This window comes from Emys orbicularis, chromosome 5 (assembly GCF_028017835.1).
Source record: "Emys orbicularis isolate rEmyOrb1 chromosome 5, rEmyOrb1.hap1, whole genome shotgun sequence".
Classification (NCBI taxonomy): Eukaryota; Metazoa; Chordata; order Testudines; family Emydidae; genus Emys; species Emys orbicularis.
Genome location: NC_088687.1, coordinates 49,672,747 through 49,744,835, shown reverse-complemented (window position 1 = coordinate 49,744,835; position 72,089 = coordinate 49,672,747). Strand labels below are relative to the sequence as shown.

The 72,089-nt window shown below is 40.3% G+C and overlaps 1 protein-coding gene across 2 annotated transcripts; it reads right to left on the bottom strand.

Annotated features, from left to right (window-relative positions):
- Positions 1-19,586: 19,586 nt before the first annotated feature.
- PCDH10 (protocadherin 10) lies at positions 19,587-60,625 on the bottom strand. Of its 2 annotated transcripts, none has more exons than XM_065405253.1 (5): positions 58,037-60,625; positions 56,229-56,287; positions 55,512-55,618; positions 46,131-46,436; positions 19,587-19,654 (listed from the first exon to the last, which is right to left on the bottom strand). In XM_065405253.1, exons 1-5 carry the CDS (start codon positions 60,623-60,625, stop codon positions 19,587-19,589), a joined length of 3,129 nt encoding a protein of 1,042 aa, XP_065261325.1. The 2 variants fall into 2 exon arrangements, with proteins under 2 accessions (XP_065261325.1, XP_065261326.1); XM_065405254.1 differs by having other exon boundaries at positions 19,587-19,651.
- Positions 60,626-72,089: the final 11,464 nt, after the last annotated feature.

Here is a 72,089-nt window from a genome sequence, read left to right as displayed (position 1 = left end):
TATATATCAACTTATATCTGGGGTTTCCAAAGTAGCCTAAAGGATTTAGGCACCCAACTCCCAAATTTCCCTTAGGCTCCTTAGAAAATCCCAGTCTGTATCCTTTGTAGCCTGTGGTCAACAGGGGGCAGCTTGATCATGCATAATTGAACGGGTCTGAAATATTGCAGCTGTGGAGGGCAGTCTTTCCAAGGTAAGAAACACATGCAAACTTAGTATATTATTATATACAGGCAGTAAACAAAGTCCTGACATTTGTCCCCTGAATAGCAGCTTTAAGGCAAGCAGCTGTAACATGAGGACTCTACCAGTTCTCTGTCAGTCTCCAGAACCACAACCTCTTCCCTCCTGTGGGGGCATTATATGAGGCACAAGCCACCCCAATACTGCTCCCAGGGGTGGGGCCACAGCACCAAGGAGACAGACATTTTCTGACCATTGCAAGTGGCAGAGTGGGAGCTTAGAATTGCCTGTGACAGCAAACCAAGGATTTGGAGAATTTATGACTTGGATGGTATGAGATAAGGAGCTGTCTGATCATTCTGTAGAGGAGTGGAGCTATGGTTGTGGGAATGCAGAGACAAAAGACTTTGGATGAACAATAGCAAAACAGATTGGCCGGGACTGTGGACTACTGGGGAATGGTTCCTTTAAACAATCATGAAAAATACAAAAATCAGAACATAATCAATCCAAATTTGAACACATGTGTTGGTTAAAGGGCATTATAATCAAATGCTCAGTAAATTAGAAGAGGTGTTGTTTTTTATAAAGTGTAAAGAGCTAGCATTCATTCCTGCCTTTATATAAGCATTTCTTGCTTCTTATTTGGAAATGCCTTAGTATGTTTATATTTCAAAAATGCTGTATATTCTAGAAAATGAGAACTGGCTTTTAGCATAGAAGCATTACAGCATATGGTAATCCCAGTCCTAAACACTTAAATGCGCCTGTCTGTGCCAACTCTTAATTACCAGCTCATTAACACTCAGGTGTCAATTGCTGGTGGCAAAGACAATACTCAACTGGCCTGGTTTCTGTCATGCACAATGTAATTAAATTGACCTCAGCAAAAGGAGCCCAGTAGTTGCCTGATACCACTTGGACACTGGTTTCAGGCACTAATCACAATAGTGTAATTTGGTGAATCACACAGTGTAATGAGGGAAAGGCTCTGGAGAGTAGAAAATTGTACTTGCATATGTAATAATGACTTTAAGGACAATTAGAGGAATAATCACTGCTCTGTTTTGTTCCAAGCTAATAATGAACTATGGTAACTATTTGATTTTTGCATTGTTGATCTAAAATTCTAGATGCTATTAAAATAATGGTTACCAGCAAGGGTTGATTGGGTTTTGTTTGTTTGTTTGTATGTTTTGTTTTTAAGTATTGTAACACTAAGGACAAAATCTCACCCTCAGTCTAAGGTTACATCTACACCAGGGGTCGGCAATGTTTGGCACGCGGCTCGCCAGGGTAAGCACCCTGGCGGGCCGGGCCAGGGTTCCTGCTGACGCGGAACTAAACCCAAATCTCCATCCATTTCCATGTGCCTCTGGCCATCCTTCTAGCACAGTATATTTCTTTAGAGTCATGGAGATTTAGCACCATGTGGGCTGGTGTCCCCCTTCCCCTTATTGTTTCATTCTTTCCTTGTGCTCCCCTCTCTGTCTCCACCCATTCCCTCCTCTTTTATTTTATAATTAGATTGTGTTTGCTCTTTGGGACATGGACACATTTTTAGAAATGTTTGTACAGTACCTAGAACAATGGAGGCCTGATTCATGACAGGGTCTCTGAGGTGCTACAGAAATACAAATATAGATAAATAATAAGCTAGTGTCTAAAACCAATTGAGACTGAGATGCATATTCTGTCCAATTACATTACGATGGTGTTACCCACCCCAAAAATTCCTCATACACTTACAATATGTGGCACTGTATTTTTATTATTATATTCTGGAACTTTCTGTTCTAGTGACTTTATGTATTTTTATGTATGGGTTCAAAAGCATAGAAGCAATTTAAAGTAAATAGTAAAACTAAAGAGAGATTAAAAATCCAGAGGACAATTCAATTTTGAGCCACACATGTTTTAAATATAATATAGCCACTGATCCTACAGATTCTATAGCTCAAAATTTCACTGATGTTGATGGGCTGTCTGAGTGTAGGGTATATGTAGGATCAAGTATATTGTCATGGTGAATGGTTTAAAAAATATTCATGACAAAGAGTGTAAGTCATCTGATGAAAAGTTACTGAGCTGGGAAAAGAACAAAGAAAAAAACCTCTAGCGCCTTAAGAATGTTGTAAACAGATTTGCTGACAAGTTTGTTAGATATGTAGAAGGAGAGAAGTCATTTCTAGTGGCATTACAAAATTTAATGAATAGATGAAAGCATTTTGTTGATGTGTTTATTAAAGATTGTGAATTCTAGGGGAAGTGATCTAACAAAGGAAGAACAATGCTGTGCACAGTTTATGAACAAAAGGGAAAGAGCTCTCTTGAAGAGTAACAGGCAGTCAAGGAAAGATGTTTTCCAGTGAAGTGCTGACAGATACAGCAGGTGGGCTTGAGTAAATTGAAAGGTATCCACCATACAAACAAGGGTGTGTCAACACTGCCTCCTGAGTAAATTTCCATCTGGAAATAAGCACTCTGTTTAGACTAAAAAAACAAACTGTTAGAAGGGAAAAAAGCTAAAACCTTCAGTAGATATTTGCAGACTGATCCTATGTTTGTTGACCAAGGAAAAGCAGGAGAATGGGAGTTGTGTGTTACGATGATGGCAGAAGTCAGGTCAGACTTTTACATGTTAAAAAAAAAATCTGCTTTTCAGACATACTAAGTAGCTATGGCTCCCATTGACTTGGATGGCAGCTCTGGGCATGAAAATTTGTAGACATTATGAAGTGCTTTCAAGTAAAACATAGCTCAAAAAGCTATGTAGAAGGGTGTTCGAAGCCAGCCAATCCATGTTTCTTGGGTCCAGGTTGCAAATGAGCTTTTCACAAGTAAATATGGGAGAGGGGAGCCCTTCTTCAGCCTGCCCTAGGATTAATCTTAATTACCTCAGAAATTGCTCACTCTGTGGCCACAATTCACCCCCAAGGGAGGCAGCCCCAAAATGGGCTGAGTGCACAGGGTGGGGTTCCAGAATGCACAATCTCATAGCAAACACTCCGCAGCTTGCTGTCATCTGTGGGTCTGTACCCTGTAAAAACTGTGCTAGCCTCCTGAGCTAGCTTTAATCCAGCTACCCCAGGTAGCAGTACCATTGAAGAAAGCCCAGTGTGGACTTCAGAGCAGGCTAGCAAGCCAAGTGTGTACTCGGGATACGTGCTAGGCTTGTACTAGCCATGCTGAAGCTTGCACTGTGCTTTCTTCACTGCTATCATTACCTGCACTAGCTTCACTAGATTCAAGCTAACACAGAGAGGCTAGTCTATGTATAGCTTGTTCTGGGTAGATATGCCCTGAGACTCTATCCCCAATGTGAGCCAGTACATTGAAGGCACAGTTTGATTATAATATTTGTAAAATAGACACTATGACCTTAATCAAACAACACTGATACTAACATATGACACGTACAAAGCATCTTTCACCCACAGAGCTCACTCTTTTTCTGTTGATACACAGGCAGTGCTTGTACAAACTCTAAAACAGGTGCTTTTACGGCTGGGCATGGAATAGTAGCCCGGGCATGGAATAGTAGCCCAGGCTCTCCTCCCCTAGCACTCTCTACTAACAGTCATTTCATCCTTGAAGTGGTCTATCTGTCCTCATGACTCAGCCGTCTGGCCAGGTCATGTTTTAGTCCCATCCCTTCTGGTTAACAAACTCCAATGGTACCACCATGTCCTCACAGCAGGTCTTCACCTCCAACTCTGGCCCCTATAGTCCTTGGACACTCATCTCAGGACTTTCAAAAGTCCTTATCTCTTTCTATCAGGTGCTTCACACCATCTTTCCCAGTGGTTGGTAGGGAAACCCAGGCCTACTCTTTTGTGACATTATAGGGATCACCTAGAACAGAAAGGGGTTTTTCAGCACCTTCCCTGGAAACCTGGCTACCTCTGTGCTATGCAGCTTTGGCTCAGAGACCTGACACCAGCAGCCTTCTCATAACACAATGGCGTTGCCCTGGCTTCCAGCAGCCTGGTTACTCCTTGCAGCATGACACCAACAGCAACTTCCAGGCTCGAGTCTCCTCCAGACAGTCTCCCCCATAGTTTCTAGTCCAGAGGTCCCCAAACTGTGGGGTGCACCCCCTAGGAGGGCACAGATGAATGTTTGGGGAGGGCACCACAGGTGCCACTCTCCACTCCCACCTCTGCTGCAGCTCCACAACTGCAGCCCCGGCCCACCTCCAGCTGCATCTCAGTTCTCAGTCCCGGCTCACTCCCTGCCCCGGCCCTGCCCCCAGCTGCGGCCCCAGCCTCGACTCCCTTACCCCTGTCCACGTCTCCCCTCCCGGAGCCATGTCCCCACTCCCAGCCCTGGCTCCAGGGGTGGGGTGGGGTGAGGCATGGACAGGAGTAAGGGGGGACGCAACCCTGAAAAGTTTGGGGACCACTGGTCTAGTCCCTCTCATTAGATCCTCACAGAAGTTAAGTTTTCTGCCTCCAGAGAAGCAGAGCACACACCAGCCTGGTAGTTAAACTGAAGGGTAAAATTCTCAGCTAAATATACAGCACTGAGATGGTTTTGTAACAAAACAAAAATAAGTTTAATTAAAGAACAGATATTTAATTGATGATAAATAATAGAAACAGGTCTGGTTAAAAAGAAAACAAAGCATGCTTTCTAGTGATTTAAAACTTAGTTTCATCACGTTTCAGTCTTGGTCTATGCAATGTAGTAACAGTGTTGATCTTCATCTATGCAGGTTTTTCAACTTATATTCAGCTTCCAGCTATTCTTGACTCCTGGGCCAAGAGGATCCACTTTTCATGAACTCAAAGGTGTCCCCTAGGTGACAGATTCTTTCAGCAATTCCTTATGTCCTCAAAATTTATCTTTTGTTCTCAAAGTCAGGAAGACCTCTTGGGCTCAGCTTTCTGTGTATACCAGGGAATTGTGATTTTGCAATGCAAATAATCTTTGTGTGATTCCCAATGCAAGTGAATGATCACTGTTCTTGGTCACATCTGACATGATTTGTGATTGACCTCAAGAGGTGTTGGCCATTCTCTTTGGGCTGGAGACAAATCTTCCTTGCTTCCTTGGTATCTTCACAGACTCCAAAACACTCTCAGAGAGAATCCATAGTTTCACATACATTTCATAGTGATATTAATGACCAGCAAGTTGTTTAGTTTTCAAATGATATTACAATATACTTTTTAAATAAATGTCATGACAACAGTGGTCCTGGTCATTGAACAGGTCAGGCAAGATAAGTTTCATTGTTACATAGCAGGGGTCCCCTTCCCATCTGGCTTTGGGGCACTTTTAGGGTCACACCTCTACAATGGGTTCCAGTCCAGGGACCCCCTAGCCAGCAGAGAAAGTCCACTCCATCAGTCTCTTTGCCACTGCCTTGCTGGACTTTCTTCTAAACATGGTCTGCCAGCAGGCATCTCCCACAGCTTCTGTAAATTCACCTTTCTTTCAGGACTAGGAATAGGACTCACAGGGCTCTTCCCTGGAATCCCTAAATCTAGGGCTTGTCTACACATACAGTGCTGCAGAGCATCTGGTGAAGAGGCTCTATGCCAATGGGAGACAGCTCCCACATCACCATAATAAAACCACCTCTATGAGCGGTGGTAGCTATGTCAACGGGAGAAGCTCTTCCATTGACATAGTGCTGTCCATACCGCTGATTATGTCAGTGTAATTTATGTCACTCGGGGGGGGGGCAGTTTATTCACACCCTGAGCAACATAAGTTATGCCGACATAAGGTGTAGTGTAGACATAGCCCAAAAGTACCATTTTAAGCCACCTCCTGCCATTCTTAGGCTTGACATTTCATCCTTCCCTTGCCCTGTTTCTCAATTTAACACCTCCCAGGGTTCCCTCCCTGGAAATTCAGATCCTGAGCTTTTATCAGGGCCCACCACCAGATCTTGCTCCACCTGCAGTAGCTATTCTATGTGTCTTTTAGTCTCCTGCCAGACTTCCCTATCTTAGAGAGGCTCCCAGGGCCAAATCTCCCCCTGGGCTTCCTCCTGGATTCTCCCAGTCTCACCACAGTCTAGCCTCGGAAAGTGACTGCAGCGTATCTCTTTGCAGAACCTTCTACTCTTGTACTTTCCTTCTTTATAGTCAACACCCAGCCCCTCCCCAGCTGGGCTTCATCTTTAATTAAACCTGCTCCACCCTTCAGGCTCTCAGGCCAACATTAACCCTTTCATTGCCTGTATGGGTTATATACCCTATAACATAGCAGTTAACATTGTTTGTACGGCATATTTTTGACCATTCTTTTTAGAGTATATTGAAACATTTGCTCATCAGTTCTTTCTTCAGGATAGCACACCTTTTGTCATCTCTGTTTTTTTTCTTCCTTGAGTAATCATACCATTATTTTTAGATACATAGTTTGGCACTGATCTCCGCTATGACCAAAGAGTGCATAACACAGCTTAAGAGTGGGGATGCAAAGTGTCCTTTACGATACTTTGATCCTTGGATAGCTGGGTGGAAATCTGAATCCCTAGTGTAACTGAGAGAAGTCTGATGATTACTTCAAGTTATGACAGCTGCCAACAGCCCCAAGAGACCAATATGTCAGCCAGGTATCAGTAGGGCATAGGGATGCTCCAGCCATGCACCTTTTCCCTTGACCACAACTGTTATGATGTCAGCAGGGAGAAGGAGTGATATAGGAGCCAGTAAACTGGCTATAGGCCATGAGAAGATCCATATACCTTGAGATGTTACTCCTGCGGTCAGTTATGCCAGTTGAAGGGCTCAAGACCATCAGAAGATTTGGTCTTTTTGGTAAGATCTTCAAATGCTCTCTTGCCTTTGTATGCCAAGTTAAACAGCCTTAAAAACCCTAGATCCACCCAGGGGAGGACTCCCCTAAACACAGTATCAGAGGAGACAGCCATAAGGCTATTATTCAAAAACCCCTTGACAAAGTCTTGGTGCAGAGAGCGTGCAGGGGTGAGGCTGGAGGTACGAGAATTTTAAACAGCCAGTATTGCAGCCCGTAGGGCAACTCAGGGAAACTGCTGTAACATAGACAGACCCCCAGGGTCTCTAAGTTATGCCAGGAGCCAAGGGGTAGCTCAAGATCAGGAGGGTCCAAAGGTGGCTTAAAGTCACTTCTCCCCTGGGCTGCGAGTTCTGTGCGCTGCTTCCAAGGGTACCTTGGATGGACACTCTGAGCTCAGGAGTTCCAGCTCAGGTAGACATACATGTGCTAGCTCTACTGTTTAAGCTAGCACCTAAACATAGTCATGTGGCCACAGTATCTGCAGATCGTTGTCAGGGGTCAGGCGGGATTGTACTTGGGTGACTAACTATTTACATATAAAGTGAAAATATGTAATTATAAAACCCTCTTTAAAAACTAAACACCCACTTCTTCCACCTTGCCTCCATGGAGTTAATTTTTACCATTAAAAATAGCTTTAATGGAAGCATTAAGAGATGCACATACCATACCATAACTGTATAATTATGTGATTGTATTGTTGTGATTTTAATCCTTTCTGTAGTATTAGCCAGTGGAATCTGTGGACCTTGAGTACAAGGGGTACAGAAAACTCACTGATGTCAATTACATTGGGCTTACTGCTGCTTTGCATTGCCAAAGTGGTGCAAAAGAGCCAGAGGGCACTGGGGAATCTGTCTCTCAGTTTGATACTAGCATTCTGTATGTCAGACCTTTATTATGTCTCCTCACACCATTCTCTCCACTTCCCTATGGTTTGTTATTTCCTGAGACAGAAAAGCAAAGGATAGGCTGGATCTCCCAAAATAACAATTGGTAAAGAAATCCCATTGATGTCAAATGCATAGTTGGGGGAGAGGGTGAAACTTATCAGATAGACTTTCTGAATATTCTGGCATTGTGGATTTTCCTGTAAATACCTATAAATCTTTTCCCAGTGATCTATTCTATTCTAGATAGGTTTCTATACCAGACTCACCATAATATCTGAGCACCTTCCAGTGGTGCATTAAGCATTGGGATTAAAAGCTTTTACATGTAGATTGTTCTCTCAAACTCTTCAGAGGGTTCATCAAGGCCTACAGATCAGTAAGAAGTATCCTTTCTGGTTGATATTCAGAATATAGATGAGCCAAGCACAAAACTGGTTTATGAGTCCCGAGTAGCACTATCCCAATTAGGGAATCCCTACTGTTCAAGTCCATATTATTTCTTGCACATTGCTCAGCCTGATTATCCTGTTCAACAGGACACTGAGTTACCTGGCAGAGTTCTATGACAACTCTTTCTACTGTAGATGCCCCACATCAAATTGGTTCCTCATAGACTGGTAGCAATCTTGAGTGGCAGGTTCCATATTACAATTGTCATGTGCTTCTAAAGAGGGGCTATGTATTATTTTTCCAGATAGGGAAAAGGTTAGTACACAGATCCAGGAATATAGCCCTCTACATCCTTCTCAATTACAGTGGAAAGCATGATGGGAGTTTGACTCTGTAGTAGGGCACTCACCATATCGAGCGGCTCCCCTGCAACTGGCCATGTTATGGCCAGTGCATCTGTCCCCCTTTTCCCTTCAATTGCCCATAATAAAAAAAGAACGCAATCTCTCACAGTGTCCATTCCCACCTTTGGGCATAATTTATTTATATACCTGTGAAATTAGAATTTGGGGAAGCAGGGTTTAACCTGAAGAATCCTTTTGATAAAGTACAATAGAATCACTGCATTTTCCCATGCCCACTCCAGGGGCATCATTTCCAGTTCATCCATGTGAGAGTCACTCTGTTCTCAGTCTCTTTGCCTGTGTTCCAGGGCCCCACCCTCTAGGCCATCCACCTGAGTTCCCAGAATTGCTTGTATCCCATAAACTCTTCTGCAGTAGCCTCAAGTCAGGTCAGTCACAAAAGGGCTTCCCACAATGTTCTACTCACTCTCCCTGCATGTGGGTCCTATCCCTGCTCCTGGGATCCACCCTGCAGCATCAAGCCTCTTGTTTCAGACTCAGTTTCTCCTAACCAGGTTGATTCTTACCCTTGTTTCTGGGGCCCCTCTGTACAACCCTTCATGTAATTCAGCTGGAATTTCCCAGCTGTGGCTAGTCCTCACCAACAACTTTCTTCACATTTTGTTCTTCCCAGTAGCTCTTGGGTCCAGATATTCTCAGCCATTCCTGTCTCTCTCGGGCAACTCTCACATGCCCCTCTCTTGTCTCTTTTTTCATATGGTCCAGATACCTTCTCTTAGACCCAGCTGGAGGCAGATAAGTCACAAGTGCACTGGACCCTACCTCTTAAAGGAGACAGTCACCCTGTGACAGATCCCTGCTCCCAGAATTCCTTTAAATCCTAGTGAACATTTCCCATAAGGCATTAAACCTGCTAACGGTGGAGAGGCCCATGGGATATCTAACCACAATGAACTATGCTTATATAGTGGAGCATGCTGCTGTATGAACATAAGCATTGCAACATGCACTGGTGCACAACAGTGTGAAAGAGCTCTACTGAAATAGTTGTACTGATCTAAGTAAACCAAAATAACTTATACTGGGGCAAATTCTATGTGTAGACAAGTTCTCACTTGTGACGCATCTAAAATTAGATTGTAATCTTTTGGGGGCAAGGACCATAACTCTATTTGTTCAGTAAAGTGCTAGCACAAGTTTGAATTCTATATATTGTATTCCATATGAAAACTTTTTAAAAATAATGTTAATGAATCATTAGCCAGGTTCCTTGAATATTAAGCTGACCCTGAATAAATAATATATGATGTAATATGTTAATATTTTATTGTATCTTTGCCTTAATAAAAAGTAAAGTTAGGAAACACCACAATTAAGTTTGTCTGTAACTAAATTATTTCCTCTTATGTATATGCATTAAGGTACAATCTTTGATTACATGATCACATACACTTTTTTCCACAAAAACCATGCCTCATTCAATTCACAAGATGGATTGTACTCTGGGAGTGCGATATAAGTTCAACTTTTCTTTTTATCCTCATCATTTGTTGTGAGCCTTCATTACTGTACCCCTTCCAAAAGGTGCAATGGATATGGAATATATTATTTCTTTATAGCCTCTTTGATGATGCTCATGGGCTCTTCTGGCTGTTTTAAAAGCATTCATGAGGCAAGAAAGTATCGTTATCCCTATTTTACAGAGAAGGAATTGAGGCACAGAAAGACTAGGGCCAACATTTGCAAAACCGTCCATTAATTTTGGCTGCCCCAATAATCTGGCATTCAATTTGACACAGCTAGCGCATCATTTGTCCAAATTTCTGAGCTTCTGAGAATCTCATTGGCTTCAAGTGGAGTTATGAGTGATTAGCACGTCTGAAAATCAGACTTTACGTGTCTCAAAATGGACAGACAGAAAATGAGGAAGATGCAGTTAGTGGCCAGTGGTCATCTGTGAACATTTTGGTTTTAGTTACTTGCCCATCATCACACAGGAAGTTTGTAGCTCAATGAGAAACAGAAATCAGTTTTCTGGGTCCCAGTCCCACATTTTATCCACAAGACGTCTTCTTCCTACATAATTTTCAAATTCTGCAGCAAATGAGGCAAGGATCATATTGACTCAGTCACTACACAACACTAATCCATTCCCTGAGCACTAGCCATGCTGTACATTGAATGAGATAGGGGTCCTGAGTACTCAGTTTTGCATCCTTAACATTATATAACACAGGATGTTTTATTTTTATGAGTGGGGAATGACAAGAGGGGAGGCTGTTATGCAATTTCTTTGGGGGTTTTGGGGATGAAAAATGAAAAAGAAAATAAAGGGTTTCCATCATATGCATCTGTAATAATGTCCACATAAACCATCATCTGGGTTCGAATCTAAGATCTTCAGATTTATAACAGAGACCTTTGCAACTTAAGATAAAAGTGTAACTCTGTTAACTGTAATAAGCTGTTATCCTCTGTTGACAAGCTCTAGAGGGAGATGCATATCATAGTGAACCAGAAAATTGCATATGAGCTTTACAGACTTTATAGCCAAGCACGTAGAGTTGGAAGCTTAAATGCGGGCAGCACTGTGGCTATGTGGATGAGACCACATTAGAGACTGTGGCTCTATTCCCAGCTCTGTGAGAAATTGCATTGTGCAACCTGGATCTGAAGAAATGCTCTGCATAATCTCAAACGGTCTTCTTTCACCAACAGAAGTTGGTCCAATAAAAGATATTATCCCACCCACTTTGTGTCTCCTAATTGTGCAATCTCAGTAATTCCTTCAGTAAAATGAGGAGACTAGTACTTGTATCCCTCTTAAACCATGGATCTGAGGTTAATAATAAATTATGTGAAGTACATAGAATACCTGTTAATAGAGAAGGTGAGTCTAGAATACATGGTTTCCTGGCTTCTACACACATGGACCTTCTCCTAGGCTAAAGGTTACTCTGATAGATTAAAACAGGAGGACTGTTTCATCTGTGTCCAGTCTGAAGGTTCAATTCTGTATGGTTACTTCAGAACAATACAGGAGGTTCAATGTGGCATGGGAGCATTCTCAGTGCTGTTGGGACTTTCATTCACAACATTAAGGATTAAATATCTAACAAATCTACTGTGCACATGCAAATGGTCGTTTTGCTTGGCTTATTACTGCCAAATCAGGACTGATTTTTCACAGTCAGATTTTTCACTTCTCTGACCTCAAGAGTATTCCCTGGGTCAATTTCAAGTCCCTGCTCCTAGCCACTTGTGTGCTACAAGTAGTCCAAAATGATCCAATCTTTTTTTAAAAGATTGGCAAGTATCTAGAACCCCTGAAATCCTCAGATATTCTCTTTATATCAGCAGAAATCCGCATCCACGGATGCGGATAGCTGTGGATCATTTTTGTGGATCGCGGATTGGATGCAAATTTTGTATCAGTACAAGAGTCTACAAATATCCTATTTTTCACTAGCATTATTCTTGGAAACAGTGGAACTTTTTGGCTAAAACTTTGAAAAAACTTAAACCTGAGGCTGAAACAAGCATGGAAAAATTTTGCTCAGGTGTTTGCTAAACTTTAAAGTTATAAGTGACTGAAAAGCATTAGGCATCCTTTATGTAAGCGTTGCACTTGCTCCACCTATAATTATATTAGTAGTATTAATTGAGTACAAATTTAAACTGACTGGTCAATTTTTAACAATCCACATTGAGAGAAATGCAAATGGTAACCAAACAGTGTTAATAGTAAAAAGTAATCTAGGTTGTTAACGTTTTTTCCAAATCTAATAATCTAAGTGATAGTAATAAGGGCATTTGTTTGTACATAATGATTTACTGCCCCTTTAAAGTCAGCATTATTTATTTTATTAACAGTATATACCTCAAATGGCATTAGACTGATTTTGGGTTTTTTTTAGATGAATCTTTCTGCTCTAGGGTCTGATGGAGGTTTATGGTATCACTATAAGGTATACTGTATTTTCTTCTTAGAGTGTATTAATTAACTTCCCTCTCAGTCTTTCTCTCTTCCCCTCTTGACAACGTAAATATAAATCAAATTGAAAATTCTCAAAAAGCGGAATGGTTATGAGTTCCAAGGGTAACACTGACCGTCATCTTCAGGGTATATAATGTTCACTTACATTCTTCATCTTTTCCCAGCTACACTAAGGCACAAAAAACACATTGTTGTCACAGTTAGCTCTTTCTCTCTTACGATATTTATGATGATGAATAACCCACTATTATTGTGTACCAATTCATGACATCTGTGAGACCAGTAAAACTAGAGTTATTACCAAGAGAAAAAAAGATCAAACACTTCCATAAAATTCTTTGTCCGGTGTAGATTCTACTCTCAATTACACTGATATACGTCTGGAGTTAACTCCACTGATGTCAATGGAATTACTATGGACATAACTGGAAGCAGAATTTAGCCTCCAAACTGCATCAGAGCCAGGAGGGTTTTATTTTTTTTTACACTGAGATATAAATGCAAAATTAGAACAACTCCAAACAGGTAGGGATGGAGTGTGTGTGTGGGGGGGGGGGGGGGGGGTGTCACATATTACAGCAGTGTTTCTAACAGAAAGGTTTTGAGATCACCCTCCCCCCAGACATAAAAGGTAGTAACATTTCAGCCTGGAATCTTGGGGTAGACTAAATTACACCACCTAGATTGAGAACCTATAAGCACAAATATTTGGTAGTGTCCAGTACAGTTAAGGCTGAAGAGCAGTTTCTATAATAATTCTCTGTAAACTTTCCAAATTCACCTTTTGGGCTGATATTTTCTATTTTTGCTTTCTGCCTACAGATTTATATTTATTTTTCCCCAGATAGCATGAGCATAACTCTTTGAATTCTTTTGTGAGTGGACTCAATACACCTTTTTCATTTAAAAAACAAACAAACAAACAAACAAACCAAAAATAATGGGTTTTTTTAGACACAGTTGCACTCTGAAATTTGAAGCTTTGAGCACAGATATAGTCCTCTCTGCCTTTGCTTGATTTGAGATAAAATCTTTGGAATTAAAATATGGCCATGTGAAGACTTCACACTGATCAGGTGCAACAGAAGATTTCATTAAGTTTATACATGTTCACACAGCTATAAACACTGCATACATATGTTAAATACACAGTGAGTTGAGTTTTCCTTTATTGTCTTCAGATAATTTAAAGGCTCCTCTGGAGAAGCTTGTGAGCTACACATGCTAAAAAGCTGTGTGGAGAAATACAAAGCTTCATATTTCTCCTATTTAATCAGTGGGATTTTGGACAGGCTTCATTGGAAACAGGCTTGGTCTCTAAATGCACAAAGAAAGTGTTAATAAAATGTTAAGGTTGCAATATCAAGCACTTGTCAGGAAATTCAAAAAGTTAAGGTTGGTCTGGCTACCTTCACTGTGCCATGTTGTCAATGTAACCCTTTGTTAATAATGTGTATTACCCTTTGTTATTAATGTAATTCAAAGAGCAGTTACTAAAAATAGACAGATGTACAACAAAATTGAGTTAAATATCACTTGTTTTTGGCTTTTCCTGACTTTTGTGTGCTTGAGTTCAGAAATGTATTGTTTGATTAGCACATGGTTTTATTACATTTGTGCAAATTGCAGATTTGCATTTTTTGTGTATGTGCGTGTGTGTGTTTTTCTTCATTTCATTGATTTGCAGCAAGAACAGTAAATGTGTTACCTAAATCCAGTGTTGATGCTTTCTGAGTAACTAACTTAACTAGCCTACATCCAATGGATACTTTCATCAGTTCAGACACACAGAACAAGAACACTGCCTCTGTAGCTTCGTCACAGTCTGTTTCATCTTCACTCAGTAAAATTTCCAGCATTTAGGTTTCTAACATTTCAGGCAGGATGTTTCCTAGATGAGGCATTTGCTTCCTGGAGAATTACACCCACATAGCTTTCATTCTTTCTAACGTTTCAACCAACATACAATATCATGAACTTTATTAACAAATTCAAATTCAAAAACAATTTCAGTTCAAGAAAGCTGTCCAAGTTTGTTTTTGCCCATTTCTTTACATATGAGGATATCTACAAAGACACAGATTTTGAACAATGGATTTTAAGTGTGTGTGTGTGTGTGTATTTGTATGTGTATCTATTTTATACCAAAACAGATTAGCAGATTAGTGAGGAAATAAAATGGAAGAGCTTTTTAAGAAGCTTTTGGGCTCTGATTGTGGGGATCAGTGGAACAGATTAAACTCAGTTTCAGAATTTTTCATAGTGGTAATAGCATACTGACGTCTTATTGGCCTGCTGCACTGTACTTCAAATAGATTAAACAACTTTCCCATATTTATAGACATCTGGTGCCAATGTGTTGCAGTAAAACTGAAATGACTAAATTTACATCAAAGTTGCTTATTTTGAATTAGGATTTAAAGATTTTTATACAAAACTTTTCCTGGAAATAAATTGGAGACCCAAACATAGAACAATGGGAGAGTATGCCTAGCCCTTTTAAAATAAATAAATAAAGGCCATATAAATACATAACAGCTTTGCAATACTACCAGGGAAATACACCATTTCAGGAAGAATATCTACTCATCTGCCCTTAACCATGACGAATGATAGTAATGAAAAACGTGTTTTTTCTTATCTATGGACAAGTAAAATTTTGTATGTATGGTGTGTGTGTGTGTGTGTGTGTGTGTGTGTGTAATATAATGCATAACAAAGAGGCTGAATTCCCACTTTACATGGAAAACTTAATTCAGTCTTCATTATGGAGCCATTACCTCTATAATAAGTAATCTCATTTTTTTACATGGACGGTACACCTCTGAAAGAAACTCAGTTGCAGCTTTTCAGATTTTAATTAAAATTATCTCCATATATTATGGATATTATTTATAAATTAGAACCCTCACAAATAGATGAAACTGTATTGATCTGTATGTAGGTCATTCAACATCCTTTTGTAACACTGGGAAGTTTCTCAGCAATAAACTTATATTCACTTTATTAACTTTCTAAATACTGGTCAAGACAGCTGATAATACATTATGTGAAATACTTCATTTTTTCCTTAGAAAATATAATTTAATAAAACCCTGTGTTAAACTAGCTGTTTTTTAAAAAATAGCTAAAGAGTTTATTACAATTTGAGATTCTGGCACAAAGTCAGTCTGGAAAGGCTTTGAAGAAACTGAATGGGTAAGCCACTGAGAAATTCTCTCATATGTATCTAAAATGAATTTTAAATAAATAAATAAATATTATCCTCTCCTTATCCTTCATAGGATCTGATCTTGAAAGCCTTTTCTGTATGTAACTTCCATTGACTTCAGGGGCAGTTTGCACAATGAGAACTTTCAGTATTGGGCCCATTATGTATGTATATATATATATATATAAAACACCTAATTCAGAGCTAGATTGTTCCTAACCTCAATGTAGCCATGCAGGAAAGGCAAGATAGCTCAGTCCCTACACATCTATTTAGAGCTATATGTAGATCCAGGCCTTGGTGTTCAGATGAATGCAAGTACATATTCAAGCTTCCCCTGGGAGCAAGAGGGTGGGAACGGGGGGAAGTGGGCAGAGACCTAGTGCTAAATTTTTAAATGTCTTTAGATTCCTAAAGATGCAGATAAGCAGCTAGTGATTAATTCGCCACCTAGGCACTTTTGAAAATTCCACAAGATGCCTATTTGCATCTATAGGTGCCTAAATATATTTTGAAATCAAGCCTATAGAACTGTACACCCCATGTAATAGCCAGCACAACTGCCTGAATGCAAGGTGAGGAGTATGCTTCCCTTCCAGTGCAATGAAGGGTCATGGGAATGATTGTGTTTCTCAGGGGCAAAATGCAGCCCAGGTAGGGCTTGGTGAAATTTGTCATGCAAAACTTTATTTTGCCAAAAAACACAGATTTGGATTAGATGAAACCATTTGCAAATTCAAGTCAATTTTGGCAATTTTTTTCAGTCAAAAAACAATTTAAAAAGTCAGAAATCTGGATTATTTTCTTTCAGAAAGACAGTTTGTTTCAGAATTTCCCTCAATTTCATATTTATTTTAAAAAAAATAAATCTAAAAAACAAATATTCATTTCGGGACTATGGAAACAATTTGGTCAGCACAAAATGAATCTATTCTTTTACATTTTGGCTCACAGAAAATTTTGAAACATTCTCATTTCAGGTTGACCCAAAATATATTTAATTTTTTTCCCCAGACCTGCACCTGAACTGGTTATTCAGTTATTTGGAGTGCAGAGCTCCTCCTGCGGCAATGCATCTACATGCTGCTTTTTACTATCAGCTAAGTGCTACAAACACAATCTAGACCTAAATAGTGCCCAGTGACCATTGTTCTACATGAGGCTCTCCCACTGCACTCAATAGGATTATTTTGTGTGGACTGATAGCAGGATTAGTTATGGTAAAAAATGAAATGGATGTATGCAAGTACATATACAGTACAGAGTTCATGGAACAAGGCCAATCATGGAGATGTATGAAATCATTTTGATATGGTTATTTAAAAAATTGCATACAAAGTGTGAATGAGGTTTAAGTAAATAAAAAGCACTTCACTAGTCTATTAAAAAAGAAAAATGTGATTTTTTTTCCTCCCAAGACTAAAAACAACCTTATTTTACAGTATATATCTCAGTTTAAAAAGAGGTTTAGAAATAAAGCAAAACCAGTTCCAAGAAGGGCAATCACTTTCTTGCCTTAAAAGCAGCAACAACAAATTGACAGACTTCTTCAAATGAAATATACTTCACACATTTCATTACTAAAATAGCCCATTTTTCATAAAACTAACAAGGCATGTAGGTGACTAAAGTCCCATTACCTAAAGCTAAAGAAACATCCTACTGCTGTGTTTGTTTAGATCAATAGTTATTTTCTGTGCTTTTTTGTGATTTTTATATATACATTTTAAAAAGGATCCCAAGAAGTTTTTGTAAGTTGTACAAATAAGCTAGAAATATGTGTTAAATGTGTTTAACAAGCCTATTTTGTTAGACTTATGAAATAAACTGATGACGTTAGGGCTCAATCCAGGTAGCATTCTGTGCCTGGAACTCTCACTGAAAGCAGTGAGAGTCTTGTGTGCATCAATAGTACGGCAGACTCCGTACAAATGATCTGCATGTCTCTATTTAATAGCAATTGCCATTGGAAAAAAAGGAAAAACAAAAACAACTTCCACCACTTTGGGGTCAGATTCTGTCACTCTTACTCATGCTGTGACATATACTCAGCACTGACAAGGCTTTCAGAATCTGGATCTAAGGGCCTGATCCAAAGTCATAGAAGTCAATGGTAATTCCATGTTCTATTGACATCAATGGGCTAATAACACAAAATTCTATAATTTCGATTCAGTATTTGACAGGCAATAATTAGGAAATATAGAAGGAACAGTACTGTAGAGAATGTAAAAAAGAAAACATCTTACTAGATTTTACACTTGTAAATGATACTTCAACTCTGTGGACTTGAAAGTAAAGTTAAACTTTACTTTTCAAGGCTTTTCTTTTCAAAAAAGTTTTTTATATATGTATGAATCTGTGAGATAACATTTCAGTCTGTTGAATTATTAAAAAAAGGTAAAAACAATATGGACAGGCTTGATCCTGCTCCCAATGAAATCATTGGTCAATCTCCTATTAATTCCAATGAGAGTAGGGTCAGTCTGAGAATGTGCCATGTTCCTACTCCAAATCTCTTTAATGTAAAAAAAGAAGAAAAAATAACGGCTCAGCCAACTCTATGCCTTTGTGATTTGTCTTTTATCAAAAACCATTTCTAGCCAAGATGAAAAGATATATATATTTGCTTAGGTTTGCACAAAATTAAGTCAAAGAAAGATGTGTGTGTTAGGAGTTTGGAATGATTTCCTTAGAACAGTTATCTTCAGTTACATTACATCTTACATTTCAAAATGTACAGACACCCAGTGTTCTTTTTAACAACATATACAGGTGAGTTTATAGATCCTTTATAAAAGGTGTTGTGATACCAAATTAAAAACCATAGAAATAGAATCAAAATAATGGAGATTGATATATACTTTTGATAGTACATAGTCAGTGCTCATTCTGGTAAAACTGACAGCTGCATCTTTGGCATTGAAAATTCAGTACAACTTCTAAACAAAATGTTGTTTCTTACAGCTTTAAAAATAACAAAAACAAACAACAACAACAAAGAAAAAACAGGACTGACCAAAATACCAAAATTGGGGAAATATTATTAAAGATTTATTTTTTTTTAGCAAGGATAACTTAGGGACCCTGAATTACCTTCTCACTTTAGTGTATGGTTTGGACTATATGAATCCATTAAAAATCAACTAAATTGTACCACATTTTTCGGAAAATTATATATAATATAATATATATATATTTTATATTTATTTAGAAGCTTTGAAATAGTACAGTAAACACTTTGCAACACGTGTATAAACTACAGAATGTCTTTGATATTTTGTGGGTCTGCAGATTAACAACATTTTTATGACCCACAGGTGAAAAGATTATGATCACAATCTCTCTTGTAAAGTTGGGATAGTTTGGGGAACACTTGATCACACAAAAATAATATAAAACAGTCAAGTTTAAAACAGTGATATTGCATTTATAATGCACATTTCTTTTATCTGTACGATTGGCTTCTTGTGGTGAATATAAACATCTAAAGGGCTCAGTGACATTTTGGAGAGAGAAAGATATATAGTGCTGTAAACAGGCACACACTGATCAGAAAGGCAAGATCAGTTGCCTCTGAAGTTTCTACAGTTCCACACATTTCAACTCATTTCTCAGGCCTGCTGAGAGCAATTAGGTCCTATTGTTGGCCATGATGTCTCCAACAGCACACAAATCTTTCAGTTACATAGAACTGGATGGCCAAGATAATGAAGTTGAAAAGTTGATGCTTTTTGTTGGTCGACTTTTGTGCAAATCATGCTGCTTCAGGTAAGTCCTGTAGAATTGACTAGCATATCCTTTTCCGCGCTGCAGGAAAGAAAGAAAGACACTTCTGAGAAAAAAAAAATCAGTCTCCAACACTTCTTTGTTTTAGTATTTCTTAACATGTAGAGAAACAATCAAAACTTGTAACAAACTGTCACTTGGAATTCCCATTGTAGCAAACAGTTTAATGGTGAATTGCTTTTCAGAGAACAGTCTTACTGTGGTTTGATATTCTGAAAACCAAACGTCGCATGATGTTTTATTATCTGTCTAACATGTCATGGCAAGTATTCCAATGTGCCTTTATACAATCGGTTTATGAATAAGGCAAAGAGTCACACTTGCAGGTTCACTATTATTGATATTTCCAAGTCAATTTTTTTCTAGTTCATCTTTTTATTTGAAACAAGACCTAGAATCTCCAAAAGAATCAGAAGCCGACTTTCCTTCCCTTTCAAAGAGAATCATTATCCTCATCACCAACTGACCCTTTAGTCTGGTTTGACAGAGAGATGAAAAAAATATGCATTAGTTCTACAATTTGAATCCAAACATTTACTGTCATGCTGGAAATTGAACTAGTGTTATATGGGTGAAACACGTCAATGCATTAGCAAACCGGTATCCTAATCCGGCAGCTGTGGTAGCTATATTAGCTCCAGACTGGCTATTTTAACTGTAATTGGGAGCAAAGTTAACAAATGACTTGTACTAGCATTCGGAGTCAGATTCTGATCTCAGTCACACTGATGCTGATAAGAAATGGAACTGGCTCACTGGATTGAAGTCTTGATTTTTTTCTAAAGGATTTCATGATAAATTCAAGTTTTAACCTAAACTTCAAATTGGCAAAGTCTGATGTAGAGGAATCAAAGATTAGTCCATTCATGGAAGTGAAGTGTTACAATTAAAGTAAAAGAAATCTTCCTAACTTTATAATGATTTCATATATGTAAATCACATAGACCTATCCCAAGTCTCAATTCTTTTTTTTTTTTAAAGACACCGATTAGGTTCACCTAACAAATACTGTAAATCAGTACAATATAATTCACAGTGAAGTTAGATTATTTATGGGGAAATCTATTAGCATATGTATTATGTATTCATCTAATCTAGTCTTCCGACATAGACTATCGTCTGGCACTCATGATTTACAAATATAAGAATGAAGTCTATTCAGTATATCATCCTATCAGTTCAACACAGGAAACTACCAGATCTGTTATTAACATTAAAACTAAACCAAAATAAGAAATATGTTTTTTTTTGTGACTATGAATTGTAAAGATTTTTTCCACTGGCAAGATGCATCAAAACAGATAAACTAATGAGATACTTTTCTAATAAATATTCACCAACATTACTAGTTTATATTTGTTATAAAACTATCTATTTTGTGTCTGTTCTGTTGCAGTTGAACGGGGGGGGGGGGGGGACTTTACAATTCATATTAACCACAACAAACAACAATAAAAAAAGAAATTTTTATTTGGCTTTAGTTTTGTAGGCCTGTGCTTTAGAATGTAACGGTCCTGACTGTGTCTTCTGCTGTAATAGAATACTGTAATAATTTGTGTGTATATTGTATGATGTTGCACTAGATAGATAGATAGATTAGATATTACTCTCACAGCAAAATGACTGACCAAGTATTCTACAATTGGTTAATAACATAGTAAAAGCATCCCAACTGGTTAATAACTTTGATTGGTTAATAATTAAATTGCATAGTATTTTAATATGTGCTGCAAAGAGCCGCAGGAGACACATTAAAGAGCCACCTTACAGCTCCTGATCCTCAGAGTATCATTGCAGTATCCAGTAAACTCAACAGAAGCTCACACCATGCACAAAACTGTCAGATTCTAAGTACTGGATTTCACATCCTTAAATAAATAAATAAATACCATATATATTTCCTTTAATCTTCAAAGCTCTTTATAAACACTCATATATTAATCTTCACAATATCCTGGTAAAATAGGTAAGCACAGTAGCCCCGATTGCCTGCCACTATTGAGAAAGCCATGGAAGGGGACAGATATGCAGGAAATCACAACTGGGATTCCTGTCATGCATTCCCTTAAGACAGTTTAATTTGAAGCCCTGTGGAATTTGCAGGGGATGCACCCCTACAAACCCACATAGGGGACAACTGCTGCTCTATTAAGGTCTATTGCCTTTATTTCCTATCTGGCAGTGTGAGTGCACTGGAATCAGGCCATTGTAATCTAGGTCTCTCAGAGCACACAGCATGACCTCTTTGTTTGCCTAGGCTTTCCTTAGAAATGTGCATTTTTGTAGTAGCTGGCTGGTGACGTCTTTGCCTTACCTTGTGTCAGTGTGTAAATTTTCTTATTTAATTACTATTTTTAATTTATGTGCTTACACTACAATTAGCCCATTTTATAACACTAAGTACATATCTGTAATGTCTGTGCCTTGGGAAGCTACAAGTTCCTTACCCAAGTCTTTCCTGGTCCCAAAACCTAAGAGAACCGTTCCACATGGAACACCAGCAGAAACAGATTTACTGGATTCTAAGTGTGGTGATCAAACCTACCTCCTCCTCATTGTTCTGCAAAGGTGTCTGACTAGAAATTCATGTGCAGGTAAATTTGTCTGACCCTGTATTATCCTTGTTTACAGATGGGGAAACTGAGTCAGAGAGCTAAAATGGGAAGAAGGATGGTCTTGTGGTTAAAACAGAAGGCAGGAAGCCAAGACATCTGGAGACTATTCCTGGCTCTGCTAAAGTTTTTCTGTGTGAATTTGGGAAAAATCACCAAACATCTCTGTGCCACTATTTCTCCTTATGTAAAATAGGAAAGCAATCTTATTCCCATCTCATAGAGGTGCAACAAGGCTTAAATCACTATTCTTTAAAATCCACGTTGAGATCCATAGATAGCAAGCACTATAGAATTGGAAATTATCAAAAGCAAGGTAAGAACTGGTATAAAAACTCAAGAATTCCTGGCTCCCAGTCTTTATCTCAGACAATACTTCTTTCTTCATCCCCATTTAACTGTTCTTGTACTCTGTTCTCATTAATGAACTCTGAAATATAGTGGAGTATAAAGCTTTATATATACAGCCACTGGGAATGATGGTTTTTGGTTACAAATGTTGTAAATTAGTAAAGTTTAATAATGTTACTACCATACTTACACGAGTTCAACTCTTTAATAAGTGTCTTGGGGGTAGAAGGAGAAGGAGGACTAAATAATCAGCACAAATAGAAAGCCATTTTAAAATATGTATTTTTCTTATTAGCATACTTGTGTGATGGGGTGCATAAAGATGAAGGTGGAGTTTAAAAGGAAGCCAGACAGCTCAGAAGAGGGCTGACAAGGCAGGAAGAAGGACCTGTCCTAGAAGCTACTGAGAAGGGATGTTGTGACAGTGCCTCTGAGAAAAGAAGATCCTACCTGCTGAGCCCAGACAGACTAAAGGTGCAGTAAACACCTTTTCTTCAGTAACTTTTGCTACAGACTGCAAAGCTTGGACTATAGAATGAGGGGTAGGAAGTGGCCCAGGGAAGGTATCTGTAAGGCATTCCTGGGTGCCTGCCCTTTGGTAACCCTCACAGGACCCTGGGCTGGAGCCTGTGCAGTGGGAGGGCCCGGGGGCCCCCTACCAGCCCTACTCTGTCTTAAAGAGGAGCTGACCCCCTAGCCACTATGTGATGCTTCCATCATGCACCAACCATCACAATTTGCATGAAGGGTACTTCAAATATTGTTATAGATCCATAATCTATGTTATTTTGGAGGTAGTTGTCCTTCTCCAAAGGGCAAGGGTTTTGAATGTTACTCTGAGAGTATATAATATAGAAAATTTATAATAGATTTAAATAAAAATTGGAAGCAAAGTACAGCAGCCTTACATTAACATTTATTCTTCCCTTAATATGCATGCATACCTATCCCATTAATAGTTACTTATAGAGATTGAGGAAAGAAGACACACAAAAGACTTGGTGGAAGAAGAAGAAATGAAAAGGGAAGAAAAATAAGATAATAGGAAAAATAAAAGAAAAAATACAATAACTAAAATTAACAATTCTGGCTTACAAAAAACAACAGAAATATATTGAACAAAACAGAAGATCTATCAAGATACATTTAAAAGAAACCTTTCCATCACAAAACCTCACCCTTGAACTCTTTTCCCACTGCCTGCCCTTTTGTCTGTTTTCTCTCATCTTGCCAAGGAATCACTTAGGTCTGGATTATAGCTAGATTCTAGGTGGGTTATGAAGAGGGGGAAAGGTACAAGGAGCATTCCTTACTCTAATAACTCCCAAACAGGGACTTGCCACATTTGCAAACCTTGCACTTCTCTGAACAGAAGAGTAGTCCTGTTAAGCATTGCTAGCCACCCTAGAAGGACAGGAAGGAGGCAGGGCCGTGACCCTGCAGCCTCCCTTCACAATGGCCAACAGAGAGGGTCAGCTGCAAAAGGGAGTGCATGTTGTACCTCTTTTATGGCATAGCTGCAGTCATGCCCACCCTATGCACTGACAGTGCCAGAAAAAATCATGGCATAATACCTGTAGCAGTGTGACCCCATACTTCCCCCATGATGGGGCAGTAGCTTTAAGATCGAATTGAGCCCTTACATTGAAAACTCTTCAGGGAAGGGACCATATAAAATGCCATGCATACTAATGCTGCTGTATAAATATTAGTGCTACTGCTACCAAGAGGAGGAAGAGAAAAAAAATCTCTTCAATCAGAGACACCCATGTAACCGAAAAACAGAAAGGAAACAAGGCAGCACTATACATGCTATATTTACTACCTGAGGGCCAAATTAACCTTTAGTGTGGAGTTTAAGTACAAAGGCTTTTATACTCCTTAACCCTACATAGCAGCTGTGCAGGAGATTGCCATCTGGGCTGCCATGCAAGGGCACAATCCCATGCACTGTAGTATTTGTCTCCATGCCTTTCTAGATGAGGTAAGCACAGATGGTCACTTTGAGGGGTAAGGTGGGTATTTCGGCCATAGGAAAGAAAAAAGCAGTCATGGGACTGTGTGGCAGACCTCCCCAACCTCCTCACATTCCATTCACAAAGAGCCCAAATACTCAGGCATTATACAGATACAGCAAATTTCTTCCATGGATAGTATAAGAGTCCTACATCATATTTACATTATGTTTATCTTGATTTTCAATTTGCATTATTAGTTGTCTTGAACTGTCTTTATATTTCTATAGTTTGTTTGCATTATTATATGTTTTAAACACAGAGAGTGATATCTGGCACTATCAAACTCCCATTGATTTTGACAGGGCCAGGATTTCACCAGGGATGCTGGGGGGAATGGATTACTCAGATGACTAGCAATATATATCTGCTCTGTATTTCTGGTGCAAAGTTAGCCCAGTTTGTTAGTGATTACAATTTATCTGATGGTAGCTTGGTGCCCTATATGAAAAGAATTGGCAGTCTCAGTCTAGTAATTAGTGGGCAAGTGTCCGCATCACAAAACCAATCCAAATGTCCCTTTTTAAAGAGCAGTCAAGGAGTGAATGGGAATGTGGAGTGAATTACAGTACCACAATCCAACACCCTTTGTGGTGGTTTATTCAGGTAAAGGATGAGATGCATTGCCAGGGTGGGGATGTGGGAAGGGGAAGATTACACTCCTGCTGCCCATGTTAAAGCTGTTCTGTGGACAGAGAGTGTTCCAGTCACCAAAGCTGTCAATCCAATACATTTCACAATCCATATAGTCATTTTAAATATGTAATATTTAAAGAGAATTTTTAAATGATTACTAATGATATCTTATAAAAATGCCATTAAAAGACATTCCAGATATTTCTTAATGGGATACTGTCAGTCTTGTGCAGTCCCCAAATCACTAGTTCGCAAATGTGAAGATGACATTTTCCCAAATATTCTTTCCTTACTGATTAATGCAGAGAGGAAGTTTTTGTTTTTTTTTTCTTTAAAGAGCTTAAATGAGATGTTTTGTGCTCCATGCATACATCTGTACATTTGCATGTTTGTTTTTAAAGTTCAAAAGTCACAATTTAGGGGATTTTATTTTGCTTAAAAACTTTCTCTGCATGACAACAATGTGTTGCAAAAAGGACTTTGGAAAAATACTCATTTTCAGATCTAGAAGGAAAAATCAACCAAGTTCACCCATGTTGTAGCTCTAGTGAAGTGAGTAGAATAACATCAGGGCTCGATAACTTCTTAGGGCTCCACTGTGCCATTTAGATACAGTTCACATAGTAAGAAGTGGTATAAAGATACAATGGCCCAGAGGTATTTAGGTGTCTATCAGCCTCTTTAGGCACTGAATTCCATTGATTAGGTGCCACTGACATTTTCAAAATTGCTGCTCAACTGCTGCCTGATCCTGTACACACCTAAGTTCCCTAGATGCCTACGTTTCTGATGGTCAGCATTTACAAAGCTGCCTATAACCTGATGCTACCCCACAACTAATGAGCAGCTCAGAGCCCTGGCTCAAGCCAAAGTCCTGGAAGCCCTGAACTACAATTCTCAAATGAGGCGGGGGACTGCCTATCTCACAAGTGGGGACTGACCTATAGGCATGCTCTGAGCATGCCTAACATCTGTTACCTGCCAACCCCGCAGCAGGATGGCCAGATGCAGGCCACTGATGACTGGGGAAGCAGCACAGAACCTGCACCAAAGTCAGTCAGGGAACAGGGAAACGTAGGATGCATGAGAGAGGTATCAATCATGAGCAGCAGACAGAGAGAGATAAATGGGTTTGATTGCTAGGGGATGAGCTACCTACGCAGCTGACCTGGAGTAGGGGCCTAACTCCAGGAGGGGTTTGTGTCTGAGGATCCTGAGCACAAGGAAGCACACTAGGTCAGCTACTTAGGCGTAGTCTCCTCTTCTCTTTCCATCTACTCTTCTCCTCAGCATTTCACTCCTAATTTAAGTGGTTTCATGATCACTTTGCTGGCTTCAGAGGATCCTTTTCTTAAGCATTTAACTCTCTGCCTGGGCGCCTAACTCAGGACTGAGGATTCAACTATGTGGCAGGCCGCCCATAGATTTGGCATTGCAATGCTGAACAAAGCAACACCTAAGTACCTTTGAGGATCTGGGCCAACACCTCAGACTGAATATGAAGAGCCATTACTCCCAGTGGTGCTGAAAGCCATTGAACCAAACTGTAAACCCTGTATATCATAGAAAGCTCTTCAAGCCAGTGGGTGCTACTGCACCCCCAGCACCCATAGTTCCAGAACCCCGACTATACTCTTTAGGGAGATCAGCCACTTCTCTTGGCCAGTGTGTGTATATGTCTGAGTGTGTCTTTGTGCAGTGGGATCCTCACTATCTGTCCACCAGGGGAGTAGGAAACGCATAGTCCATGCTTTTTCTTATGCACAGGGCTGTGCCTGGTAGAACTACTCAAAGTCGGGAAGAGGATGAAGAACCTCCCGCCTCCCCAGCCAACACATATTGTAGCCAGACAGAATTTGTCCTTTGAAATCTGATAGCATTTGGACTGGTATGTACAATTACTCAGATTGTGTAAAATCAAACGAGAACGTGAGCATTAGGTCTGCAGGCTGTGAATAAAATAATGAGGCTGAAATACAAAGGATTAGTAATTGCTATGCTGAACACTTTCTCACAAACATCCTTGCTTTTATCTAAATAAATAAATCCTAAAGATCATTAAATTCTGTTCACTACACTGAGGATTTTCTACACACTTAGGATTTTCTACACTAGCATATCCCAGAGTTATCTTGCCCATAATAAATAATGTAACCACATACAGTGCCCTTTCCTTTTGTCTTGCATAAGTGTGTATAAGATTTAATTGTCCAAATTCACTGAAATCAATTCAAGGACAATGATTCCAAGGCAACTGGAGATTTGACACTGATAGACGTTGCACTGATCACACCGTGTTTACAGCCTATTGAGAATTACTTTGATACTGATATTACCTCCTCTCCCCCCATCCCCCATTAAAAAGGGGCATATCACTTGTCTAAATACAAGAGGGTCACTTTGCAGTGATTTTTCCTACTAGAAATTAATTTTGAAATCTGCACCAACACCTAAATGGATGATCAACTTGTTTTTAAAGTTTGTTGTCCAAATTCTATATTGACATACACTCAGTCAACTTGACTAGCTTCAGTGCGGGATTTAACAGCACATGTTTTAGGAAATTTAATTTCCTCATTTTTAATATGCTTCTGAGTTCTAGGCCCTACAGATACACTGAGTACATTAGGGAATGTACGTGCATGTCTGTGTGGACTAATGGACCATTCACATTTCCATTTTCATTCCCAATCTTAAAAAAGAAAAAAAAAACATTCAATGACCATAGTTCTGAGAATAAAATCCTCAATATTTTGCTACATTGAGGGCCATTCCAACAATTTGCCACACAGTGCAGACTTGAGGTACCATACTCCCCCACTCCATACTTAGAATACTTAGTGTGATAAGAGACTGGTATTTGATGGCAGATGCTGCCTTTGTAATGCAACTCCTGTATGATATTAAGATTTTAGCCATTTCTCTAATGCTTATTTTTAAGATTTCAGTAGTGCTTGGCTTTTGCTGGTCCTTTGTCCAGAAGGAAATTTCACTTGCTATGAATTAGATCTGATTCAATAAAGTGTTTAAGCACCGTTCAGGGCCATACTTAAGCAGGTGCTTACCTTTAAGGATTGACTTCAATGTGATATAGGTGCATGGTTACATTTAAGCATGTGTTTAATAGGGATGTTTTCCTGAATTGAGTCCTGGCTGTTTGTTGCTACCAGTGTTCTATGGCATGTATGGTACTTCTGTGTGTACTTGATTTTCTGTGCTAAATGCTGAGGAATTTTTTTAACTACCAAGTACAGCCTGGTGGCAAAATATGTCAGATTTGATTAATCTTCTAGTTGTCTTTACTGTGGAAATGATGCCTTCCAGATACTACTGGTGAATGCAGAGAACAGTCAGCTATTCTCTACAATGGACCAAAGAAAAGTGAAAGCCAATGTTCTGACTAGAAGTACCAACCAGTAGCAATTTTTTCTTCTCTGTTGTACTATAACCATAATATCTTCTGATAACATGGTAGATAATACACACAGCATCATTGTCTTAGAGACAGAGAGAATCATAGAATATTTCAGACTTGAAGACACCTGAATAGGTAATCTATACTCATGCATTCTGGTGGGACTGATTTCATTATTCCTCAACCATTCCTGATACATGGGTGTTATATCTAGTATTGAACATCTCCAGTGAGGGTAATTCTAAATTGTCTATTGGCAACCTATTCCATTGCATATGTGTCCTAATCGCTAATTTACATTTTTCCTGCTTCATCTTAAACCACTCATTCCTTGCGTACTCATTGACTAATGACCATAATTGATCCCTATCCTCTTTGTAACAGCTGTTTATATATATATATATATATATAGCTTTCATTTCCCTCTCAATCTCCGTATCTCTAGATTCATTAATCCCCACTTGCTTAGCCTTTCGTCTGTCTTATTTTCAAAATAATTCAACATTTTCACTGCACATTTCTGACATCTATGAATATTTGTCTTTTTTTAATTGAGAAGCCTGAAACTGAACAGAGCACTTTGATACAATATTACACCAGCACTGCATTCCTGTCTTGTGCCCCATTTAACATTTACTATAACCTTTGGTGCTTTTCTGAGGTAGTATAATCTGGCTGGTATTCTTTTATCTAAGCATTTTATTTGTCCTTCTTAAATGAAGCTTCAGTTTTTACTGAATACCATACTTTCAAATTTCTGCTAGTCCCTCCAATTTACCAAGATTACACTGTGTTTATTATATTCTAGAAAGCATTTGTAATGCTCTCCAAGATTCTATTGTTCAAAAATATGATTATCACATATCTCCACAGTATCTTCCAAGTCAATAATGAGTCTAGAATAGGCCACTTCAAGATACTACAAATATCCTCTCCCTAGCTTGATATAAGCCCATTATAACAACAATTACTGCTTTTTGTTATTTGTGAGCTAGTTTTTTAAAACTCACCCTTCCTTTTTGCACTCAAAGTTATGTGCGACACATTTAGATGTCATGTGAGTGTGAATTTGCTGTCATTTAGATGTCATATGAAAACATAGCCAGGTAGTTGAACTGACTGTACTTAAGAGTTCAAAGGCCCACGTGAAATATTGCAGAACCAGGAAGGAAGGTTGCGTTGAAGCACTGTTCATCATCAGTCCCTCCTAATTGACTCCACATCCATCATTATACATTACATTATTTCAGCTTACTGATGAAAATGTCATGTAAAACAATAGGAAACTCTATATCAAGAAGATACGCTTGACCACATTTCTGAATTTTTGAAACCAGGATTCTGGATTGCACACCACAGATCTGGACAGTACATATTGCATGCTTAAATACTACAATAGAATATGTAAAACTGGCAATTATGTGTACATTCAAATACAGGTTTTACTCTTGCAACTCATGCATGCACACATTTTGCAGGTAGAATTTAGGAACATGTTTTGAAGACTTGCTTCACTATGTTGCCTATATTTTCTGTAACCAATAAAGATTGTTTTCCTATCAAAGAAATAAATTAAATTAGTTTAGTCTAATTTGGTTTTCATGAATCCACATTGCTCACCACTCATCATGTTATTTTACTCTTGGTGCTTACAAACTGAGTCTGACTGCTTTATTCATTTTTTTCCCAGCAATTTACCAGGAACTGAAGTTAAACTTAATGGTCTAATTACCTGGGTCTCCCTTTCCCCTTTCTTAAAACAAGTTACTATGTGTGTCATTTTCCAATCCTCTGAGACCTCACTAGACTGCAGTGACTTCTGAAAACAAATTAACTATATTCACAGTAGCTTCATGCCAGCAGCAATCCCCATTGCTAGCATGAATCTCTTGGCATGGTCAGTGGCTGACATGTGAGAACAAAGTTGAAGCACAGTCTATGGAGAAGTGGGCTTGTCAGGTAACAATGTGGTACTGGACATTAGAGCGTTCATGTGTAAATGTCAAGATATCAGTGCAGTTACTCCTGAGGACTGCTTTTCCTTGCCTTCCCTCCCCCCCCCCCCCCCCCCCAATTATTTATCATGTTCTTTAAACTGTTGTCCTCTTTCCTTCCCTCAGGGGAAAAAAACAGTTGGGAAAGGGGATGTGCCTTTACAAATGAAAGTGGGAGGAAGGAGAAGCAGAGCCTTTTAGAGAGTGTTTTCAAGGTTTTGCTGTATATAGAACAGTGAGAAGACAAGCAAAGGAACAGGAGCTAACTAGTGTGGGTGTATGAAGAAGATCATTTTGCCCTGGAGTGAGCTGTGAGCAAGAACCACTTGGGGTCCCGCCTCCATTGTGGAGTGCATATGTTGAAGCTGTGGTGAGGAGAATCTACTTTGAATAGAGCCAGGGGGAGCAGCAAGTTCTGTTCCGCACTCCAGTGTCAATCACCAGAGAAAAGGACAGAGGCAGTGGGCCTTCATAATGAATGTGATGCTAGCATTGACTTCTATATAACATTGCATGCCTACCGTGAGTAAAATTTTCAAAGCCACCTAAGTGATTTGGGAGCCTGAGTACTGTTGCCGAAGACACTTTTGAAAATGAGACTGACTGCTAAGTCACTGAGATGCTTTGAAAATCGTACCCTATGATGACAGACACAGCATTCTCAAAAATAACCGACAATGTATTCAGCAGATTTTTTGTTAGTTTCTTTAATACTTTAGTGTTGGTGATTCAGAAGATGACACTCCATTTTCTGATGGTATGGCTACACTGCAATTAAACCCCCAAAGCTAAGGAGTTGTTTTACTGTGGTGTAAACATTTGGGCTCGAGCTCTGAGACCATCACACCTTGCAGGGTACTAGAGCCCAGGTTCCAGCCTGAGCCCCAATATCTACCTCACAGTTAAACAGCCCCTTAGTCTGAGTCAGCTGGCATGGACCAGCCACACATTTTTAACTGCAGTGTAGACATACCCTGACACTACTCAACCACTGTTCTAAAATGGTGTGTGTGTGTTTGGGGGGGGCGGGGCGGGGAGGAAGCTATCTGCTGTCTTTCAGTGAGATGTAAAAACAAGATTCCAACAACTTGATATAAAAGAGCTCATGGTACCTTTCATAAAAGTATGGGGGTAAATTCAAAAAACCTGGTCAAATTCAAGTTGCCTGCCTCACAACAAATCCCTCTTTAAACCAAACAGAAAATTTATTCTTTACTTTTTGCCCTAAACTGTTGTGAGTTGCTGATATTTGTGGTATTTCATCCCAGAAGTGGCTGCATTTCAGTGGTGGAGAAAGTGTTCCCTATACACTTCAGGGGTTCTCAAACTGGGGGTCGAGACTCCTCAAGGAGTCGCAAGGTTATTACGTGGGGGGTCGTGAGCGGTCGGCGTCCACCCCAAACCCTGCTTTGCATCCAGCATTTATAATGGTGTTAAATATATTAAAAAGTGTTTTTAATTTATAAGGGGGGTCACACTCAGAGGCTTGCTATGTGAAAGGGGTCACCAATACAAATGTTTGAGAACCACTGCTATACTTACTATTGCATTCCTCGCTATTTTATAATATAGAGGGATACTATGAAGTTCTGTCTAGTCTCTTAGCTATATAAAAAGACTCAGGTAAATATTGCCTAAATAAGGCAGCTAATATTCCTGGTTTAGAATGGAAAATTGAATGAGTCTCTCATTTTTCTTCATGTTAAAAAAATGGCACAATTCAATTAAAATAACGTCACTCAAGGGTAAATTTTATTAGGCCATATTAAAATGAACATATTCAGTTATTTCTGCATTTTCTAAACTTTTCCTTCTTGATTTTGCCATGTGACTTATCCATTTCCTCTCTAACTATTATTGCATTAGATACCCTGTTACCATTATTCCCTTTGAGACATGACTGCAAGAGGAATACAGTCACATGAAGAATATAAAATAGTGGAGAACAGGAGTTTTAAAAACATTACATAAGTTACTCAATAATGACTGAGCAGTGAATGATCATGAGTAATTTATGTAGGGTCATAGAGTACTTACTGTAATCAGTGAATACATATCACCTCTCACGCTTACCTTATTCATTCCTATAACAAGATTTTTAAGTACTTTATTTTATTTAGAAATATAGCTTAAATTACTTTTAATGTCCCACAACAAATTTAGGCTGATAAGTTTTACTTATATAACAGCTTCTGTCTCTCAGCATTTTAAAAATGACAGTGGGAAATCCAAGAGTTCCTTGTAGTGCTTAGAAGAACAGGCCAAATGCACAATTGGGTTATGGGCATTAAAAGCTATCTATGCAACTCAGCCTCCAATTTTTGTGTGTGCAATTTTGCACGTGCAAATCATTTGCACATAAAAGCCTGGATCCTGAAATCTGAGTCATATGGGTGCCCAGGAAGAATTCCATTCACTCTACTGGGACTCCATGCCAATGTAAAGGGATCATCTTTACAGGTCAGATTACAGGATGAGGAGCAACTTTTTAGCCACCTTTGTGCACAAAATTATAGAATTTGCACATGCATAACTCACTCATGCATGCTTATAAAGTTTTACGTATACACATTCTTTTGCTTGCACACCCAAATAATAGTACTCAAACTTGTGCATTTCAGTGCAGACTTGTTTGAAGCCACCTTTGAAAAATTCAACCCTTACAGTCAATTTTTAGAAGTAAGACCCCAACTGCACATGCATTTTTGGTGCATGTTTATATATATTTGATTGCAAATATGTACCACAATTTTACATGAAAATTCTGCATTTGCATGAGAAAAATCACAAGTTAGGGGCCCAGCTAATCCTTGTGATACCAATATCTGCTTTGTTTGTACAACTGTGTGAGAAATTATAAGCGCATAAATGCACATGCAAAAATGGGTACAAGGCCACTATCCTCTCCTTTTAGAAATCAAGCACCTATTTTTTTTCCCCAAATGTTACTTTTTTTTTTTTTTTTTTTTGGTAATGCCACAATATTGGTGAATATATGGTTTGTTTGGTACCTATTTATTTTTATTATACTTTAAAGCCATGGTAAAACTATGCAAACGATTTTTCAGAAAGAAGGCATAACTGCACAAAAAGAAAAGAAAATTCTGCTTTCACAGTACTGACCACATAAGAGCCTCACTAATTACATGATTGATTTTTAATTTTTCCAAAAAATACAATGGAATTCTTAATGAAATTTGTTTTTCCTAGATTTGCTTTTACCTTTTGTTGAAAAGTGTTCTGTGGTATATATGCTATCATGAAGTAACATTTTTCTTTGATACTAGGGACACCCAAATTCCAGTAAATAAATAAATAAATAAATTAAAAATCCTTATCAACACACTTTTATTCCTTGCAAAAAATCACCACAGGGCAGCGACTGACTCCGTGTAATGTTAAAAAGATATGGAACACTTTTTACTTCTGGGTCATTTATTCTAAAGCGATTCAAGTTGATGGATAATGACTACGTTTGGAAGGATCAGATTTTTAACAGTAAATGTCGGTAAACATTGCTATGCCCATAAACACACAAACCAATAAAAATATATATATCCATCGATGATAATCAGAATTTCAGAAAACTAAAGTAATAAAAATGCTGCTTGAGAACTTATTAGACTTTGATTTAAGGATATTTACTTTGTATATTTTAACATGTGATATTGACAATTTATGTTTTAACAGTTATAAAGCTTTAACTTTTGAATTTCAACATCTATTGTCGATAAATAATTATTGTCCGAGCCCCCACTGTCTGACCTCCCCCAGTTTCCCATACCTGTGAAAATTTAAATTGATAAAAATAAAAAATGCTTAAAAATAAACATTGACATTAACCATTAAAATTATATAAAAAAACCCTGAATTCTGCTAATCCTAATAATGGCTGTGGGAGGGAAAAAACAACAACCATACCTTATTATTGTTCTTTGGCAGCTTGTTTGAGATTAGTTGATAGTCCAGTTCCTAGGCAATCAGTTCTTCAAAGATATATGCATATACTTAACTTGATGCATAAGAGCAATTCTGTTGACTTCCATGGGAAATTAAGCTACATGCATGCAAAGTTAAGCATGTACCTAAGTCTTTGCAGGACGGGAGCCCTGGAGTTCATACCAAACAAAATCATAACAATCGTGGTCAAAGATTATAAATGTAGGGAGACTCCAGGTCCAGGTTGAGGCACATTGGTGAATAGTGTAGCTAAGCTTGGTTAGTTCCTGCCTTACATTGCCGCTGTCCATGTTGTGCCTGTTCTGCTGCTGATAAGAAAAAATAATTCTCTATTGATATCAATTCACAACTCTTAGGGTATGTCTACACTACGACATTAGATTGAATTAATAGAAGCCGGTTTTATAGAAATTGGTTGTATACAGCCGATTGTGTGTGTCCCCACATAAAATGCTCTAAGTGCTCTAGTCGGCGGACCGCGTACACAGTACCGAGGCTAGCGTTGACTTCCGGCGCATTGCACTATGGGTAGCTATCCCACAGTTCCCGCAGTCTCCGGCGCCCATTGGAATTATGGGTTGAGATCCCAATGCCCGAATGATGCAAAACAGTGCCGCGGGGGGTTCTGGGTACATGTCGTCAGGCCCCTCCCCCTCCGTCACAGCAACAGCAGACAATAGATTCGCGCCTTTTTACCTGGGTTACCTGTGCAGACAACATACCACGGCAAGCATGGAGCCCGCTCAGCTCAGCTCACCGTCACCATATGTCATCCGGGTGCCGGCAGACGTGGGACTGCATTGCTACACAGCAGCAGCAGCTAACTGCCTTTTGGCGGTAGACGGTGCAGCATGACTGGTAGCCTTCATCGGCGATCTGGGTGCTGGTAGCTGTGGGGCTGGCAGCCGTAGGGCTGCATTGCACCAGCCCCTTACCTTTTGCCTTTTGGCAGTAGATGGTTTATTACGACTGGTAACCGTCCTCGTCATACAGCAGTGGCTGTCAATCATGGGCACCTGGTCAGACATGCTCTGTCCTATCGAACTGTCTTGACAATGATGGCTATCAGTTGTAGTATGCTATTTTCTGCCAAGCGCCCAGTATTTTCTGCTAAGCACCCAGAAGAGGCCGAGGGCAATCTGGGTGCTTGCAGACATGGGGCTGGCAGACGTGGGGCTACATTGCTACACAGCAGCAACCCCTTGCCTTTTGGCAGTAGATAGTATATTATGACTGGTATCCGTCGTCATCATACTGCAGTGGGTATCAGATCGTGCAATAGGCCTGAAGGCTAACTGCCAAGCGCCCAGTATTTGCTGCCAAGCACCCAGAAAATGCCGAGGGCTATCAGTCATGCTGCACCGTCGTCTTAAGATGTAAAAAATAGATTTGTTCTGTATTCATTTCCTTCCCCCCTCCCTCCGTCAAATCAACGGCCTGCTAAACCCAGGCTTAGGAGTTCAATCTCTGGGGGGTGGGGGTCATTCTGTGTGACAGTTGTTTGTGTTTCTCCCTGATGCACAGCCACCTTTCTTGATTTTAATTCCCTGTACCTGTACGCCATGTTGTCACTCGCCCCTCCCTCCCTCCCTCCCTCCCTCCTTCCCCTGGTCCTTCAGATACTAGTTTCGCGCCTTTTTTCAGACCAGACGCCATAGCTAGCACTGGGATCATGGAGCCCGCTCAGATCACCGCGGCAATTATGAGCACTATGAACACCACGCGCATTGTCCTGGAGTATATGCAGAGCCAGGACATGCCAAAGCAAAACCAGGACCAGCCGAGGAGGAGGCGATTGCAGCGCGGCGACGAGAGTGATAAGGAAATGGACATGGACCTAGACCAGGTCACAGGCCCCAGTAATGTGGAAATCATGGTGTTCCTGGGGCAGGTTGATGCCGTGGAACACCGATTCTGGGCCTGGGAAACAAGCACAGACTGGTGGGACCGCATCGTGCTGCAGGTGTGGGACGATTCCCAGTGGCTGCGAAACTTTCGCATGCGTAAGGGCACTTTCATGGAACTTTGTGACTTGCTTTCCCCTGCCCTGAAGCGCCAGAATACCAGGATGAGAGCAGCCCTCACAGTTGAGAAGCGAGTGGCGATAGCCCTGTGGAAGCTTGCAACGCCAGACAGCTACCGGTCAGTCGGGAATCAATTTGGAGTGGGCAAATCTACTGTGGGGGCTGCTGTGATCCAAGTTGCCAGGGCAATGAGAGACCTGGTGATATCAAGGGTAGTGACTCTGGGAAACGTGCAGGCCATAGTGGATGGCTTTGCTGCAATGGGATTCCCAAACTGTGGTGGGGCGATAGATGGAACCCATATCCCTATCTTGGCACCGGAGCACCAAGCCACCGAGTACATAAACCGCAAGGGGTACTTTTCAATGCTGCTGCAAACCCTGGTGGATCACAAGGGACGTTTCACCGACATCAACGTGGGCTGGCCGGGAAGGGTACATGATGCTCGCATCTTCAGGCACTCTGTTCTGTTTCGAAAGCTGGAGGAAGGGACTTTCTTCCCGGACCAGAAAATAACCGTTGGGGATGTTGAAATGCCTATCGTGATCCTTGGGGACCCAGCCTACCCCTTAATGCCATGGCTCATGAAGCCGTACACAGGCAGCCTGGACAGGAGTCAGGACCTGTTCAACTACAGGCTGAGCAAGTGCCGAATGGTGGTGGAATGTGCATTTGGGCGTTTAAAAGCGCGCTGGTGCAGCTTACTGACTCGCTCAGACCTTAGCGAAAAGAATATCCCCATTGTTATTGCTGCTTGCTGTGCGCTCCACAATATCTGTGAGAGTAAGGGGGAGACATTTATGGCGGGGTGGGAGGTAGAGGCAAATCGCCTGGCCGCTGATTACGCGCAGCCAGACACCAGGGCGGTTGGAGGAGCACAGCAGGGCGCGGTGCGCATCAGAGAAGCTTTGAAAACTAGTTTTGTGACTGGCCAGGCTACGGTGTGAAACTTCTGTTTGTTTCTCCTTGATGAAATCTCCGCCCCCCCACCCACCCGGTTAACTCTACTTCCCTGTAAACCAACCACCCCACCCTCTCCTACCCTCCCCCCTTCAAGCACCACTTGCAGAGGCAATAAAGTCATTGTTACTTCACATTCATGCATTCTTTATTAATTCATCACACAACTAGGGGGATAATTGCAAAGGTAGCCCGGGATGGGTGGGGGAGGAGGGAAGGAAAAGGACACACTGCAGTTTAAAACTTTAAAACTTTAACACTTATTGCTCGGGAAATCATCTAGGGTGGAGTGACTGGGTGGCCGGAGGCCCCCCCACCGTGTTCTTGGGCGTCTGGGTGAGGAGGCAATGGGACTTGGGGAGGAGGGCTGTTGGTTACACAGGGGCTGTAGCGGCGGTCTGTGCTCCTGCTGCCTTTCCTGCATCTGAACCATACGCTGGAGCATATCAGTTTGATGCTCCAGCAGCCGGAGCATCGACTCTTGCCTTCTGTGTGCAAGCTGACGCCACCTCTCATCTTCAGCCCGCGATTCAGCACGCCACCTCTCCTCTCGCTCATATTGGGCTTTTCTATAATCAGTCATTGACTGCCTCCACGCATTCTGCTGTGCTCTGTCAGCGTGGGAGGCAGTCTGTAGTTCTGTAAACATTTCATCACGCGTCCTTCGCTTCCGCTTTCGAATATTCACTAGCCTCTGTGAAGGAGAAAGATTTGCAGCTGGTGGAGGAGAAGGGAGAGGTGGTTAAAAAAGATACATTTTAGAGAATAATGGGTACACTCTTTCACATTAAATTTTGCTGTTCACATCACACAGCACATGTGCTTTCGTTACAAGGTCGCATTTTTCCTCTTATATTGAGGGCCTGCCTGTTTGGTGTGAGAGATCACTCACGCAGTGCCAGGCCACAGATTTCAGCTTGCAGGCAGCCATGGTAAGACACAGTCTTTTGGCTTTTTTAACCTTGTTAACATGTGGGGATGGTTTAAAACAGTACTGCTCTCATTAACCATACCAAGCACCCGTTGGGTTGGCCATTTAAAATGGGTTTGCAATGTAAAAGGAGGGGCTGCGGTTTCAGGGTTAACGTGCAGCACAAACCCAACTAATTCCCCTCCCCCACACACCCAATTCTCTGGGATGATCACTTCACCCCTCCCACCCCACCGCGTGGCTAACAGCGGGGAATATTTCTGTTCAGCAGAGCAGGAAGGGGCACCTCTGAATGTCCCCTTAATAAAATTGCCCCATTTCAACCAGGTGACCGTGAATGATAGCACTCTCCTGAGGATAACAAAGAGCGATAAGGAATGGATGTTGTCTGCATGCCAGCAAACACCGGGACCATACGCTGCCATGCTTTGTTATGCAATGATTCCAGACTACGTGCTACTGGCCTGGCGTGGTAAAGTGTCCTACCATGGCGGACGGGATAAGGCAGCCCTCCCCAGAAACCTTTTGCAAAGGCTTTGGGAGTACATGAAGGAGAGCTTTCTGGAGATGTCCCTGGAGGATTTCTGCTCCATCCCCATACACGTTAACAGACTTTTCCAGTAGCTGTACTGGCCACGATTGCCAGGGCAAATTAATCATTAAACACGCTTGCTTTTAAACCATGTGTAATATTTACAAAGGTACACTCACCAGAGGTCCCTTGTGTGCCCTCAGGGTCTTGGGTGAGTTCGGGGGTTACTGGTTCCAGGTCCAGGGTGATAAACATATCCTGGCTGTTGGGGAAACCGGTTTTTCCGCTTCCTTGCTGCTGTGAGCTATTTACATTATCTTCATCCTCATCTTCCTCGTACCCCGAACCCGCTTCCCTGTGTGTTTCTCCAGTGAGGGACTCATAGCACATGGTTGGGGTAGTGGTGGCTGCACCCCCTAGAATGGCATGCCGCTCTGCGTAGAAGCGGCATGTTTGCGGCTCAGCCCCGGACCTTCCATTTGCTTCTCTGGCTTTGTGGTAGGCTTGCCTTAGCTCCTTAATTTTCACGCGGCACTGCTGTGCATCCCTGTTATGGCCTCTGTCCTTCATGGCCTTGGAGACCTTTTCTAATATTTTGCCATTTCGTTTACTGCTTCGGAGTTCAGCCAGCACTGATTCATCTCCCCATATGGCGAGCAGATCCCGTACCTCCCGTTCTGTCCATGCTGGAGCTCTTTTGCGATCCTGGGACTCCATCACGGTTACCTGTGCTGATGAGCTCTGCGTGGTCACCTGTGCTCTCCACGCTCAGCAAACAGGAAATGAAATTCAAACGTTCGCGGGGCTTTTCCTGTCTACCTGGCCAGTGCATCTGAGTTGAGAGTGCTGTCCAGAGCGGTCACAATGAAGCACTGTGGGATAGCTCCCGGAGGCCAATAACGTTGAATTCCATCCACACTAACCCAATTCCGACCCCCTAAGGCTGATTTGATCGCTAATCCCCTCGTCGGAGGTGGAGTAAAGAAACCGGTTTAAAGGGCCCTTTAAGTCGAAAGAAAGGGCTTCGTCGTGTGAACGTGTCCAGGCTAAATTCGATTTAACGCGGCTAAAGTCGACCTAAACTCGTAGTGTAGACCAGGCCCCAGAAGCTCTCAAAATTATTTCTATCTATCTATCTATCTGTCAATCAAGGATGACCCACAAGATACACAAACTTGTTTAAATAGGATGAAAGTCAATGCATTTTTTAAAATTAAGGGTCAAATTCTCAGCTGCTGGAAGTCAGTATGGCTCCACTGAACTCAATTAAATTATGCCCGTTTATACCATCTCAGGATCTGGTCCTAGGTGATTAGGAACAGGTTGATGGTCTAATCCAGGGATCGGCAACGTTTGGCACGCGGCTCGCCAGGGTAAGCACCCTAGCGGGCCAGGCCAGTTTATTTACCTGCTGACGTGGCAGGTTCAGCTGATCGCGGCCCCCACTGGCCGCGGTTCGCTGTCCCGGGCCAATGGGGGCGGCGGGAAGCGGCGCGGGCAAGGGATGTGCTGGCCGCGGCTTCCCGCCGCCCCCATTGGCCCGGGACGGCGAACCGCGGCCAGTGGGGGCCGCGATCGGCCAAACCTGCTGCGTCAGCAGGTAAATAAACTGGCCCGGCCCGCTAGGGTGCTTACCCTGGCGAGCCGCGTGCCAAACGTTGCCGACCCCTGGTCTAATCCCTTTGGTCCAGAAGCCCCAATGAGGATTGGGGCCCCATTGTGCTGGGTGCTGTACAGATATGTAGTGGGACACAGTCCTGGCCCAAGGAGATTAGACCACAAAAGCAACAAACATCTATTAGCAGAAGAAGAACAAAGGTTTAGAATTAGAGCTGGGGGGAAAATGCAATTCTCCCCATCCCAATATTCATTCAAATTTTTAAATGAATTTGCTCTAGCCCATGTTCAGGATTTGATTTCTGTGACCCTTCAAATGATCAAGTTTTAATAGGAAAGATGTTTGCAGAAAGTCAGTTTCAAGTCTATGCCTGACTACTTGGGGAAAATGAATTTTTAAATTTGCATGCACAAGTATTCAATTTTGTAAAGCTTGTGCATTCATCCAATCAGAAATGAGTAAAGGGCCCTGTGATTTATTGCCTGAGTCACAACTAAGCAGCACAGCGTGAATTTCAAATATTTATGATAAATCCACACAGTGAAAATTTTGAAAAGATATTAATCAAATAACCTAGTATAACAAAGGAATTTGAGGATATCCTGATCTGCTCGTGGATGTTACATTAGCATAAAAATAAGCTAAATTCACAGGAACATAGGAATTGCTATATTGAATAAATTCAGTGGTTCAGCTAGTCTGATGTCCTGCCTCTGACACAGGTCCGTTCCAGATGCTTTTGAGGAAGGTGAAGAAAAACCTATAATGGAATAATCTGCTCATAGGAGATGTTTCTTCTGAACCCCTTTGAAACATGAGGATTTATATCCTTTCTATATCATCATACTTTCTAATGTAATTGCTGATGTTCTCATTTATCCATAAAAATGTCTGATACTACTTTTAAATTCTACAGAGTTCATGGTTTCAGTTACATCTCATAACAATGAGGTTAACTGTGAATTGTATCAAAAGTAAGTCCCTTTTATGAATTTTAAATTGATTGTTTTGCAGTTCCTTTGTTGCCCCCTCATTCTCTTGTTATAAGAAAGGGTAAATGGGACTGCTTAATTTACTTTCTCTGTATCATTTATTATTCCTTATTCCTCATGTTCCCTTTCACATCTTCCCTAAACTAATCAGTACTAATCTTCACCCAGAAGTATATTCATGCCTCTAATCATTATGTTACGAGTTTTTCTGTGTTTGGTTTTTGTTTGTTATTTTTCAATTGGAGTGACCAGAACTGAACACAGCAATAAGGTGAGAGGGTATAATGAATTTACATAATGGCATTATAATATTTTCAGTATATTTTCTATTCCATTATTTGTACAACGTAGCATTTTCTTTACTGTTTTAACTACCAGTGCACATGAACCAGATGCTTTTCTTTACATTGTCCTCAGTGATATTAAAGTCTTTTTTTCTCAGTGGTAACAGTTAATTTATAATTTATAAAGGTACAATAATAGTTCAAATAACTCTTTCCAGTATATATTATGTTCCCATTCCCCTAGCTTTGCTAAGTCTCTCTGAAGTTCCTCACAGTCTACTATAGCAGTGGTTCTCAACCTTTGCAGACTACTTTACCCCTTTCAGGAGTCTGATATGTCTTGCGTACCCCAAGTTTCACCTCACTTAAAAATTACTTACTTACAAAATCAGACATAAACATACAAAAAAGTTTCACAGAACACTATTACTGACAAATTACTTACCTCCTCATTTTTGCCACATAATTACAAAATAAATCAAATGGAATACAAATATTGTACTTACATTTCAGCATATAGTATGTAGAGCAGTATAAACAAGTCATTGTCTGTATGAAATTTTAGTTTGTACTGACTTCGCTAGTCCTTGTTGTAAAACTAGGCAACTATCTAGATGAATTGATTTATCTCCTGGAAGGCCTCAGCATATCCCCAGGGGTACATGTACCCCTGGTTGAGAAACACTGTACTATAGTATTGACTAACCAAAATAATTTACTGTCATCTGCAAATTTCCCCCCCTCACTTTTCATCCCTTTTCCCACCTCATTAAATACATTAAGCAGTATGGGTCCCTGTACAGGCCCTTGTGGAACCTGATTGTTAACCTTCTGTTGGTGCTGAAAACAATCCATTTATTCCTAATAATTTTCTGTCTCTTAGATAGTTTCAAATGTGTGATAATACTTTACCTCTAACCCTGTGACTATGCTTAGTCACTTTAATAGCCTCTTATAATTTGTCTGAACATTCAAAAAGCTTTTGACAAAGTTCATCATATCAACCAATTCTTTTTTACCCACCATTGCTTAAACATCCTCAAAGAATTCTAATAGATTGAAGAGGCAGGATTTTCTTTTACAGAAGACATGCTGGTTTGTTCCTAATATATTATATTCATAATTGTATATTTTTTTAAAACTCCATCTTTCATTACCACTTCAGCCATATACCTGGTACTAAATTGAGAAGGCGTACTGGCCCGTAATTTTCAGGAGCATGCTTAGTGTCTTTTAAAAAACAACAACACTTTTTATTAAGGCATACTTACAATAAAATATTAACATATTACTTTGTATATTACTTATTCAGGAACAAATTAGTATTGAAAGAACTTGACTAAAGATTCTGGCTTGCTGGCTGGGGACCCCTCCTCCAATGAAAGGTACTATATTTTCCACCTATTAGACACCCCACACAATAGCTTATTTTTGTTACAAATTCTGCCATTTCATTCTAAACTTCCTTCAGAACTCTTGATGAATACCATCTGGTGCTAGTGACTTGTTTCTCTTTAATGTATCCATTTATTCAGTCCCCTCATCTTTTCACACCTCAGTTTCATTTTCCTCATCTTTACTTGAAAAAAAATTGGTCTGGGGTAGGTAGCTTCCCTAACACTCTTTTTGTAAAGACCAATGAAAATATACTGTTTAGCTTCTCTGTGATATCTTTACCCTTAATAATTGCAGATCAACAGACCTACCTGTTCTCTCACAGGCTTCCTACCTCTGACATACTAAAAAAAATAAAAAAAAAATGTGTATTAGTTTTCAGATCTTTGGCTATTTGTTCTAAAAAGACCCTCTTATCTCTCCTAATTTCAATCTTACAATTTATCTGTTTTAATTTATGATTCTTCCTACTGGGTTTACTTAAGCTAAGTATTTTTTAAATTGTACCTATTTATCTCAAGTAACCCTCTTCTCTCTTGCAATTTAACCATATGTTTTCTTTTTTCTTACCTTCCTGCTTTCTTTTAACTTAGGGTTTTTCATATGTGCTATGATTCTGGTATGGTGTGCTTAAATAGATTTTATTTTCCTCACTTGAGGGCCCTTTTAGACTAGCTTCTTTAAAAAAAAAAATCACCCTTTCTAAAATTTATTATCACCATACCACTTTTTGGTGCAATTCCTCCCAGGAGGATATTAAACTTAATTATATTGTGGTCACTATTAATTAGTGGCTCAACTATAGTTATTTCCTGAACTGGAGAATGCATCTCCTGTGCATTCCTTAACACTAAATTGAGACTAGCCTCTTCTCTTTTCTTGTTCAATGAATAAATTATTCATTGTGAATAATCTGCTCAGCTCTACAGTGTAATAGGTTCACTTTCTTTTCTTTGTTCTTTTATTATTTGCTATACATTTTAAAATCTAAAATTGTACTAATGAAAACATTTAATATGGGAAAATAGAAGACAGAAATATTAATTTAGATTTTTTTGTAGGTTTGTATTGGAAGTCCAGTGCAATTCAGAGTCCAGATCTAATTTTGCTGAATCTGGTTCACAACATACCACTCACTCCTTCCAATGTTGCCTCAACTATTTTATTTTCTCATGCCATAGTTTGTGAGGAAAATAAAGTATAAACTATGGGACAATATGCTTACAGACTGACAAGCTGAATAGTTTATATTAACTGCACACAAGTTTAAAAACTAAACTAACAGGAAAAGGCACATTTACTTTAAAATAATCAACCTCCAAAACATAGAACAATTAAACAGAAGCATCAGTTTGGCATCGTTATGGATAATCCTCACTATAACAAATGTACGTATCTAAACTGAACAAAAACAGAGACATTGTAATAATGAGGCTGGAAGTGCTATAAAATCCAAACATTTTAGTTGAAATTATGAAGATGAAATTAATAATGCATGGCAAGAATGTGCCCTAATACTAAAAGACACTTTTGGAAGACTGGATGGTTATGGGGGATTGGTAATGAAAAACAGAAGAGTTCACTACAAGGTCAACTGTTCACATATGACCTTTGTCAGAAGAGTATAGGAGACATTGCTAGCCGATGGCTGTGTTTTTGGCCTATGTGAAATGAGATGCTTGCCTCAGGCCAGTTCCTTATAAGTGAGTGTGCACATCACAAAACTAATAATTTTCCAACCTTTTTCATAGTTTCAACAGAAAATCCAAGGACTGAATGGGTAAGAAGACTGAACTACCCTCAAACTTTGAAAGGTACCCTCACGCTATCAGGACAGAGCTGAGGGAGATCAGAGAAACAAGCACCATTGCTGTCCATGCTAAACCTTTCTGGAGACAGACTTCAGTTTCCAGGGCTCTCGGTGCAGCACCTGTCACAACTACTGAATTCATATGAAATTTAAAAATTAAATAAAAAGCCAACTCCAGAGAAACATTCCTCACCTCACCTACTGTCCTAAGGGACTGCTGATGCTCTAAGAATGATCACTGGTATAACACTGCCTCCTTGGCTCCAGTCACACAGACTAAATGAGCATCATAAACTCTTCAAGTCAAGGGAGATCTTGTAGTGTCTTAATAAAATACAATGGGCTAGTAAATATAGTGGTAAAACATCTTAGACCAAAGTATGATTTTAGTGTACACCTTTTAGCTCCGAATCCAAAACGCATAATTAACTATCTTTCCTATGTCTACACACTGTCTTTTGTGTCACCCAACCACAATGATGACTATAAAAGAGGTAAGAATTCAGAACAAGATAGAAAGCATTGAGCAGAATACACAAGTTTATATCTTGTAGGATGACCAAGAAAGTAAAAGATAGTGAGAACAGTGTGTAAAAAAAAAAAAAAAAAAAGACTCATCTGCTGCCTTCCAAACCCTGCCTCACGTTAGCAATGTAGGTATGATACCAGCACTGCTTGATGAACAATGTTCAGTATCAATAAGAAAATGAGGCACCTGGAGCAGTTAAAATGTAAAGAAAAATTTAGCTTGCCATCACCTTATACTGTTTTTGCTGCTAGCAACAGTGACCTACTATCATGACACAAAGTCTTTTCTTTTTTAAGTAGATTCAACAATGTTCTTTTCAGTGGTATTTGAATCCAAGAGCAGTAATTTTTTTTTCTCATTGCCTCCAATACTCTGACTGTACTATTCATAGTAAGGATAGCAGAGAGCCAAGTTTTATTCCCGCAAAGGGAACATTTTCACGCAGCCTTTTGAATAGTACTTACTCAAATATGGTGGTTTGTAAGGCGCTCGTGTATTAGTCAGCAGTCCATCCAACTCCTTCCTCTCCAGAGTATTGTGAAGGGCCTTCTCCTTGCCGAAGGTGGAAAAGGACCTCTCTGTTCCAGGCTGGGCTTCTGGTGTTTCAAACACTTCAGTGTCTGGAACAGAGTCCATACCGGGCACATGCAGATTGCTGCGATAATCTGCAGCCTGGCGTCCATCGGATGCGACAAAGGAGGGCATCCAGCACCGATCCGAGTGGCCCAGCGCTTTACATTCCTCTGTGCAATTGGAGAAGAGATCCATGCCTGCAAGCAGGAAAGAGAAAGAAACTGTAGATATAAGCTTCAGCATCATGACAAGCTGCTGACAGATGAGAAAGAACATGGTGGGTGAAAAGAGAGATAGGAAGAGAAATCTTACTAGAACTCTTTCCACTGCCTTCATTCCACCAACAAAAGATCTGATCATTTTGGTCTTCACCAGTCAATGCCACCATTTACAAAGAGAGGTACTGCCAGACTGTAACAGTGTGCAAAACAATCATGAGAAGAAGTGTGATGATGATTCACTTCTCAGAATCTCTTGTGAACTTTACTTCCTAGAACCCATTCAGGTACAAGACTAACTCAACTTACAGGTGATGGCAGCAGATCATCGCTTGTTAATACTTAATAAGGTACAAATGGGAAAAAAATTGGTGAACATGGATCTTACAAAAAGAACGAAATTTCAGTAATAAGAAATCTGAGAATTCGCTTTTGAAAACTAAATACTAATGACTCCTATAAAGCAATTGTTTGTGTGTATATGAATGTATATAGACAGAGACTATGAATTACTAAAAGCAGTTCTGACAAAACAGGTGAATGTACGTAGCAATCGAGTGTGCGAGGAAAATGATTTACTAAGGCCATCCTTTTAATTAATTCTTCAGAGTTAGTTATCATTGCCACCATAGTAGTTCTTACCATCATCAAGCCACTCTAGTGACTGGAGAGAGTCCCATAGTAAATTACAGTAATTAGTGGCACGAAGGTAGCTGTAGTCCGATGTGACATGGCTGCAGATACTATTGACAAATGTGTTAATGCTCACTATATCAGCAAACACTTGTCTCCACCAACTGAAAACTGTTTGCTTACAAATCCTTTAAAGCTATTAAGATTTCAATGACAAGCAATACTTCCATTGACTACCTTCAGACTGGTATTTCAACTGAATATTTCCTGACTCTGATTCCTTAAATTGTTGGCTTAAATTTCTTGAGGGAGGAGTAGTGTCTGAAGTCTTTGGAGTAAAATGGAATAAATACTATTGTCTCAGATTGATATTCAACAGCATAAAGAAAGAGCACAATCATAGAGAGGTATTTTTTTCCCTTTATTTGTAGAGTAAACTGAATGTTTTGGAATATATATGTGTCAAAAATGAACAAGATCAGTTATAAATATTGTATTTACAACCAGTGCATTAGAATTACAAAAAAGTGTCATAACTCACTGAAAGAGAACTAGGAAAAAATCTGAACACCTACAACAAGATTCATTTAATGTAGCTTATTCACCAGTCTACACCATAAAGAACTTGATAAGCTTGATCTTCTGGGTGAGGATTAGTATTTAAAATTCTGCCACAGTTCTGCATTGCAATTTGATTTATATTAGTAATAGTTATGTGTTATCTCTCACTGTGAAAAACAATTTTTCAGCAAATAAGAATCTCCTTTGAGTTATCAACAAGTGCTTGAGAACAGAGGGCAATCATTTAGATAAATGATAAAAAGAAGAAGCTTTCATCACAGATTAATCTCACTTCATAATGACTTTTTTATTTTAAATTAAGCTATGTATGTTACTAAGTCCAGCTTCGATTATAACCTTCCATTGATAATTGGTAAGCAGAAGTCTGGAAATAAATTACTGATCAGTGAGCTGTTGAGGAATGCAAACGTGAACTGAAGTTGGAATTAAGGAAACAGACAGGGAACAACACGCAAGACCTACAAATTGTTCATGAGGTAGCTGGCTAGTTTAGTTCTTGATATCATAATGGTAGCATCTACTACAAAAAGGGATGATAAATAAAACAGAGAAAGAAAGGTTTACCCATGTACATTCTACGAAGAGGTGGCCATACACCATCACTACTAACATTAGTATTAGAACAATTCCAATATTTTTTTTCTATGCAGAGTAAGGCATTCTTTATATTTTAAGGATTCTTGCAAATCAGAAAGTAGAGGCATCGCTTAATACAAACTGATATACTCTGTTTTCAGATTTCCTAATTTAAGTCAAATGTAAATAATCTCCATATATTTTGTAGGAAAATTATTACAAATTACATTTCACTAATATTACCTCAGTGACCAAATTCATTCAATGTCTTCTGAAACTGAACGGTGATGGGAAAGGGAAAGAAAAGCTTGAGGATAAGCATTGAACTGTTGTTGTTTGTTTGTTTGTTTGTTTGTTTTGCCAGTGGGAAGAGACAGCTTTAGATATTTATTCAAGGGCAGACCTTTTTATTTAACTTCTCCCTAGGTTTATTTTTCTCCTGGAAAATTACCCGCTATATTACTATTTTGGTTTTATATCAGCTCCTAAACCAGAAAATTCTGTCTATCCACCTATTACTTCTTAGTTTCCTTTGATTTCTGCTTGCCAACAGCAGTGCATTGAACAGTTTTATATAACAGCTTATTATAGGACCTGAAAATGATGTTATAGCCACTACAAATCAACATTTTAATAAATGAAGAAATGAAAACAGGGGGCTCTGAAATGTATATTGTATGTTCCAAATCTGATTTATCTTGAAGGAAAGGGAAGGTACCAGAAGATGATTTAAGAATAAACATTTAGCTACTAATATCCATGGCTGTAATAGACAGCCAGAATTCAAGTGCGTATATAGGTGGGTGGCTGGGGGAGAAAGTGTCCAGGGATGACTGCTCCCACTTCTCAGTGGCTACATTCCCACAGATTTTAACAGGTGCAGAATCAGGCCCTTAGATATTAATATATTTACAGCACAGTAAATTCAAATTAGCATTCTAGTTTTGAAATCTCATGGGTACCTATACTCAATTTTATTAACTATGATATAATAGCTAGATATTTGTCCTTTTTAATTATGGTATAATGGGATGACATTCTCGCAAATCATTTCTAACTGAAAGTATTCAATGTGCAAACCAACAGAGAAAGGAAAATGATTGTCTATTTTTCTGTTTTGAAGAAAGGAGGCTATATCACAGAAAGTGAAATAAAGCATCCGGCACAGGACTCCTTCATAAACCAAACATGATATTTGTGATTTATAACACACACAAAAAAGTTCAGGCTGTATAACACTTCCATTGTATCTCCTTCATATATCCGCCAGATGTACAGTCTTTCTGGACTAAACTATCCATCATAATTGTAAATCCACAGTGAAGAAATATTTCATACTATAATTGAATTGAAAAATATAAAGTCTTATGTACCAGATAAACTGAGATTTTAAAGGTGAGAATAAATTCAATTATCTACATCAAAAGAATATAAATATCTGGCACAGAGTTCTCAAATAACAATACATGATAAACACTGCAATTTAATATATGCATGAAAAAAGACCAGGAGATCATTCCTTACCCTGTAATCCAGTTATTGGCGAGGTCACTGGACAGTGAACAATTTCACATGCCACATGGCCTGACATATTTAGGATGGCCAACGGAGATAGGGGTTGAGGGCAGAGTTTTAATGCTAACTCTCATTCCTGGATTTGGTTGGTTTGGACCAGATTCTTAATGTAGTTGATTCTGTAAACTATCCCTTTTATCCCAATTTTAAAAAGACAAAACCAAAAATGTCTATGAATATATGTATGTTAGTTGGCATGACAGACTCTCTTTAGATCAAAGAGATATTTAGGCAATTTTTGAGATTCATTTTTTAAATAACTTATTTTTTTAAATGTAATTAAAGAAAAATGATCCACATGCCAAACCTTCAGAGTAATGAATGAATATATTCAAACATATTATTGATGTTTATTATGTAATAAAAATAGCAAATACTGATAACGTGTTAACAAAGCAACTGTTCTTTTTTCGGGGTGTGTTATTTTCTATGGCATCATTTTTTATTAATAATGAAAGCATATAAGCAATTTCTTCTGTTATGAAGATAGCCTTCACAAGACAATTGATGTACTGCCCCGCATAAAACTGTCTCCATCCTCACAACAGCATGAATAAAGACTTAAACATCCCCAAGATTCAGTTCTTCCAAATAATAACTTCAAAGCCTAATCTGGATCACTGAAATGCAAACATCATTAAGAATTCAAGAATCCTGTCCCCCCCCCCCCAAAGGAGGGGGGGGGGGGAACTCAGCTAGAGTCAAAGAACTTTTCTACACCACTTTATGTTCACCCCCATGGTTTTTTTGCCCAGATGATCTTCAGAACAGTATTTAATTGTTATATTGGAAAGGAATAGTGATTTTTTTTCCGTCCTTTCACTGTTGGAATTTCTTCTCTTTGTTTCTCAATCTGTTTTCCCCATACCAGTTACAATATGGTGCTGTTCCTACATCCCACAGGATAGACACATTGGCTCGTGCTAAAGCTGTTGCACAAATCACTTAATATGAGGGTTTGGAATGGCACAATTGGCACCTTAAACTCCTAGAAACTCACCAGATGTCTTTGTAATGTTCAGTCTCTTACAGATATAGGCCTGGTCTACACTACAGAGTTAGGTCAATGGAAGGCAGCTTACATTGACCTAACTCTGTAAGCGACTACACTAAAATGTAACTCCCACCAGTGTAACTTGCCCTCTACACTGGCTTAATCATTCCATCTCCAGGAGAGGCATCATGCTTAAGTCGATGTAGTTAGGTCAACACGGTGTCAGTATAGATATATACTGTGTTGCTTATATCGACTACTGCTGCCTTTCAGAAACCATCCCACAATGTCCCACGCTGGCAGTTAAATCAGTGCAAACACTCCTGGGGAGGATGCACACCACTGACATAAGGAGCGTAGTGTGGATGCGTAAAACTGAATCAATTATTGTGGTGGCTGTATGTCGACGTAACTTAGGTCGACTTAATTTTGTAGTGTACACTTGCCCATAGTGAGAGGAAGACTAATTTTAGATCTTAGCCTTGTGATCTCTGATATTGCATGTTTGAATAGTTTGCAGAATAGGTAGATGTACCTAATGGAACAATGTGGGTGTATCGTTGTATCTACAACTTTTCATATACATGCAAATATATCTACCTGCAAATATATCTGTCTAATTATGCTACAAAACTAATTCCAAAAAATGTATTATGTAAAACTAATGATATACAGAATTCAGCAGATCCCAAGCGAAAATCTAGTGTTTAAAAGCCATTATCGTCAGATAGTTACTTGGTGACCAGCTATATGAAATGAACTGGCAGCATCACGCCAAGTCCTTGTGGACAGGTGTCTACATTATAAAACTTAAACACACACACACACACATATATATATATATATATATATATATATATATATATATATATATATATATATATATATATATATATATATATATATATATACAGAGCAGTAAATGGCATCTATGTTGGCAATCTCAAAAGAGAGGCCAAGAACATAATTAGGTGTGGAGAACAAATTAATTTCATTCTTTAAAGAGATTTCTCTAGAATATGATACACATTTAGGGGTTGATGTGGGGAAGCTAGAACTGTCACTGCTCTAGCTGTATCTGTTCTACAGATAAATAAGGACTTTTCTTTCCAAGACTCTAAGTCAGAGAGAAAGGATGTCCAATAGTTAGGTTCCTAGATACGTTTGAAAATCCTGCTATAAGGGACTTTCCCAAGATCATACAGGTAGTTTGTGGCAGAGCAAGGAACAGGTTCTCCTGAGACCCAGGCTAGTACCCTAACTCCCACTGATTTCAATGGTAGTGCCTGAATTCCCCAACTGTGAAGTGGGACTAATAGTACTTCTGTACCTCACAGGGGTCTTGGGAAGATAAATACATTGAAGATTGTGAGGTATTCAGCTGCTACAGTACTGGGGACCATATAAGTATCTAAGATAGACGGACAGAATCAAGCACCTTTCACATGCACTAAATTCAATCAATATTAAGAAAATATGATTTTTTTTAAAAATGAGTCAAATTCTTGGTTCAGTCACTGGAGCTGCAGTTTACACCAACAGAGGATCTGGCCTATAATATTTCAAAGGATTGTAACATCTTACTTCAATATACCTCCTAAGCAGTTGTGCATGGTGGAACTATCACACAGTGAAAGACTCCCATTATGCATATGTATCTGTGACATGGTTCACAATTATTAAACCACTACCTCTTCCACAGTCACTTTGACCAGGCACTGGACTACTACAGGACAACTGGTAACAGCAGGAACAGTCACACAGTATGTAAAGTGAAGTGCAAAATGCCTTTCCAAGCAAAGCCAGCTTCAGTGTGAAAATGACTAGGAGTGTATTTAATTTTGCCGTAGGAACCATTTATCAAGTATTTCTGGACATGAATATGATGCTATTCTCTGGCAGGTACTATCTTGAGAAGAAGAGAGACAGATGATAAAATGATGAGGAGGAAGAAAAAAACAAAATATAAAGAAAGGCAAAAGAGAAGAAAGCAAAAGGAAACAAATATAGAGCTAGAGGAAGAAAAAAGACAAATGCAAAGGAAGGACAGTAGATAATAGCATATAAGCAGAAAGGCTGAAAAGAAGCAGCATAAGGGGATAAGAGAGCACAGTTGGGCTGCACGTATATAATTTTTCACTGAGATGATGTTGCTCATCATTATGTTTTTGTTTTTGCTAGCCTTGCTGTGGACCAATGTGTTTTCGATGCTAATTTGGAAAGAATTGAAAATCGAAGAGCTACATTTAAAATTAATTGAGAAGCAATGTCCTCAGACATCATATTCCCTCAAATCACTGAAATTCAAACAATATTTACTCTCATCCTTTCATATAATTCATTAAGAAGTACTGAAAGTGTATGAGTAAAAGTTTAATACTGAACTCCTTCTCTGTATCATCACTGGTGCCGATGTCTGTGTAATGACAGCAAGATTCAGCCCAGGATTTATATTAGACTTTACTATATGCATCCAATAGATCCAAAACACCCTCTAGAAATTTCCAGTATAGCTTGTAAATACATATTTACAACCTATTTTGTAAAAATCTTTATGCAAAATAATTACCCTAAATGCACTATAGTAGTTCATCAAAATTGGATGTTGAATTTTGTATGTTTGTGTTTTCAGTTTGTGATATTAATTCTGATTAGACAGAAAGTTTATTGTCAAATTTCATTTGTTCATGTCAAATCTCTGTTTTAATTGCATGAGCCCATAAATCATATTAAACTATTATTTTAACACAAATTAAATGTCTTTAAAAGAGCAAAATAGATTTTTTTTCTTCATTGTAAAACAAAAGCAACAAAAAGAATTGGCTCAGTCTGAAAACTGGTGCCAAGTTTGAGAATGGCTTCAATATTCATGTCTGAATTATAATACTTTTAAAAAGAGGAGGGGGTGGGGGAAGCAGAAACATAACTATAGTAACAACACTGGATGATTCCAAAATAAAATAGCTTTTGGCTGATGTGCAACTATGTGATTATATTCCCACCATCAGTCTTTCAAATCCAGCCCCTTATGCAGCTGTTTATTCTTTTCTCTCCTGTTTGGTTATTATCGTTCATTATGCTGAGGGACTAAACTGATTGAAATGTTCATCGAGATGAGTGCTGCAGTAAAACATGTAAAAAAAAATGAAATGCAGCTACGTTAAAAAAACAGAGGGAGAGGGGCGGGAGGAGTGGGAGCTTTTTATAACTCTCTAGCACTGATTGCTGCTGCATCAGAAACTGTGTGAAAGAATGGGTGGGGGAAGGCTAAATGCACTGCTTTTTAAGACAACAATAAATCATACGCCATATATAGGCCAAAAATGAAAGGGGGCTCTGTGTTCAGATGTAAACTTCTGGCAAGACCTGGTTTGTTGTCAGGTTCCCAGACACAAAATAGACACTCTGTTCAACTAGCGGGAAGCCCAGCAAGGAGCGGGGAGCTCCGGAGACTCTTGGCTCTTCTCAAGTCTCATTAGGTCTGCATATTAATGACTTGCAGCAATATAAAGGGGCCCTTGAGTGTCCTGTTTTCCCCTGGTGCCTGGGTTTCCCATGGCAAAGAAGACAGTGGCAGGAGCATGAGAAGACACAGCATGTTAGCAGAGCAGGGAACTGTAGCAGCCACAACTCCTGGGCAAGATGGGAAAATGACCAGCATTTCTCTTTGATGCTTCTGGGAATGCTGGTCTGAGATCAGTAAGAAGGGGATAAGAGGAGGGAAGTGAGGGAGTGTGGAATCACCTTTCATAAAACACTTGCAGCAAATGCCTGGGCAGAAGGAGAAATAAGTTATAACTAATCTGAGGTTCCCACACCACTGGTCATTGTGTTTACCTGAATTATTAGCTGAGTGTACTCTCTCTGTGTGTGTGTGTGTGTGTGTGTGTGTGTGTGTGTGTGTGTGTGTGTGTGTGTGTGTGTGTTACAGCCAAATACATAGAGCCTATCTTTCAAAAAGAATTTACACTAATATGAGAGCAAAGAGAGAACAACATACATGCAGAAATAATTCCACTGTTTAAACACATCTATCTGCTTTAAATCATGATATGATAGTATTTTTAAACATTTTTTTCTTTCATTGGGACTGAAGGGATGACCATTGTATAACTTATACTCATTAACAAGGACATCACTATATTATATAGTCACTTTATTTGAATTACAAATCAAGCCTCAGAAAGTCTGAAAGTATTACTCATTACATATTCAAAGCACTCTATGTATCTCCACCGATCCCAGCAAAAATCCTCACAATCTGGCTGTCATTCAATCAGAGAGTTCAGTCTTTCCCTTGGGAACTCCCACTATGCTTCACACTACCATGCCAGCTAAAATCACTACTAACCAAAGTTGCCTAATGCTCTGAAATCCCTCAAATCGGCTGTTGAAAAATCTGTGGTCTGCTATAAAAATATACCAACAACTTTGCTTTAATGTGCAGGAAGAGCCATGGATACAGAACAACATGCAGAAAACAGCTATACTTCTCAAAAGCTAGTCAGGGTTGAGAAACAATCTCTTGACTATCTCAGTATACCATCAAGTTGACCGTAAATTCATCCATCCATACATTATATACATATGCTGTACCTATAAACACTCATGTTATATTATTTATAACCACATAATTGCCCTTTCTGGCTCTCTTATTAAAAGATCAAATATTTAGATTCCGTTATCGGACTTACCAGAGGATTGACCTCGATTAGTGGCATCATGATCACTGTCTCCTTGCTCGCTGTCTCCATGACCACTGTCCTTAGAGCTTACTATGTCTGCTTCCTGGAATGCAGAACTAGAATCATCAAAAATCTTATTAGAATAAACATGAAAAGGGACTCATAAAACATTCTTCTGCCATCACATGGCCACACATGGTGCTGCATTCATCCAGGCCTCCTTTCTGCAACACTATTTCTGCAGAACCAATCTGTCCATCATACACAAAACTTGTATTTTCAGGCATTATTAATCCAACTGAAATAGACAGTAGCCATTATTACACTGCCTGGGTTGTATGTAGTTGTTATAAATAATTTGGTAGCATTTGCTTAAGCTGGAAGGCTAAATTTACACTCAGATAAATCAATATTATCTGTCAGAATCTACAGAGGGACTCATAAGTATTTAAAGCACATTTTAGACGAGTACAGAATTAGAATTTGCTCTCTTTTCACCTGACTTAAAACAGATTCACAAAAGCCATAATTCAGAGATGTTTACATGGCACTGCTTATTTTATTTAATGGTAGGTCTAAATAAATTCATAATTTTAAATACATTTTGGTTGCTTAGATATTATTTTACATCTGAACTAAACACATTTCTACATCCCCACTCACACTTGCTAAAATACATCTTGGATATATTCCTACATTAAGAAAACAAGAATAAGGAGTTAATACCTGTTTACCCGTCGGGGTCTATCAACTAGATAACTGAGCTCTGCACGCTGATGTTTTGTCTAGAAAAAATAATTGGAACTTATTTTAACTCAATATTTTTACAACCAACAACATCAGAAGGCACACAGGTACAGCCAGGAACACTCATCACAAAGGTACTGCTATAGGTAGGCCATAAATAATTCTTTCCTTACATTTAAGGGGCCAAACCCTGGTGGCCTTACTCATGCAAGTGGCACTACAGATCAATAAACAAGGGGTTTCCTCAGTTATTTAAGGCCAACTTCTGATCCCCTTAATCATGATGAATAGTCTCTTACACCACAATTGTAAGAAATCAATGGGGCTACCTGTGGGGTAAAGTACCACACATTGTGAGTCAGGGGGTCCTGAGTGTATTTTTTAAATCTCCTGTATGAGAAAAAGGGAGAGTAATCATCAGAAAGATAGACTCCTGAAAAGAAAATATGGGATATCCTGTTGCCCTCAAAAGGCACCAGAATCCACATGTCTTTACAAACATCTGATGTAGGGTCTACACTAAAGGCTAACATTTAAAATCTTGCTGAAATATTTTAAAACAATTTTAAACAAAATATAACTCAATATCTTAACTTCCCTTGAAGTACTCAGCAAATCAGTATTAAGGAACACTGTTGTTTCTTTCAGTGGTACATCATCATAATGTACTGATCCACACATTAGTTAAAATACAACAGACAAAATGATTAATAGGAGAATGTTAAGTCTTGATATATGCTTTCATAGAAATTCTTTATGCAAAAGAGTACAATATAGACAACATGTTTAATGGGTGAGAGAGAATGTTAAGCCTTAATGTATGCTTTCATGGAAATTCTTTTGTGATGTTTTATTTCCAAGTTCTCCTTCAATATACAAAAGAACTGTTAAGGCAGAGTCAAAAAAAGTCAATTAATGAACACTAATTTTCACATTAATTAAAGCTCCTGCCAAGTATAGAGATGTTCACAAACTCCAGAGGGGTTTCCCACAGCCTTAACTGTACATGCAAAGATTTCTAAAAACAAATATATATGCTTTACTTTTTTTCATTAGGAAAACTCTGAATTCATTGTGCAGATAATTTCATTAATGCCAATTGCAGTGATTTTGCCAGGAACAATGCCCAGAAGACAGCACACCGTTAAAATAAGATTGGAAACTAGTATATCATCTTATTTTAATGCAGAAAAGCTAGCAAGCTTCATTCATATTCACATGGTGTGGGAGTTTGGATGCAACAGTTTCTGAAATGCTGTCTAGTGCACAACTGATGCTTCAAATGAAAAGAAGCAACAGACTCACTTTAACGTACATCACAGCTAAAACTATTATGCAGTGTCAGTCAGGTTATCTTGTTGACAGGTGATTAAAACCATGCAAATATTTATGATCAAAGAAGCATGAGGATAAGAGGCTATTATGAAGGAGGAGGAGCAAAGAAAAGCGACATTCTTCACCGGGAAAGGAAGGGCAGCAGCTTCAAGAGACTAACTGAAAGCAAAGATGGGGTTGGGAAAAGACTGCAGTGCAGCTTGACAGTGACACTGACAAGACAAGAGAGAATCGAAAGTGGTTGAGACCTGCAAGCCCTAGGGAGAGTGAGAATTAGGGGCATAAGAGTATATAAGATAACAAAAGCAAGCTCATTTTTCAAAACCGTAAAATAATAACAAACAAGCAAAACAGCACAGGGAGGCATGCACATATAATGAACGTGCACAGCTGAGGGAAGCTTGCTACATGCGGAGGGGTTGGAAAGTGTTACAATTTCCTTTCAACCTTACCTCGTTGGACAATATGCTGCCATTGGAGATGATGTCTGGTTGCTGGTCAGTGTAACCTGTCGCTATGGCTCCGCAGGGGTTGTGCTCAGTGTCAGTGCTCCGAGATGGGCTGCAGGGCTTGAGGAACATCAGGTCGGTCTTGGCTGACTCCGGAGTGAGGCAGACCTGGTAGCAGTAGTTCTGGTTGTGATGGTGGGATCCGAAGCTGCCCGATTCCTCCACGGGGACCTGGGCCGGGTTACTGGGTACGCTGGAGCTCTGCACCAGCATGATGTCCGACTTGCTCAGCTTCTTCTTGCGAGCCCGGGCTTGGCGGCTGCAGCAGGGGCAGCAGCAGCAGCAGCCCAGGCAGCAGTCGCTGGCCAGGCAGGTGTAGATGTTGAGCTTCTTCTCCTTCTGGCAGCGCACGGCCAGCACGATCATGGCCAGCAGGAAAATGAACGACACGGAGCCCAGGGCGATGATCAGGATGAGGGTCAGGTCCAGCGAGGTCTCGCCCCCGGAGCGGCTGGGGCGATGCTCCCCTCCCGCCCCTCCCCCGCCACCCCCCGCGCCCAGGCCGCCGCCTCCCTGGCGCTCCACCGCGCTGTCCACCAGCATCACCTGGATGGCGGCGGTGGAGGAAAGCGGCGGCTGCCCGTGGTCCCGCACCTCGATCACCAGCTCGAAGGGCCGCTGGGGGTCGCGCTTGGCCGGCACCTTGCGCGCGGTGCGCAGCTCCCCGGTGCGCCAGTCCATGCGGAAGAGGCTGGCCTCGTTGCCCCGCGCGATGCTGTAGGTGAGGCGCGCGTTCTCCCCGTCGTCCGCGTCCACCGCCGCCACCCGGCTCACCAGGTAGCCGGGCTCGGCGCTGCGCGGCAGCACCTCCCGGGCCGGGGTGCCGTTGCGGCCGGGCAGGGGGCTGACGATGGCGGGCGCGTTGTCGTTCTGGTCCACCACGATGATGCTGACGGTGGCGTTGCCGGCCAGGGGCTGGGGCTCCTCGCCCGCGTCGCGCGCCTCCACCTGGAAGCTGAACTCTTTGAGCTGCTCGTAGTCGAAGGAGCGCAGGGCGTAGAGGAAGCCGTTCTCGGCGTTGATGGAGACGTAGGTGAAGACGGACATGCCCTGGATCTGGCTCTCCAGGATGGAGTAGGCGAGCTGGGCGTTGGCGCCCTGGTCCCGGTCGGTGGCGCTCACGGCGTAGATGTAGGCGCCTGGCACGTTGTTCTCGCTCACATAGACCTGATAGAGGGGCTGGCTGAAGCGCGGCGCGTTGTCGTTCACGTCGCTCACCCGCACCTGGATGGACTTGCTGGTGCTCAGCGCCGGCTCGCCCATGTCCCGCGCCACCACCGTGAGGGTATAGGCGTCGCCTCCCGGCTGCTCGCGGTCCAGCGGCCCCTCGGTGACGATGGTGTAGTAGTTCTTGAAGGAGCTCTTGAGGCGGAAGGGCGCGTCGCCCTGTAGCAGCTCGCACTGCACCTGCCCGTTCTCCTCCGAGTCCCGGTCCGAGACGCTGAACAGGGCCACCACCGTGCCCGGCGAGGCCGCCTCGCTCACCGCCTCCTTGACGGTGGAGAAGCTGATCTCGGGCGGGTTGTCATTGGCGTCCAGCACCCGCACCAGCACCTTGCAGTGGGCGGGCACGGCGTTGGGGCCCAGGTCCTTGGCTTGCACGTACACCTGGTACACGCTGCTCTCCTCGTAGTCCAGCTCGCCGCTCACCTCCAGCCGCCCCGTGCGCGGCGAGATGCCGAAGAGCTCCCGGGCCCGCGCCGAGATGTGGCTGCTGAAGGAGTAGATGACCTCGCCGTTCTGGCCCTCGTCCGGATCGCTGGCGTTGAGCTGCAGCACCAGGGTGCCCGGTGGCGAGTTCTCCGGCAGGGACACTGTGTAGACGGGCTGCTCGAAGGCGGGCACGTTGTCATTGGAGTCCAGCACCCTGATGGTGAGCAGGGCGGTGCCGGTGCGCTGCTGGGGTTGGCCCCCGTCCACCGCTGTCAGCACGTAGCGGTGCACCGCCTGCTGCTCGCGGTCCAGGGGCTTGTCCAGCACCAGCTCGGCGAAGCGGTTGCCGTCGCCCTGGGTCTGCACGTCCAGCGAGAAGTAGCTGTTGGGGGTGATCTCGTAGGTGCGCAGCGAGTTGGTGCCCACGTCCGGGTCGAAGGCGCTCTCCAGTGGGAAGCGAGTGCCCGGCGTGGCGCTCTCGGAGATCTCCACGGTCAGGTCGGGCTCCGGGAAGGAGGGCGGATTGTCGTTGATGTCCAGCACCTCGATCTCCACCCGGAACAGCTCCAGGGGGTTCTCCAAAAAGACCTCCAGGTGCAGCTGGCAGGAGGGGGGGTTCTGCTTGCAGATCTGCTCCCGGTCGATCTTCTCGTTCACGTACAGCACCCCAGTCTCCAGGTTGAGCTCTAGGTAAGGGCTCCGAGAGTTGGGTACCGTCTGGAAGCGGCGAGCCGAAAGTTTTGTAATGTCCAAGCCCAGGTCCTCGGCGATATTCCCCACGAACGTGCCATGCTCCTGCTCCTCTTGCACCGTGTAGTGAAGCTGAGAAAGGGCTCCCTCCACCATCCAGAGCAAGGCAAGGAGGAATAGCACAATCATCTCCAAATGGGGAAAGAGATCCCCCCCCAACACCACTTCCTCCTTCAGAAACCACCACCTCCTCCTCTCAAAATACTGAGGGCAGTGTGCGTGCGTGGAGGGAGGGGGATCTGAGTGGGATTTAGATCTAGGGTTTTTTTATTATTATTATTATTCCTTCTGCTTCATATTAGGATTTTTTTCTCCCCCATTTCCCTCCTTTTATGATTATTTCACACGCTGAGCAAACGAAGAAGATAGGCGTCCCCACCTCATCTGTGATCTTCGAAATAAATGACCAACTAATAATACCTAGAGCTGTATGGAGATAGATATACACACAGTATACACAGTAGCCCGCTCTTATTTATTCCGAGAGTCTTGGCACTGCACCGCTGCAGCGGCAGTGGAGGCAGCAGCAGCAAATCCCAAAGAGGAAATTTGTATATTTCAAGATTGTCCTCGGTTTGCCTTCCTGATGGGAGCAGGAGGGGTGGATGCTGCTTGGGGAACCGCTGGACATGCCTTCTTTAGATGCAAAAAAGGCAGAAAAAAATGAAAAAAAAAATTATGACCAGCAAAAGGATCTGATATCAAAAAGGCAGAGAGCAGGTTTGCCGCCCAAAACTTTCATTCCCTTAATTTCTCTGGGATTTTCTCCTTTATTATAATAATAATTATTGTTATTTTATATTTTCTTTCCTTTATTTATATTTTCTTCTTTTATTGCCATTGTTATGATGATGACCATCATTTTGCTCTTTATTGATGTGCTGATCAGTCTTTCTTCTCTTGATGCTTTTTCTTCTCACCCTCTCTCACTCTCCCGCTGTCTCTCTCGCTGCAGCTCTCCTCCTGTCCCGGCTCCAGCTCCTGTGATCTCTACTGGCAGTTTCTGAGCTCCGAGAGCTCGGCTTTTCTGTTTTTGCGCAGCGCCCTGCTCCTGCCAACCAATGAATGTGTAGCAACACCCACAGGGGCGACAGCCCATTGGATCCAGCGCACGTCAAGCAGGCTGCATCACAGGGGAGAGAGGGGGGAGAATCCAGAGCTCTAGTTGGTCTGTGTGCATGGCACAGAGAGAGAGAATAACCCTGTAGCTCCCGAAGCGCTTACTGGGGAATCTCTGCCTCGGAAAGTTACTATTCCCCTGCTGCAGTTACTGAATAGGGAGATCACCTATCGTCATCAATGCAAACCAAGACGACAATAATAACCAGTTTTCCCCGTGGAGGAGGAATTTCCATCAGCGACTAACTTTTTTTTTCCTATTTGGCCAGCTCTATATCTGGCTCAATGGTAAAACAAACATTTTAAAAAATAAACAAGGGAAACTTGTGCCTTATTTTACTCTGGGCTGCCTTAAATAATTATTTCAGTTGACAAATGAGAGTGCAAGTTTCCATCACACGCCTACACTTTTTGCTAGTTCATCTAATTAACACCGTCATGCATTTGGGCCAAATCCTGGCCTGATTTACACCCTCTGCAGCTTCACTGTCTGAAGTGAAAGAGATGGTACACGATGTAAATCAAAGCAGAATGTGATAATTTGTGTGATGGAGTGGAATAAATGTCAACAATGCTTGATCTGAAATTAGTTTGTGTGTGAGGAGAAGGGGATTAGATGGGAAGAGTCAATAGAAGTTTGCTGATGAAAAATATTATTTAATAAAATGCTCTGGATACAAAGGACCATTCTTTTATCGGTGTTTACTATTGTTTCAACTTTCCTGACATGGAAAGCACTTTGATAAATGTTATTTAGTAGCTGTTTCACTATTGCAACTGTACACAATATCAATTTTTGTATCCTTTGCTGAAATACTATTTTGCAACTTAAACTAGTACCCTTCAGCAACACACATTGGATAATCTTACGCCTTGTACAACACCAGCACACTAGATGCCTTCTCTTCCCCCTCTCCCCACCGTAGTGGAAGGACAGTAGGCGTAGAAGACTGTGATAAATAAGGTCAATGGCAATTTCTGCATTGATATAAATAGGTTTTGCATTTAAAGTCAATAGGTAACACGCATTTTGGAGATATGTATGTATGTGTCTACATTAAATGTAAACCATCTAGTTAAGATTTATAGATTAATTTTGGTACAAGTGTTCATAAATCTAAACTGTGGACACGTTAGTGTTCCATATAATATATCCGGTGATTTATTAAATTGAAGTTCCATTTATATAACTTTCTAAACCTTATACAAATAGGATGAAATGTTCATAAATTTCACTTTTTGCTAACTGCTATTTGGTTATTGTTTATAAGGAACACCAAATATTAGGCAGAAAGAGTGACTTATTGTAAGATCAGTGATTCGTGATCATACCTTTAATCATAACTAGTAAAATAGTAGAAGGATGGCTTCCTTTGATACATTTCAACAAGCTGTCTGTTCAGATGCATTTTTCTATTGTGGAAATAGAGGAAATTACATTTCGATACAGGTTCATTTATAAAAAATCTTCTATGTATTTATAAATGTTTGTATTTATCCTTCTATCTATCTTGTTCATTCATTGCAGTCTGGTCTTCTCCTCCTCCTTCCTTCGCTTCTTTCATGTGAATGGGTCCTATCTTTGAGCAGTTAAAGCTGGGTTACCAGAAAAAATGGCTAATCCTTTTCCAGCTGCAGTAAATTTACAACCCGGCAAAGCCAAGCTAAAGCCGCTGCAGCTAAAATGATTTCAGCGTGATGTCTGGGGCTGAGAATGGAGAGACAGTTTATAAAACGACCTGTGGATCAATGAAAAGGAGATTATGGCGTATCTGAATATGAATACAGCCATCGGATCAATATATCATCCTTGTCCTCCACCCCTTTCCTTCCTTCCGTTTTTACTCCTAGGATCCGAAAGGAAGGACACGTAACTTGAAGGGGCTTTAGCTGACTCCTCGAAATTTTGGTGCATTTAAAAAAAATGTCTCTGTTTTTTGTATGCTTTTATCTAAAATAAAGCCACTTGAATGACAATGCAGATTGTTAAATCTCTGTTTCAGACAATCTGGGAATGGAGACAAGCGCCGGCAACTCATTGAGACCTGGAAATCTTAAAGAGAGACGGATATACAATAGATGGACGGATCTGGTTGTAAATAATCACTGCATCAACTATAACACTTAAGTTTTATACAGATGTAGTAGCTGAAGGGATGAGTGGATTTGCTTTGCAATTGTAGGTAGCAGGCTCCTCCTAGCGGTTAAAGTCGCACACTGCACGCAAGATGTGATTTCTTTAGAGGCATTTCTGTGCAGGACGCTGGCTTCATTCCTCCTCTCCTCCCGGATTTCCCCAGTGTCTCCAAAGGATGAAACTGTGATGTAAGATGCTTTAATTTATTTATCTCAATAGCTGTTTATATTCAGTACATCAGTTACTCAATTGTTGGTTATTCATATGCTTCTTTTTGTATTCGCTTGCAGGAGCTGTAATCCAAAATGTTCAAAGCTCTGCATGCAGCTGCAGTTAGGGAATTTTAATGGATTTTTTATCTAGCCGCCATCCAGATGTTGACCCAAGCATACTCCATCTCGCATGAAATTCCCTTTCCACCCGCCCTGAACTGGGATCTTATTTTGCATTCCTTTGCATTTATCACCAACTTTAAGGTTTAATGTATTCGCTTTGCTCTGTTGATTTTCCTTCACAGGCAGCGTCCACCGCTCTTAGTTTACAGGGATTACATAAACAAATGGCTTTGTTGTTGTAATAACGGCTGCTTTGAAGTGCAATATAACAAACACAGTGCTGCCTCTCCACGGGAGCAGTAATTACAGCAGAGCAGCAACCTAGAGAGGGGGTGAACCATTAAAGTTACCCATCAGTGCAACACGGCGGGAAATCGACCCTACACTAACAATTCTCTCCCCCACCTCTCATTCCGTTGCAAACGAAAGTTTTAGGAGCACAGTTTGGCTCTTAGATTTAGTTGGCTTTTCTATAATAAAATGATTTAATGACTGAGGCTGTTTATTTTGGATTTGGATCATTTGTTTATTTTTCTTCCCCTTTGTTTATTTTTTCTTTAAAATGCAATAATTCCTCCTTACATGCGTAACAACAAACTTTAAAAAACCCCGGAATTTCTATCCTATTTTCCTTTGTAAGGGAGCCACTTTGTTAACTTACGCCTAGATATATGACTGCTTGCAGTGATTTAACATGACTTGAAAGCAATCTGTTTCTAATCTAAAGCCTCTTATTATTGCAGTGTGCCAGAGCTCAGTGCTCAGAATCGAGAAAGGCGATTTTTTAAAGTAATTGAGTAAAAGCAGGAAGTCCAGATGTGACAATAAACAGGGACCCTCAAAAGTTAAAGATCGCCCGCTTTGTGCGATTAAACAACCAATGACCACCAAAGCCAAGGGAACTGCATTTCATCAAGAAAGCAAGCTCATCACTTCTAGGTGAACATTGCGTGTGTTTGTTGTCAGTGGTGGAGGATACATAAATATTTTAAAGTAATATGACTAATTTGTCTATTGTCATCCAGGATATATTCAAGTGAAAATAATTCTCATACAGCCAACCTTAAAAATACACTGGACTGCTAGGTTAAGCAAAGAAGCATGCTCACATAAACACTGTGGTTGTCAAGTATATAATACTTTGAGGACCTCTGAGAACAAACAGATCAGTTTTCTTTTTCTCAGCTCAGGACAGTGCCAGAGTTGTAGCAGGTAAGTGCGTTATCTCCACGTTTGTAAATCAAACACACGTCTCCATTTTGTTTAAGCCACATGCTATAGCGCTTCCTTCCTATGCAGTCTCAGTTGTCAAGCAGGGCCGGTGTTTTGTTAAACTCTAACCAGTGAATTAAAAGCGCTGATGATCTGAAGCAGCCCTCTAATGCAAAATGACAAATTGCACTTAGGCAATACATGAACGAGAAAATGATTTATGGATTTTTACGCTGGTCTGAGCAAACGAAGGCAACATGAATTATACATCCTAACGCGCACTATATCATTTTCTAATAATACTGTTTCAGTTCTGATGCCGAACACTACTCTCTTCGGTAGGGGGTATTGATTAATAAGAACTCCCGGGCTATCTTTAAACCGGGCATGCCTTTTGAGCCGGCACCAAAAGAGGTTTACGTTTGTATTTATTTATTTATTTGCCGAAGCAAGTGAGGAAAATCGAGCCCAGCAGGTGGCTGTCACCTTTGCCATGTTAGAGACACAAGGTGGGTCACCACCTTGTCTCTGGAATAGCCATACAGCTTTTCCATTTTTCATCTTTTCTGCTGCCATTCACCAAATGGAGACTAATCTTTTTCAGAGCCGCATTTTTCTCCACCCTGCAACTTAGAACTGTAAATCACTGGTTTAAAGCTTGTAAATCCATCCTTCAGATTGGGGTGGAAAATTAGCCAGTGATCTCTCCTCACCTCCCAAACTGCTCAGTTTGGATTGTCCTTTCCCTCCAGAAACTAGTTTTTTTCCCCTCACCTCCGCCTTACTCAAGGTTTTGGAATTGGGAAAGGATCTCTTAAACATTGTGATCACCTTTCAACAACAATGACATTTCCTTGGAAGACGAATATATGGCTGCTAATCAATGTTCTGGGTTCATCATAATGTTCCATAAACCTCCATTTGCAAAGTTATTTACAGGATTTCACAGATTTTCTTAATGGGGAAAAATTGCTGTATGTTCATATTTAAACATTGATCATTTCTTTCTCTGGTACTGAAGAAGTTACACAAGAAACTTTGTGGTACAGCTCTTGGTCCTGCCAAGATATGAGACCTGCTTAGACCCAGAAACCTTAGTTATCTGCATGAGAGTGCATCAGATAGCCTACCCAAAGTAGCACACTCCCAAGATCTTCAATCTAGATTCTGATGCCTTTATTCATATTGAGTAGTATCTTATTCCATGAGCAGTATCAATGAGACAACTCATAAAGTAAAATACTACTGAACATTAGTAAGGATGACAGGATCTGGCTCTTAGTAAATTGCTTTAGACAGTACCCATGGTCTTCAGGCTGGTGAATATTGTGGCACATTTACTCTTTGCACCATTAAAATAACTTATGGAGTTTTTAACTCTTAAAGGATCTATGGAGTGTTATTATTTGTCGTAATTTTAATTATCTGGATTTTCAAAACCCACCCAGGCTCTGCTTTGAGAGAATTAATATCCATTCTTTAGCACAGGAAAGATTACTGAAATCAATGATGTGATTAAGCTTGTAAATAAGAGCTACAAGACACTGTCATGAAAACAAAACCGTCTGCTTTGCTAATGGGAAGATATGTGGGTTTTTCCTGATGGGGCCTTAGACTGAAAATCCTGCTTCAGACATTGATGCTGATACAGAACAGTTTCAGAAATTAACTGAAAGGCCTGATTAAAGATATCTGTGTGAGCGGAGAAAGGTTCACTGCCACCACCTCCACCACTCCCCCAGTGAGTTTCTCTCTTAATTGTGATTGATAGGACAAAATAGGAAGGTTAGACCAGTGGCTCTCAACCTTTCCAGATTGCTGTACCCCTTCCAGGTGTCTGATTTGTCTTGCATGCTCCAAGTTTGAACTCACTTAAAAACTACTTGCTTAAAAAATCAGACATAAAAATACAAAGAAAGTTTCACAGCACACTATTACTGTAAGATTGCCTACTTTCTCATTTTTTACATATAATTATAAAATAAATCAATTGGAATATAAATATTGTACTTACATTTCAGTGTATATTATATAGAGTAGTATAAACAAGTCATTGTCTGTATGAAAATTTAATTTGTACTGACTTCACTAGTGCTTTTTATGTAGCCTGCTGTAAAACTAGGCAAATATTTTGATGAGTTGATGTACCCCATGGAAGACCTCTGTGTACCCCCAAGGATATGCATACCCCCAGGGGTATGCATACCCCTGGTTGAGAACCACTGAGCTAGACCATTTGGCTAATCGATAGAAACTGTTTGCTTTAGTAAAAAGAACAGGAGTACTTGTGGCACCTTAGAGACTAACAAATTTATTAGAGCATAAGCTTTCGTGGGCTACAGCCCACTTCTTCGGATGCATATAGAATGGAACATATATTGAGGAGATATATATATAAACATGTATATATATATATCCTCAATATATGTTTCATTCTATATGCATCCGAAGAAGTGGGCTGTAGCCCACGAAAGCTTATGCTCTAATAAATTTGTTAGTCTCTAAGGTGCCACAAGTACTCCTGTTCTTTTTGCGGATACAGACTAACACGGCTGCTACTCTGAAACCTGTTTGCTTTAGTATTTGTCTGAGGAACAGCCCCAGAGTCTGATCAATATAGCATCCACCAAAGTTCTTGTTGAGGTCACCAGTGATCAAGACAGTCTGTTGGCTTTCCAAACAATGTCGGAGATGTGCATCTGCCGTCGGGTTGCAAGAATAAGCAGGAATTTGGAGAAGTCATGTTAATCAACCTCTTTGTGCTAACAGTCTGGAGGACTCCTGGTGATAATAACAACTCATCACTGTATTTATGACTGTATGCAGCTATTTTAATAGTGCAGAAACACAAATAGTACTCTGACCTCTATGAAGAATTAAACACTCTAGGACTTCTCTAGAAGGCCTTGGGAGTTTCCTCTGAGTAAGGACTGCAGCACTGATGTCGCCACAGATAAAAGTGCTTTGCTGTTTCCTTAGGGCCAGATTCTTTCATACCTTCTGACACTGAATAACACCTTACTCACTAAACAGTTAAACTGATTTCAGTGAGACTACTCAAGCAGTCTGGTACTACTCTGTGTGAGTAAGGGAGGCAGAATCCAGGTCATGTCTATTATGTCTCATTCTCTGGACATCCAAATGACACTTTCACAATGTTTATCGAAATAGACAGGATGTCCAAGGTTTTCAAAAGTGATTAATGTTTATGGCTGCCTCCGTTTTTGTGTGCCCAACTACAGACACCTTTAAAAAGACTTATTTTCAAAGGGTTAATGCTCCAAACTTCCAGAGGCCTCAATAGTCATTGTCACTCTGCTTGGTGTAGTTCATGCCCATGAGTGCTATCCTGAGGGCAGATGGTCAAAATGCAGGGCACACACCCCAAACTGTTGGTATGTTCTATAATTAGATTTCACCAACCCAGTAACAAATGTGAACTCCTGAAGCACTGTAACAGTCTTACCATGGAATCACAGACAATCCCCTGGGGCATTCCAATCTATCTTGCCACCCAGGCAAGCTGAATTTAGGGATGGTTGTTATACAGCAAAGATCACAAAAGATTCAGGTTGCTTTCAGTCCCAGTTACCCCAGATCAATTTATATCTATGATCTCATACCAAAGGCAACACTTGTAGCCAATCTGATAGTAAATTATAATAAATAAGGATTTATTAACTAGGAAAAAGAGGTTAAAGCAGGTAACATATATACACATATGATTTACAATCTATGGTTCCGAAGTCAGAGTTTCAGCAATCTGTCAGCACTGAGTGTCTTTTAGGGCTAACCCAGGTTGACCCTGGAGATCTCTGCTTCTGTTTCATAGCTCCAGCCCTTGAAGAGGCCAAACTGCAAAAGAGATGAACAATTTTCTTGTTCACTATCTTTATTTTGTTCTTCCAGAATTCAAGCTGATGGGATGAGCCCTTTTGAATGTAGCCTCTGCATGGGTGTGAAGGGGCAATTAACAAAGTCTTTGTATTGCGATGTCCCACAGTGCTCCATTTAATTTAGATAGCCTTCTTAATGAGCAGGAGATGATCCCTTTGGATGGGTTGACAATTTCAGGGCAAATATTTTTTACAGTTATAAAGCAAAAGCTTTAATATTATATTATACCATGTAATAAAGATATTATAAGTGAGATTAATGCATGCAGCAACTTGTAAGCATTTCATAAAGTCTAAATCCTATAATACATTGTTGTAAGTTCGATACCCAGTTTAACCATATTAAGACATGGGTGAGCTGTGGTGGTTTCCAGCAATGAAATTGTCAGTACTTGGCTGAGGCTTAATGATTTGGGAAGAGCTGCACTGGGTCTGCCAACATCACAGTCACTTTTGAAATTCTGAGTTTGTTAATCAACAATGCTTTGGGCCTGACCCCTCCTTCCCCTTAGCTTTGCCTCCTATGAAGTCATTTATACCTGTGCAAAGTGAGTGGGAAATGCTACAAAATATGAACTTCCCACTCACTTACATTGGTATTAGCATTTAACATATTTCGTACTCATTTTACATAGATGTAAATGATTACACAAGAATGCCAGATAATGTAGAATTAGGTTCCTTATTTTAATTAATCTGCTTGCTTGTAGAAAAGTAAATAAGAGCTACAAGACACTGTCATGAAAACATTATTTCTGCATTGTTGAGCTTACCTAGTACCAAGATATTTCTTGGCAAGTCTACTTTTTAATGTTAATAAGAAGTAAAGAAACATTACTTTCCATGTTTTTCATAATGTGTTTTTCTCTTCCTTTGCCATCAATATGCTACTATTATGAGCCCCACCTACCATGAAGCACAAGTACTATGTACTGTGAACCTCATATCATAAACTCCACCACATCATGATATTGTTTTGAACTTTGTTATGATTCAGTTTAAACCATCAACTTTTTTTAACCTGATTTAAACATGATGGAACTATAACTAAATTTAACAATTAAGCATGTATTAGTAGTAGTGCAAATGGGACCAAAACCACAGTGGAAAATAAATTCCAGGTGCTTGAGTTTCCTTCAGGTTTCTGATTATTCCATCAATGATAATGTAAGTGGCTGTTGTTATTCATCATAGGGAAAAATTGTTTTGTTGACTTTATTTTCAACAGAATGCAAATGTTGAACTAAGGTTAAGTTTGTGTTGAGGTTCAACCAGAAACACAGAAGTTCAAAGACATTCTATAATGTAAAAGTTTATTTGTATTCTTGTTATCGATATAGCACCACAGTTAGGTATAGCATTTTACAAATCAAATAAAGGTAGATTCCTTGCCCATAAGAACTTAAAATAACAGGAGTACTTGTGGCACCTTAGAGACTAACAAATTTATTAGAGCATAAGCTTTCGTGGGCTACAACCCACTTCTTCGGATGCATATAGAGTGAAACATATATTGAGGAGATATATATACACACATACAGAGAGCATGAACAGGTGGGAGTTGTCTTACCAAGTCTGAGAGGCCAATTAAGTAAGAGAAAAAAAACTTTTGAAGTGATAATCAAGATAGCCCAGTACAGACAGTTTGATAAGAAGCAAGTGTGAGAATACTTACAAGGGGAGATAGATTCAATGTTTGTAATGGCTCAGCCATTCCCAATCCCTATTTAGCCCTGAGTTGATTGTTTGCATATCAATTCCAGCTCAGCAGTCTCTCGTTGGAGTCTGTTTTTGAAGTGTTTCTGTTTTAAGATAGCCACCCGCAGGTCTGTCAAAGAATGGCCAGACAGGTTAAAGTGTTCTCCCACTGGTTTTTGAGTATTATGATTCCTGATGTCAGATTTGTGTCCATTAATTATTTTGCGTAGAGACTGTCCGGTTTGGCCAATGTACATGGCAGAGGGGCATTGCTGGCACATGATGGCATATATCACATTGGTAGATGTGCAGGTGAACGAGCCCCTGATGGTATGGCTGATGTGATTAGGCCCTATGATGGTGTCACTTGAATAGATATGTGGACAGAGTTGGCATCGGGCTTTGTTACAAGGATAGGTTCCTGGGTCAGTGTTTTTGTTCAGTGATGTGTGGTTGCTGGTGAGTATTTGCTAAGAACTTACAATCCTGGGCTCCAAACTCACAAACACATAATCACCTGTGTAACTTTACTCACATGAGTAATTCCATTAACCAGACCCAGAGACTGAGACAATAAGACAGGCTAGGGATGGGGAAGCGATAGGATGAGGGCAAGCACATTATAATTATGCAGTCAATTGGGAGGATAGCACATTCATCTAGATGTTTGCAATTATTATGGGTGAAGCTAGTGATTTCACCTAGGTTAAGGTTGCCCCAAACTTCCCATTATAAGACCCTGTTTTCAGCTGCTTGTAACTTTGCCAAACTGTAACTGTTTGGGCTAAAATTTTCCATGCTCTGTGTCTTCTTAAGGCTGAACATTTTGTAAGGTTTCAGCTAAAGAGGTTCAGCCATTTCTGAGAATGAGATTAGGGAAAACTATGTTATTTGAAAATTTCTTACAACCATTTAGTTAAGAAGTTGTAGCACCTCCATGCTTTGCAGCAGCGACTTGAAATTTGGTGGGAGCAGAGGGGAGGATCAACTGTCTTTGCTTCCATGTCATTGCCTTGATTCGGTGAAGTCCTTTATGACAAAGGATGGGATACTCATTGTGGCATTAGACCTGTTGGTCCACTATCTTTATCTTCAAAAACAACGAGGAGTCCGTTGGCACCTTAAAGACTAACAGATTTATTTGGGCATAAGCTTTTGTGGGTAAAAAACTCACTTCTTCAGATGCATCTTGAGAC

Coding starts and splice junctions, on each gene's coding strand:
- PCDH10 (XM_065405253.1), bottom strand. CDS start 60,625: ATGATTGTGCTATTCCTCCTTGCCTTGCTCTGGATGGTGGAGGGAGCC. Junction 55,619..56,228: donor AGACCCCGACGGGTAAACAG/GTATTAACTCCT, acceptor TGATGATTCTAG/TTCTGCATTCCAGGAAGCAG. Junction 46,437..55,511: donor TAATCGAGGTCAATCCTCTG/GTAAGTCCGATA, acceptor TCCTGCTTGCAG/GCATGGATCTCTTCTCCAAT.